Raw genomic sequence first — 71,784 nt, 5'->3', positions numbered from 1 at the left:
CAAAGCTTGTCAGCCCTGGCTTAATTCCCTAGCACTTGCATAAAGCCAGACTCAAAAAGAAGCACAAGTATATGAGTTCGTTTGCAGTAGCAGGAGACCTGACATGCCTATACACACACACGCAAATAAGTATATAAAAATTTTCAAATGATGGATGTGAGGGTGATCTGGCTGCGACATCTGTCACCCCATTGATCGCCGAGGTTGACTGGCTGATCTGGCTGGCTAGGCAGGTGTCCCCTTCCTCCCTGAGCACTCCACGTGCATCCCTCCCAAACCTGCGTGCTCGGTCGAAGAGGGTGACCTTCCCAGAATAGAAGAGGACCGGTCTTCGGTCAAGGGTACGTGAGTAGCTACGCTCCCCGGCTCCAACCTCCAAACAAGCTCTCAAGGTCCATTTGTAGGAGAACGTAGGGTAGTCAAGCTTCCAAGACTCCAGACACGTCCAAATGAGGCGCTGCATGTGGCAGTCTGCCTTCGTTTTAAAAAAAAATTTTTTCAAATGAGGAATGAATGAAGGAAAGGAAGGAGGGAAAGAAAGAAAGGAGGGAGGGAAAGGGGAAGAAAGGAAGAACTAGTGGGAGTCAAGTACATTGGGAAGTCAGAAGTACAGAAGGAGGAGTGGGGCCTGCAGCTTTAAGGAAATTTTTCTGTCCTTTTATCAAAATCAGTGATTTGAAACAAGACACGGGAGAGAGGTTCCCCCAATCTCGGGGCTCATTTCATAATATGTGGGAACTATGTTGTTCGGGTTGTCACAGCTTGAGGTGGGAGGAGGGCAGTGTCACTGCTGCAGAAGCCAGGGGTGCTACTAAGCACCCTACGATGCACAGAACAGCCACGGAGGCAGAAAATAGTTTCCAGGGTAGTGGGCACTGGTAACTGACGGAGAAGAAATTTGGATTTGGGTCTGGATAATGCTCAGTAGAAACTAAGCTCTATGAGTACAAGGACCTAGTCAACCTCATTTACCTACGTGGGTCCATGGGTCACAGAGACATTCCTTCCAGGGTTCAACTGAGGCAACATTGCATGTCAGGAACAGAAATGCCCCAGGCCAAGTTATGTCAGAATGGGAGTTTATGGGCTGAAGGAATGGCTCAGCAATTTAGGCATTTGCTGGCAAAACCTAAGAACCCAGGTTCAATTCCCCAGGACCCACATAAAGCCAAATGCACTAGATGGCACATGTGTCTGGAGTTCGTTTGCAGTGGCTGGAAACCCTGGCATGTCCATTCTCTCTCTCTCTCTCTCTCTCTCTCTCTCTCTCTCTCTCTCTCTCTCTCTCTCTTTCTCCCTCCCTCCCTCCCTCCCTCTCTCTCTCTCTCTCATACTCAAATAAATAATTTGGAGTTTCAGGCTGGAGAGATGGCTTAGTTGTTAAGCACTTGCCTCTGAAGCCTAAGGACTCCAGTTGGAGGCTTGATTCCTCAGGACCCACGTAAGCCAGATGCACAAGGTGGATCACACATCTGGAGTTCGTGTGCAGTTGCTGGAGGACCTGGCATGCCTATTCTCGCTCTCTCTCTCTCTCTTGCTCTCTCTCTCTCTCTCTCTCCCCCTCCCTCCCTTTTTCTCTCTCTGTCTGTCACTCTCAAATAAATAAATAAAAATAAACAAACAAAATTGGAGTTTGTCTAAGAATGGAAAGGTATATTAGAAACCAAACCTAGCCAGGAATTAGAGTTTAAAAGACCAGAAATCAGAGTGACCTATGGTCTCTAAACATCTCTAAATTTTCATTTTCTTTCCCAACATATGATTTTGTTAAACCATCTTGCACCTAGCCTAGTAAAACAGCCTCAGCTTTACCATAACTCTAAGTCCACACAGCCTCTGGGCTATAGGCTCATCTTAGTTAACTAGGTCACTCTCTGTCTACTTTCTTATTTTGTTTTGTTTTTTCTTTCTTTTTTCAAGGTAGGGTCTTGCTTTAGCCAAGGCTTTTGTCTACTTTCTATTGCTATAACAGAATAATCAAGACTGGAAAGCTGTCTGCAGAAAGAAGATCTATTTAGCTCACAGTCCTAGAGGCTTGAAATCCAAGGCAGGGCAGTTATATCTGGTCAGGGTCTCGTGCCTCACTGAAACTTGATGGAAGAGAGGAATAGCCAAAGGGTCTTGTGGTGTGGAAAAGTCAAAATAGCCAAGCATGGTGGTGCACGTCTTTAATCCTAGCACTCAGAAGGCAAAGGTAGAAAGATCGCTGGGAGTTTGGCCATCCTGAGACTACATAGTAAATTCCAGGTTAGCCTGGGCTAGAGTGAGACCCTACATCAAAAAACAAAACAAAACAAAAAAGTAAAATATAAGGGTAGTCTGGGTAGTCTAGCTTTATGACAATTGGCTCTCACAGTGACTAACCCAGCCCTGCAAAACTTAACCCAGCTCCATAAGAAAGGCATTAAACCTCTTACTGAGCTGAAACACCTCTGAACGATCCTATTGCCTCTCAACATCATGACACTGGGAATCAAGTTCCGACATAGTTCTCAGAGAAACAAACCATGTTCAAATCATAGCTGTCTGTCAATAAAATGTTTTTTAAACATACATCCAGGGGGCTGGAGAGATGGCTTAGCGGTTAAGCGCTTGCCTGTGAAGCCTAAGGACCCCGGTTCGAGGCTCGGTTCCCCAGGTCCCATGTTAGCCAGATGCACAAGGGGGCGCACGCGTCTGGAGTTTGTTTGCAGAGGCTGGAAGCCCTGGCGCGCCCATTCTCTCTCTCTCCCTCTATGTGTCTTTCTCTCTGTGTCTGTCGCTCTCAAATAAATAAAGAAATAAATTAAAAAATGTTTTTAAAAAAAAAAAAAAACATACATCCAGGGCTATAGACATGGCTTAGTGGTTAAGGTGCTTGCCTATGAAGCCTAAGGACCAAGGTTAGATTCCCCAGTAACCACATAAGCCAGATGCACATAGTGGCGCATGCATCTGGAGTTTGTGGTGGCTGTAGGCCCTAGAGAATGCATTCTCTCTCTCTCTCTCTCTCTCTCTCTATTTATCTATCTATCTGCCTGTCTCTCCCTCGAATAAACATTTTTAGAAAGCTTTTAAATGTGCATTCAAAGGTTGGAAATTAATAAAATTAATATAACAAATAAAAAGAAAGAAACCCTGCCTCAAGTGACAGTAAACAGGCAAGGACTCACCCAAAAGTTGGCCTCCAACCTCCACATGCATGCCATGGCACATGTGTGCCCCCACACACACACACGTGCACAAATAAATAATAAAAGAAAAGTAGTCTGTCTCCTCAGTGTTTGCCTTGTAACTGCTTGATCAATAAAGAATAGCAGAAGTGAGACTGGAAATGTAGTTCAGTTTGCAAAGAAAGCGCTTGCCTAGCATGGACAAAGACTGGGCACCGCATAAACTGGGCATGGTGGTACCTGCCTATAATCCCACCACAAGGGAGGTAGAAGGAAGAAGATCAGAAGTTCAAGGTCATCCTTGGCTACCTAGTGAATTGGGCCAGCCTGGGGTGCTCAGATATTAAGAAATTGATAGCTTTTTTTCCTCTATAGATATGCTTTTGGTGCCCAGCCTTTCTGCTATATGAAAGTTCAGGACAGGACTTAGTGGTTAAGGCACTTGCTTGTGAAATCTAAGGACCTAGGTTCAATTCCCCAGTACCCAGGTAATCAGATGCACAAGGTAGGGCATGCATTTGGAGTTCATTTTACAGTGGCTAGAGGCCCTGGCTCAACCATTCTCCCCCCCCCCCCCCCAGTCTCTCTCTCAAATAAATAAAATATTTAAAGAAAGAAAGTAAGTCCAGGACAAAGAAGAAGTCAAGTCTAGATAACCCTACAAGATGGTCCACTGGGATCCCAGCCTAGATACAGGAACTAGACATGAGAATTACAAGAGCTTTCAAGACGACCTCAGCCCCAGGCAGCATATCCAACTACAACCACAACCACATGAGAGAGAATTAGCTGAGCCCAGTGAAGCCCTAAAACCAAGAAAGAAAATTAATGAAGCCAGGTGTGGGTGTGCATACCTTAATTCTCGCACTCAGGAGGCGCGGAGTAGGAGGATCCGTGTGAGTCTGAGGCCAGCCTGAGACTACAGAGCGACTACCAGATCAGCCTGGGCTAGAGTGAGACCCTACCTCGAAAAAGCAAATAATAATAATAATAATAATAATAATAAAATAATAACAATAAAAAATGATTTCTGAGGTTGCTTGTTGCTTTGCAGTGCTGGCAACCAAAGCCTCAGCTGGGCACGGGCTAGGTAAGGGCTCTGCCATGGAGTAATGGCTGGGGTATCGCTACAAAGCTTTGTAGTGATTGACTATAACCTAATAGACAGCTAATACTCTCAGCAGTTGTTGCATGTGGTAGTTTAAATATTTTTGTTTTGATTTATTTATTTATTTATTGACAGAGAAAGAGGAACAGAGAGAGAGAGAGAGAGAGAGAATGGGCATGCCAGGGCCTCCAGCCACTTCAAATGAACTCCAGAAGTGTGTGCCCCCTTGTGCATCTGGTTAACGTGTGTCCTGGGGAATCGAACCTGGGTCCTTTGGCTTTGCAGGCAAATGCCTTAATAGCTAAGCCATCCCTCCAGCCCCAGTAGTTTAAAATATTTTATTTTTACTTATTGAGAGAGAGACAGGTAGAGAAAGAGAGAATGGACACACCAAGGCCTCCACCCATTGCAGATGAACTCCAGACACATGTGCTGCCTTATGTGACTGGCTTATATGGATCCTGGGGAATCAAACCTGGGTCCTTTGGCTTGCAGGCAAGTGCCTTTGCTGCTAAGCCATCTCTCAGCCCTGCAGGTTGGTAGTTTCAATAGTGTAAATGTATGACCACATAGACTCAGGTGTGTTATTAAGGTTAAGCTTCCTGCTGGGCGTGGTGGTGCACGCCTTTAATCCCAGCACTCAGGAGGCAGAGGTAGGAGGATCACTTTGAGTTTGAGGCCACCCTGAGACTACATAGTTAATTCCAGGTCGGCCTGGACCAGAGTGAGACCCTACCTTGAAAAACAAACAAACAAACAAACAAACAAAGGTTAAGCTTCCTGCTTAAGTCTCCAGCAGCCTGCTGCAGGGGAGAGCATGTCTTTAGGGGCAGATCTGAATTCCAGCCCAAAGGTAGAAGAGCTTGAGTTCTGGCAGTGCTTGCTGCCTTTTGGTGTCTGCTAAGGTTCTGCCCAGTTCTCGGCGCCCCCAGTGACCACCAAGGAGAACCAAACACGTGTGCAAGGGCAAGGAGCTTTATTTCAGGCTTAAGCTAGGTTTCTTGACTTCACCAATGCAGAGGATCCCTACAAGAGCCCCGAGTAGTGGGAGGGTAGGGTTTTTATAGGGATTTGAACATAGAAGGGGATGGGTACATGATTGGTTGATTTAAACAGTGTACTCTTCTGGTTGGCTTAGGATTTTGGCGGGCAAAGTTGGCGGGCTGGGGCTAGGGGAATTGAGCTTATCTATGACTACAGGAATGTATGGCCTAATCAGTTTCCGGTATGTGTTAAGCCCACCCTTACTGGAAGATAAAAACTTAGACCTTGCCGGGAAACAGAAACTTAGGCCTGCTGAGGAGTCTGAAGCCTGTCATGGCGTCCATCTGGTTCCTGTGTCCTTCACTGACCGTATGGTGGTTTCTCTCCTCTTGGATCTGTGAAAGGGAGCCGGCTTTTTCCACCTTTGATGGAACTTCTCCTGGATCTGTAAGCTTGAGATAAATCACTGTCTCCCATAAACTGTGTCTGTTTGGAAGTTCATCTCAGCAACGTGGAGCTGACTGTAACATTGCATGTGCTCTTTAATTGCTTGAATGCATGACAATGCGCATAGGTAATGTGGAGAACTATAAAGGGTAACCAAAATGGGAAATAAGTGGTGCACGCATTTAATCTCAGCACTCAGGAGGCAGAGGTAGGAGGATCACCGTGGGTTCCAGGGCACCCTGAGACTACATAGTGAATTCCAGGTCAGCCTGAGCTAGAGTGAGACCCTACCTCGGGGAAAAAAAAAAAAAAAGGAAGTAAGTTAGAATTTACTATTAAGATGCCTGGGCTAGAGCCATGGCTCAGTGAATAAAGGCACTTGCTTGCAAACCTGATGGCTTGGGTTCCATTTCCCAGTATCCACATAAAGTCAGATGTACAAAGTGACACATACATCTAGAGTTTGATTGCAATGGCAAGAAGTCCTGGTATGCCCCCCCTCTCTGCTTGCAAATAAATAAAAATATAAAGATAAAATAAAATGGCAGAGCTTTGGGACCATGAAGAACTAGGTTTGCACCCTGGACAGCATACTACTTACAAGTTACAAGATTTTAATAGGTAGTTTACTCAGCTTCTACGAGTCCCAGTTTCTTTCTCTTTTAATTATTTAAGAACATATATTGCACACAGCACATAAATAGAATCATAAAAAGTATATAGGTCTAGGGCTTAGTGGTTAAAGCATTTGCCTGCAAAGCCAAAGGACCCAGATATGATTCCCCAGTACCCATGTAAAGCCAGATGCACAAGGTGGCACATGCATCTGGAGTTGAATGCATCTGGAGTTCATTTGCAGTGGCTATCTCTCTCTCCCTCTCCCTCTCTCTCCCTCCCTCTCTCTCTCTCTCTCTCTCTCTCTCTCTCTCTCTCTCTCTCTCATAAATAAGATCTACCATGATACAGCTTGACCAGTCCTAGAAATATATCTGTAGTACTTTCTTTCCTGTTGATGTGCCCAAAGACCTGACAAGACACTGAAGGAAAGAAGGGTTTGTGTGAGGTCCCAGTGTAAGCTCATGAGGATGGGGAAGGCAGGGCAAGGCTCATGGTGGCAGGAGCATGTGCTGGAACTCCTCGCATCACGAGGGGTCAGGAAGCACAGCGCAAGGAATGCTGACCCTCAGCCCGCTTCCTCCTTTGCACTTTCTATCCAGCCCCAGGACCCCAGCCCGTGGAATGGGGTTGAGCCCACTCATAATGGGTCTGGAAGCACCTGGCAGCATGGACTCAAGAAATTGGAAGCTCCCCGGGGACCTCCTGCTGGGAGAAGGTGCAGGCCTAAGCCTGGTGCAGCCAGAAGAGGAGCTTGTCTCCTGGAATGAGACTTCACACAGTTCTGACCACTCGTCAGATCACTTCTCAGGAGAGACTGGAACCCAGACGGTGATGACGGGCAGAACCACGCCTTCACTGGGACCGTCCAGCTGTGCCGTACTGCTTGCCCTCGGTTCAAACCTAAACCCTGTGTCCAGACCATGAATGAAAATGGACTTGGGGTGGGGAGGACTCCTTGGACCTCATTGTTCCTCTTCCCATGGTGACCACATTAAATAAATCTTCTTTTGCTGCTTTTCATTATTACTTCTTTCTTTAGCTGATTGAGGACAGGTGGCCAAGTCTAGGTTTGGTCTCCTAAAGCCCAGCCTCTGAGCCTAACAACTCCAGTAAAGGGTCTTAGCTCTTTAGTTCAAACTCTCTGGAAAGGCCCACACAGACATGGCCAGAGGTGTGTCTCGTAGATGGTTACATGGTCAATCAAGTTGACAATGATTAACCTCACAATACCCAATGGAATCAAAGTCAGCATACACTCGAGATATCTGCTCACCCAGGTTTATTGCAGTACAGTTCACAATAACCCAGTTATGTAATCAGTCTGTGGGTGAACAGATAAAAAAATGTGGTATGGGCTTAGCAGGTAAGATTCCTGCCTGTGAAGCCTTAGGACCCAAGCTTGATTCCCCAGTACCCATGTAAACCAGATGCATAAAGTGGTACATGCGTCTGGAACTTGTTTACAGTGGCTAGAGGGCCTGGTGTACCCATTCTCTCTCTCAAATAAATAAAATACTTTTTAAAGCCGGGCGTGGTGGCACACGCCTTTAATCCCAGCACTCGGGAGGCAGAGGTAGGAGGATTGCCATGAGTTCGAGGTCACCCTGAGGCTACAGAGTGAATTCCAGGTTAGTCTGGGCTAGAGCAAGACCCTACCTACAAAAAAGAAAGGAAGGAAGGGAGGGAGGGAGGAAGGGAGGGAGGGAATGAGGTATATATAACCAATGGAGGGTTATTGATCTATAAAGACAGAATAAAGTGATTTGTAGGTAAATGGGTGACTGAAGATTATTATGTTAAGAGAAATGAGCTAGACTGAGAAAGACAGACGTGCACATTCTCTGATATGGGGAATATGGGGGAAGATAACTAGAGATGATTTGAGGGGCAGACTGAAGAAGAAGCAAGCCCGACCCCAGGGCCAACCAAAGCCAGGCCGCTACCACGACGCAGCCCTTCACGTCCCGGGGTGCTAACGGAGGTAGGACGCGCCCCAGAGAAGATCCTCAGGTGATCGGTTACCCCTGCTCCTCCAAACCAGGACCCCAGCGTGAAAAAGTCCTTGCAAAGAAGGGACAGGAGGCACCCAGAGAGGAAAAGGAAAGCTGGTGTGGGCAGCGATGGGAATAACCCTGCAGGACACGGCGATGCAAAGCCGGACTGGCCTCGAAGCTGGAGGTGCTCGGGAGGCCAACGGAGGCGTGCACGCTTGGTAACTGTGTACTGCCGGGACTGCGACTTTTATCAAGTTTTAGTAAAATGTGGAGTTTGTTGCACCCTTTTCACTAAGCTATGCTGTTAGTGCACAGAACATTTCATTATTTAGGAGGAGAAGATGCATGTATCTCTAGTAGAATGTCTCCAGAGCTGAATGATGTGGGTGAAAACACCTTCCCTTGCTTTTCAGGGACTTCCTGGCTCCCAGGAGAAGGGAATGATGACATTGACATGCCTAGCCACCTTGGTTGGCACAGGTGCCTTGTGGTACGGAAAATCAAATTCACTTTTTTTTTTTTCTTCCTTTCTTGTCCTCCTCCCTCTCTACCATTAGCATAGACTGAACTCCCTTAAACCAGAGACCTGATGGGACCTAATTCCTAAAACTGGTCTCCTCAGCGTGTCAGGTGATCTGGACTTTGTAATGGAATCATTAAATGGTGTTCCTCTGGCAAGTATGGTGGTACATGCCTATAATCCAGCACTTGGAAGGTGGAGGCAGGAGGATCAGAAGTTCAAGGTCAACCATCCGGTCATCCTTGGCTACAAAGGGAGTTTAAGTCCAAACTGACCTCATTAAACCCCGTCTCAAAAAACCTAGAAAGGGAGCTGCAAGGATGGCTTAGCAGTTAAGGCATTTACCTGCAAAGCCAAAGGACTCAGGTTTGATTCCCCAGGAACTCCGTAAGCCAGATGCACAAGGGGGCGCACACTTCTGGAATTTGTTTGCAGTGGCTGGAAGCCCTGGCACACCCATTCTCTCTCTCTCTCTCTCTCTCTCTGTTCCTCTTTCTCTATCAAATAAATAAATAAATAAAGTATTTCTTAAAAGCCTAGAAAGGGGCTGGAGAGATGGCTCAACAGTTAAGGCGATTGCCTGCAAAGCCTAATAACCCAGGTTCAATTCCCCAGTACTCAATTAAAGCCAGATGCACAGAGTGGTGCATCTGAAGTTCATCTGCAGTGACTAGAGGCCATGGCATGTCCATTCATTTTCCCTCTCTCTCTCTCCCTGTAAATAAATAGATTAAAATATTTAAAAAAAAAAAAAAAACTAGCTATCTCTGATCACTGGGGTACTTCCAGCTGAGGGTGAGTTTTACCCTGGGCTGACTGGGCCCAGGCCCAAGCTGAGGCCCAGCCTAGAGGAGCTTGGCCTAGGCCCTAGCCCAGGCCCAGCCGGGAGGGCCCCCTAGCCCTTACTCTGGGGATGGGTTCTTTATCCTCTCCAGCCCCCACATGACAGGAGCTCCTGGACCTTTCTTTTCTCTCTTCTCTCCACACTTTTTTCCCCAGGCTCTTCACATGGGATCGCTAGTCATGTGGGGAGCTGGAGCCTTTCCTTGGCTCTACTTCCCTCAATAAACACAATAATTCAATAATTTAAAAAAAAAAAAAAACACCCTAGAGAGGAGAGGAAGAAGGATAGAATTTTTTTAAATGTTGTTCTTCCAATGAGCAGGGCTCAGTTTTTAGATTATGAATCATCGGGTTGATAATTCTGCAATTTTAATTTCATTTCCTGAAAGTAAGTGTTGACTTGAAAAAGCAGTTAAATAGCATGGGCAATGTGAAATAGCAACCCTCACTCTAAACTCTCCCTATTCAGACCATCAAATAAAGATTGGGCTTTATGGACTGGAGAGAAGGATTAGCGGTTAAGGCGCTTGTCTACAAAGCCAAAGGACCTAGGTTCTGTTCCCCAGGACCCACATAGGCCAGATACACAAGGTAGCACATACGTCTGGAGTTCATTTACAGAGGCTGAAGGCCCTGGCGCACCCATTCTCTCCCCACCCCTTCCTCTCTCTCAAATAAATAAAATAAACTTAAAAAAAAGATTGAGCTGTATGGTGGCTTTCTCGGTTTGGTGGTACATCACAAAAGGGAGTTTGAGAGGCTGGAGAGATGGCTTAGTGGATAAAGGTACTTGATTACAAAGTTTGAAGGCCTGGGTTCAATTCCCCAGGACCCATGCAAAACCAAATGCACAAAGTAGCACATGTGTCTAGAGTTCATTTGCAGGGTCCTGGTATGGCCATACTTTCTTTCTTTCTTTCTCTCTCTCTCTCTCTCTCTCTCAAGAAGAGGGAGGGAGGGAGGAAGGAAAGAAGGAAGGAAGGAAGGAAGGGAGGAAGGAAGGAAGGAAGGGAGGGAGGGGAGTTTGGAGGTTGTCACATACTGTTAATGATTGTCTGCCCGTGCCCTGTCTAGAACACCATGATTTTGAAAGTATATTTGATAAACATAGCTATATGGGCTGGGGAAATGGCTCTTTTTCTTTCTTTCTTTCTCTCGCTCTCTGTTTTTTGTTTTGTTTTGTTTTGTGTTTTTTTGAGGTAGGGTCTCATTCTAGCCCACGCCAACCTGGCATTTACTCAACTCACCAAGTTGGTCTTACTCACCGCACCACCCCACCTGACTTCCTACCAACTTGCTTAACAGCATCAATCATAATCTTCCATTCTTCGCTTTATCTTTACGTCCCTTAGAAGCAGAAGTTCTGCCAAGGGCACCGCAATACTTAAACCCACACAACAGTGCTTGGCAGATGGTTGGTAGATACTTGAATTTTTTTTTTGTTGAACATAAGAATTTTCATTTTCCCACCATTGGAATCCAAGGCTTAGAGAGTTTAAGGGCTTGCTTTAGTAACAGCCAAGTCTTGTTTCCAAAGCCCAGAACTGCTCAGAGCAGCTTGTCAATGGACCGCTTGTTACTGGTCCAAGCCTGGGTAATGACATCCTGGGACAAAATGCAAATCCATGCAAAGACACACCAAGAAAGCCCTGCTATGAAGAAAATGTCAGCCGAAGAACCGGGTACCTAGGGGTGCAGTTGGTAGCTGTCCTTCTAGGGGCCCATAACAGTTCGGGAGTGAGCGCCCAACGAGAGTGTCGCTTTAACCCCGCCGTCGCTGCCTCACGCTTCTTAGCCGATGACTTCACGGGCAGCCCCCCGGTTCCTTTCTGGCTCCTTCTTTCCTGTCATCTATGGGCTTTCTGCACAGGAAGTAGCAGATGATTGGCGTCATAAATGAAAAGGCTATTGAAGGTTTATTTTTTTTTTTCTTTTTAAGTTTTGGAATTTTCACAAAGCTTTAAGCTCTGAGCTCCAGAAAGCTATTCTTGGTGGCTGGTTGGCTAGCTAAGCTTTTGATTTCCGAAGCTCTGATTTCCAAACTAGAACTGGGAAGTCTATTATTATGCACTCTGGCCTTCCAGCCTGAAGGATCCTGCAGTGCAGACACCTGTCTTCGTGTGCTCTCAACCTCTCTTAGGTGGATGAACACACCTACCTGCACCATTCTCCATCGCCGCTTCATGTCTGGTGTCACTAAGTAACCCCACCACATGTACATGGATGCACACATGCATTCACACACGCACGCAAGCTTGCAAGTGACCACACATAATACACCATGCTAAGATCTTTGGGTTTTGCATAGTAGGAAAGCTTCATTCATTCTTAGATCAATTCATTTTCTCATACATTCATCTTGAGCTGTCTGTGTGTTAGGAACTGTGTTTAGAATCGAAGATACGATGCTGAACAATACAAGACAGAGCCCATGCATCCAGGAGCTTTCTGAACTGAGTTAGAAAGTCAACCTAAAAATATCACAACAAATGCTATGGACAAAAGTAGCACATTTCTATGGGATCAAGCAGATCTGCTTCTGTGTGGTACAATGATCTGCCTGTGTGTGGTTGTGGGGGGGCAGAATTGATCTTTAAATGGAGATGTTACTGTCAGAATGAATGTCCCGCTTCTCTATTAATCACTGCAAAGCCATCTTTTTGTTCCCAGTGCCAGGCCAAGACTGAGCATTTACATATGAGAAGTCATTCCATCCTCACACCTGCTCAATGGTCATTTTATACTAATTATACAAATGATGAAAATAAGACATAGAAAGGCAAAATTACCACCACAGACTTGCATACTCAGTCAAGAGTTAAGGCCTCATTCTGCCTGATTATGGTGTCTAGCTCTTAAAAAAAAAAAAAAAAAAAAAAAAAAACTTTTTATTGACAGCCTCCCTATGTTTACTCGATAGACTATGATCATAATCCCCTCCTACCACTCTCTGACTTCCCCCTCCCCTGTCCCCTTTCTACTGAATTCCTCCATTTCAACTAGTCCCTCTTCTATTTTTTTTTTTAATTTTTTAATTTATTTATTTGAGAGCGACAGACACAGAGAGAAAGACAGATAGAGGGAGAGAGAGAGAATGGGCGCGCCAGGGCTTCCAGCCTCTGCAAACGAACTCGAGACGCGTGCGCCCCCTTGTGCATCTGGCTAACGTGGGACCTGGGGAACCAAGCCTTGAACCGGGGTCCTCAGGCTTCACAGGCAAGCGCTTAACCGCTAAGCCATCTCTCCAGCCCCCTCTTCTATTTTTATTCTTTCTCATCCCATTATGCAGCTCTTGTGTCGGTAACATCAGCCACTGGGAGGTTATGAACACCATGGTTACTTTGTGTCTGGAAGATAATATTGTAAATACTCCTCCCCTTCCTTGGGCTTTTACATCCTTTCTGCCATATTTTCTGCAACAGTCCATGAGCCTTGGAGGGTATGAGAGGTGCCTCACTTAGCGCTGAACAGTCCATCCACTCTCATTTCTTTTTTTATTTATTTTATTTTTTATTTTTTTTTTTAGTTTTTCGAGGTAGGGTCTCACTCTGGCCCAGGCTGACCTGGAATTAACGATGTAGTCTCAGGGTGGCCTCGAACTCACAGCGATCCTCCTACCTCTGCCTCCCAAGTGCTGGGATTAAAGGCGTGCGCCACCACGCCCGGCTCACTCTCATTTCTTCTTAACACTTTGGTCAGTTTTGAACCACCCCAGTGGTCATCGCCATCTGAAAATGAAAGTAGCATTAATAGGTGGGCATAAACATAAGTATAAACATAAACATAAGTGGGTACTTTGGTGGGTATACTGTGCCATGTAGCCAGACACCAGTAGTGGTTTGGTTCTTAACCACTGCACTCTACTTGAACTTGGTCAAAGCCCTGGCAAGTACACCATGATGATGAGGCATCTTCAAACGAGGAGGAGGATCAACTGGAAGGAGAGCTGCCTCTGATCGCACCTAACGTCAGGAGGGACAGGATGGCTCCCTGGCCACCTTCTCTTCAGTGCCACCCTCGCAAGACGCAATGATTCACTCTGACCAGAATAATTAATGTTGCCACTAATTACTATTACTAGATGCTAGACGTTTTTACAAGGATGATTTTCCAGGCTGCATCTAAGCGAGTGCTGTTTTAAGTGCTGAGACATCTTTCTAGCCCTCCGGGATGCATCTAAGAGAGTTAGGCAAAACCCATTCAACTTAATAGGAACTTCTGTTTTAGGCTGAACTCTATGAGGTCTAAGGATTTCAAGCAGAGTAAGATATAATCCCAACCTATCAAGAATTCACCTGGGCCGGGCGTGGTGGCACACGCCTTTAATCCCAGCACTCGGGAGGCAGGGGTAGGAGGATTGCCATGAGTTCAAGGCCACCCTGAGGCTACAGAGTTAATTCCAGGTCAGCCTGGACCAGAGTGAGACCCTACCTCAAAAAACAACAACAAAAAAAAAGAATTCACCTGGCCAGGTGTGGTGGTGCACGCCTTTAATCCCAGCTCTCGGGAGGTAGAGGTAGGATGATCACTGTGAGTTCAAGGCCACCCTAAGACTCCATAGTGAATTCCAGGTCAGCCTGGACTAAGTGAAACCCTACCTTGGGGAAAAAAAAAAAAAAGAATTTACCTGGTGGTGGATTGCTCTACGATTATGTAGTGAGTGAGAGAAGTAGGATCATGTACCAGGACCAAGTATAATATGGAAGAGAGGAAGGCTTGCTAGAAAGAGGGGGATTTCTAGGTTGAGTTTTTGAGTAAATGAAAACTAAAAAAGAGGGTTTGAGGAGATGGATCAGTGGTTTAAGGCACTTGCTTACAAAGCCTACTGGCCTGGGTTCAGTTCCCCTGTACACATGTAAAGCCAGATGCACAAAGTGGCACATCTAGAGTTTGTTTGCAAGAAGCCCTGACATGCCCATTTCCTCCTCTGTGGTAGTTCGAATTCATGTCCCCCAATAGATTCAGGTTTTTTTGTTTGTTTTTTGTTTGTTTGTTTGTTTGTTTGTTTGTTTGTTTGTTTGTTTTGAGGTAGGGTCTTGCTCTAGCCCAAGCTGACCTGGAATTCACTATATAGTCTCAGGGTGGCCTCGAACTCATGGCAATCCTACCTCTGTCTCCCAAATTTCAGGAATAAAGGCATGTGCTACCACACCCAGCTCAGCTCAGGAGTTTTATTAAAACTTGTAGCTTGTATTTCCAGCTGCCTGGCTGGAAGAGGAGTCCCTAGGGGCAGATCCTGGGGTCCAGCTCAAAGGTATATTTGGGGGCAGGTCTGATTTCCAGCCTAAAGGTATGCAAAGAGTTTAAGCTCTAGGCCTGGCTTCCCTGTGGTTTTGTTCTTGCTTGTGATACTGGCTGTGTGATTGGATCTGTGAAAGGAGGCTAGCTTCTGCCATCAATGGAACTTGCCTTGGATCTGTAAGCTTCAAATAAATCCCTTCCCCCATAAATTGTTGATAAATTGTTGGGGGTTCACCCCAGCAGCGTGAAGCTGACAATTGGCTTACCTATTCCCCCACACACACTTCAAATACATAAAAATGAAAGAACCCCCAAAAGAGAGCTGTTCACTGCAGAGAAGGATGAGGGCATGCACTCATTTTCCTGCAATTCTTGTCTTACTGGGTCATATAAGGAAGAGTAAATAGAAGCTCCAGCTAGCCACAGAATCCAGTCATGCGAGGGACTGGGATTTTCTGTTGAAGACAGTGTGGCAGAGAGAGACGTGGTCCTGAGCCCTGGAAATAATAGTCTAGCTCGCTTTTGAGAAAGTTTCCTTGTAGTGAGGAATGTGCATCAGCTCAGCGAGCCCAGAGTCAGGAAGGGCCTTGGAAAATGTTCATGAGAGATGTGAAGGCTAGAACCCAGGCGCAAGCACAAGACCAAGAGGCCAGGCAGAAGGAAGCGCTCTGAGGATGACAGCAAGAAGACCTGGTGCCTGGCTGGGTGTGTGCTGTGAGGCACAGGAGGAAGCTGGGATGACTCCTGGTTTTCAGTCTTGGTGGAGGGTGGTGGCCAGAACCACCAGTGAGACAGGGCTTTTAAGAAAATGAGGTGGGTGGAAGGAGAATGTGGCTAGACTTGCTGAGACGGAAGTGGCAGGAGGTTGGGATCAGCAGGCAGAGAACTCCAGAGAGAGGCTCTTCCTTGTCACATAAGGAAGTGCCCAGAAGGACTCAATCCTGAGGCTGTATCACCCAGGCTGGTGGGACTCTGAGATATTGGAACAAGTGACTTCTATGACTATACATAGATGGTATCCCCAACACATGGAAAGAAATAACCCTGGGAATCAACAGAACCAAGGGGTACCCTGGATTTCCCTCTCATCTTTTTTTTTTATTCCCTGCCCATCTAGGCCCACACTCAAACCCAAACCCCACCAGATGTGTCTAACCTACGACCTTTGGGACACATGCAGTAATGTATAAGGCACAATTATAAACTTACTTAATAGGCTGGAGAGATGGCTTAGCAGTTAAGGCACTTGCCTTCAAAGCCAAAGGACCTCCATTCAATTCCCCAGGATCCATGTAAACCAGATGCACAAGGTGGCGCATGCATCTGGTGTTTGTTTGCAGTGGCTGGAGACCATAAAAAGGCCATTCTCCCCCCACCCCCAAATAATTAAATAAAAATAAGGGCTGGAGAGATGGCTTAGCAGTTCAGGCACTTGCCTGTAAAGCCTAAGGACCCAGGCTCAATTCTCCAGGTCCCATGTAAGCCAGATGCACATTGTAGTGCATGTGTCTGGAGTTCCTTTGCAGTGGCTAGAGGCCCTGGCATGCCCATACTCACAATTTGCTTTAATAAATAAATAAAAAATAAATAAGAAAAATATAAATAAAACTATAATTTAAAAAAAAAGAAAAGCCACTTGAAAAAAATATAAACTTACTTAAAACATTATGAGGCCTGGAAATAGGACTCAATGGGTAAAGTGTTTGCTACACATTCATGAGGGCCTGAGTTCAGATCCCCATTAACCATGTAAAATGCTAGGCACTGTTGGTGTGTGGTATAATCCCAGCACTTAGGATAAAGAGACAAAAGGATTCTTGGGGCTCACTGGTCAACAGTCTAGCCAAATCAGTGAGCTCTGAATTCAATGAGACACCTTGTGTGGTGGTTTGAGTCAGGTGTCCCCCATAAACTTAGGTGTTCTGAATGCTAGGTTCCCTGCTGATAGAGATTTGGGAATTGATGCCTCCAGGAGGCAGTGTGTTTTGGGGGGGTGGGTTTATGGGTATTATAACCAGTTTCCCCTTGCCAGTGATTGGCCCACTTCCATGTTGTTATTGTCCACCTTATGTTGCCAGGGGGTGACGTCCACCCTCTGCTCATGCCATCATTTTCCCCTGCCATCGTGGAGCTTCCCCTTGAGCCCATAAGCCAAAATAAACCTCTTTTCCCACAAGCTGCTCTGAGTTTGGAGATTTCTACCAGCAATGCGAACCTGACTACAACAGTAAAGTGGTACCAAGGAGTGGTGTCATTTGCTGCTAGATACCTGTCTGTGTGGCTTTGGCCTTTTGGAGCTGATTTTCAAGAGAAATGTGGAAGGATTTGAAACCTTGGCCTAAGAGATGGCTTGTAGTGCTGTAAGTACTTGATGGACTATTGTGCTCAGAGTTGAAAGACCTGAATGTAGTGAGAACTGGGGACTGTGAGGTTTGCCTTATGAGGGTGAGAATGAGCTTTGCTTGAACTGGGCTAGCAGTTTGTGTGAGACATGCTGTTATGCCCATGTCCTGAGAAGTTGTGCAGGGTTGCTTTGCATAGAAATAAACTAGTGTGAGCAGAGGGATATGGCACAGAAAACAATGAAATCTTTGGGTAAACTGCTGCCCATTCAGCTGCAATTGAGAGATTACAACCTTTGAGATTGGGCCAGCTGACATGCATTGGGGCAACAGGAAGAATGTAGACTCTTTTGAAGGGGCCTGAGTGCTCAAGGAGTCCTGTTCTTTAAAGTCCACTTTATTTCTCCCCACCCCCTGGATTAATAGTCACCCTACCTGGTATTGTGAGGTATGAGAAATGCAGGAAAAAGAGGGTCATTGAGTTTGCAACATGGTCTTGTGTTTTGGAAATTGTCATGGAAAGTGGGAAGCAGGTTTGCTGGATACCTGAATGGAGACTCCATGGGGCCATGAGGATGAACCATAGGTTGCAGTGGAGACCCTGTGGAGATGCCGGGGCATGAGATGGCTGCCAAGGAGAGCTGCCAGCACAGATAAAGTTTTCCAGGACCATGAGTAGCCTAGCTGGAGGGGCGGAATTAGAACTCCAGAGATTTATTGCTGGTTAGAATTATTGAATTAGCAGATTTGTCACTAACTAGACTTGTTGGAGTTGAAGCCACAGAGTTTGATATTTGACCTTGTTGTTTTAAATCTTATATTGGTTGAATATTTCTTTGTTTTGCCCAATGCCATTTTTTTGCAGTGTGAATGTTTATTTTGTGCCATTATGGGGGCTTTGGGGGGATTTTTTGGTATTATGGCACAGTTAAAAGATCTTGGACTGAAAGTGTGGGGGTGGGGAGGGAGGGAATTACCATGGGATATATTTTATAATCATGGAAAATGTTAATAAAAATTTAAAAAAAAATTTTTAAAGAAAAAATAATAATAATAAATAAATAATAAAAATTTAAAAAAAGATCTTGGACTATGGGAATGTTTGAATATCATTTGGATTGGTAAAAAATGGGGACTTTTAAAGTTGGATTGAATGCATTGTATTTTACATCATGAATGGTTATCATGGCTGGCCCCCAGAGAAAGAACTCAGGAATACATAGAGGCCAGGAGCAGGTGATTTGATTCAGGTGTCCCCATAAACTTAGGTGTTCTGAATGCTAGGTTCCCAGCTGATGGAGATTTGGGAATTAATGCCTCCAGGAGGCAGTGTGTTTTTGGGGACGGGCTTATGGGTGTTATAGCCAGTTTCCCCTTGCCAGTGTTTGGCACACTCCCCTGTTGCTATTGTCCACCTTATGTTGGCCAGGGGGTGATGTCCACCCTCTGCACAAGCCATCGTTTTCTCCTGACATCATGGAGCTTCCCCTTGAGCCTGTAAGCCAAAATAAACTTCTTTTTCCCACAAGCTGTTCTTGGTTGGGTGATTTCTACCAGCAATGTGAATCTGACTGCAATGCCTTGTCTCAAAAAGTAAAAAAAATAGGGCTGGAGAGATGACTTAGTGGTTAAGCGCCTGCCTGTGAAGACAAAGGACCCCAGTTCAAGGCTTGATTCCCCAGGACCCACATTAGCCAGATGCACAAGGAGGCGCATGCATCTGGAGTTCGTTTGCAGTGGGTGGAGGCCCTGGCACACCCATTCTCTCTCTATCTGCCTCTTTCTCTCTATGCCTGTCACTCTCAAATAAATAAATAATAAAAATAAAAAATAAATGAGGAACTGGATAGATGGCTCAGAAGTTAAAGGTACTTGCTTTCAAGATCTGACAACCTGGATTCAATTCCCCCATGCCCACGTATAAAGCCAAATGCATTAAGTGGTACATGTTTCTGGAGTTTGCAATGGCAGGTGGCCCTGGTGTGCTTTGTTTCTCTCTCTTGCTTGAATAAATAAGCAAATACATTTTGAAAAATGAGACAGAGGGGTTGGAGAGATGGCTAAACAGTTAAGGCACTTGCCTGCAAAGCCTAACAACCTGGGTTTGACTTTCCAGTACCTACATAAAGCAAGATGTACAAAGGAGCACATGCATCTGGAGTTAATTTTCAGGGACCGAAGACCCTGGCATGCCCATTCTTTCTGTCTTTCTTCCCCATTCCCCCAACCCACTTGTAAAAATAAGTAAATAAGACAGAGAATCAGGCATGATGGGCACATGCTTTTCATCCCAACACTCAAGGGACTGAGTTAGGAGGATCTCCATGAGTTCAAGGCCAGCTTGGGGCTACAGGGTGAGTTCCATGTCAGCCTGGGCTAAAATGAGACCCAGCATCCCAAAAAAGAAAACTAAAAAGAAAGAAAAACAAGCGGGCATGGTGGCACACCTCTTTAATCTTAGCATATGGGAGGCGGAGATAGAAGGATGATGTGAATTTGAGGCCAGCTTGAGATTACATAGTGAATTCCAGGCTAGTCTGAGCAAGAGCAAAACTCTATCTCAAAATAAAAAAAAAATAAAAAGAAAACACCTCAAGTTAAGATGGTAGCATGGGAACCATGCCAAAATAGCCTAGGGGAGAAAAAGGAGAAAAAAAAAATAACAGCAAAATACACTCTTCTACTAAAAAAGGAAGATGTATAAGAAATTCAACCAGAGCAGAGAAGGAGGAGAGACCCAAAGCGTCTAGAGCCCACAGAAGCAGGCAGAAGCCGCTCCAGCAGCAGTGGCACCAGGTCCACACAACTGCAGCTGCCAGGCTTGGCCTGAGCCACAGGAAGAGCCTGGTGAGGAGATTTTCCACTCACACCGGCCTCTTTGCAAACTCAAGAAAAGTGGAAGGGAGGATAGCAAGGACCAGCAAAGTGGCTCATGAGGAAGAGGATCACAAGGACCACCTCCCTCCCCCTCCCTCCTCATCTCCCCTCTCGCCAGCGCAAGCGCCAAAAAGCACCAGAGACCTGGGGAGGGGAGCTCACTTACACAGCACTTGGCACAGGCAATCAGAGCAGTGACCCAGCCAACCTATCTGAGCCCACAGCAAAGAGGGACCCAAGCAGGCATGCAGCATAACTGAGACCAAAGACATATCAAAAGGTAACTGGGATTACACCAGTACCCACCAAAGAAGCCTTGAACAAAGGCTTGAATCAGCAGTGCTAGTTGCACCTCCATGACTGGGTAAATTATATGTTAAATCTAATGGATGGCTGGATTGGCCATTCTTAAATAAACTATATTTTGGGCTTGTCATTTGTTGCTTCCTGATTTATATTGCTTTTGTTTCCTCTTCTGTCATTCATTGGTGAAGGGTCTCACTCAGTCTCAATCTGACCTTGAACCCTCTATAGACCAGAAGCCTTAGCCTCCCAGTTGACAGGATTAAGGGTGTGGGGCAACACACATCCTAAGGGACTGTGACTTTCTTAGAGGATCTGTTTGTCATAATACCTACTCTCACATAAATACTCTGTGCTGGTTTTCATTGAATGTGTATATTGTTTAGTTAAATTTTAGGATTTGCCTGTATTTTGTTCCACTCAGCCTACTTGAATATAATATAAATATATTAATATAATATTAAATATATCATAGCAAGCAAACCAAACACCTAGGATCACTTTTGGGGTTACTCTGAGAGTCTTAAGAGCTGCACCTAGCACCTTAAGCTCCTACCCTGAAGATATATAACTTCAGATTGATTGACACATCTAATAATACTGTAGATAATTAGAAAATCCATGCATTAAATTAATCCAAGATGCAAAAATCTCTACATTGTAATACAAGAAACACAAAAAATCAAGATAATATAAATCCACCAAAAAGTATTAATGCATCAGAAATTACCTCCAGTGAGACTGATTTAGAGGAAATGCCTGAGAAAGATTTCAAAAGAATGATTATAAATATGCTCAAAGGAATAAAAGAAGACACAGGAAGCCAATTTAATGAAATAAGGAGGTCAATACAAGACATGAATAAGGAAATAGAAAAAATAAAGAAAACCAGTCAGAATTACTAGCAATAAAGAACATAGTCAAATTAAAAAAAAAAAAAATACTCTATAGAAAATCTCACCAGTAGACTGGATGAAGGAGAGAACAGAATATAAATAAGAAGAACAGGTAGCAGATCTAATACAGGCCAACAAAGGGAAAGACAAACTAATAGGAAGTATGAATGGGAATTTCAAGATATTCTGGGCACTATGTAAAGATCAAACATAAGAATTCAGGCCATAAAAAGGAAAAACAAATAAACAAACAAATAAAAAGAATTTAGGCTATAGTAGAAGGAGAAGAATTTCACTCCAAAGGCATCACAGATATTTTCAACAAAATCATAGGAGAAACCTTTCCCCAAATTGGGAAAGAGATGTCAATGCAGGCACAGGAAGCCTTTAGAACACCAAACACACAAAACCTGGAAAGAATCTCTCCTCGCCATATTATAATTGAACTGCCAAACATACAAACAAAAGAAAATATATTGAAAGCAGTTAGAGAGAAAAATTGAGTAACATACAAAGGCAAGCCCATCAGGATCACAGCAGATTACTCAACACAAATTTTAAAAGCCAAAAGGGTTTGGAATGATATATTCTAAGTTCTGAAAGATAACAACTGTCAACCAAGGTTACTTTATCCTGCAAAGCTATTCATTCAAAAAGATGGAGAAATAAGGACATTCCACAACAAAAGCTAGCTAAAGTAATATTTGAAGACAAAACCAGCTCTACAGAAAATACTTGAAAGGATCCTCCATGCTGAAGAGAAAGAAATGCACACATATAAGGAACCTGGAAAAAAGAAACTATACTCAAATACTAGTTAACACAAGAGAGCAAAAGTAAAACTGAAAGAACTAGAAAACAAGAAAAATGGTAAAAATAAATACACACCTTTTAATAATAACTCTTAATATCAACAGCCTCAATGCCCCAACCAAAAGACACATGTTTGCAGACTGGGTTAAAAAGCAGAATCCTTCAATTTGTTGCCTCCAAGAAACTCACCTTTCTACAAAGGATGGACACTATCTTAGGGTGAAAGGTTGAAAAATGGTGTTTCAAGCAAATGGGCCTAGAAAACAAGCAGGAGTTGTTATCCTAATATCTGACAGGGTAGACTTCAGACCAACATTAGTTAGGAAACATAAATAAGGTCACTTTATATTAATTAAGTTAACACTCCAACATGAGGACATTACAATCTGAAACATGCATGCCCCTAACATGGGAGCTCCCAATTTCATCAAACAAATGCTATTAAGACTAAGGTCACAGATAATACCAAACACAGCTGTAATGGGTGACTTCACCACCCCACTCTCATCAATTGACAGGTCATCCTGGCAAAAAATAAACAGAGATGCATCTGGATTAAATGTGGTCATAGAACCAATGAACCTAACAGATATGTACAGGACATTTCATCCAAATGCTGCAGAATACACATTCTTACACATGGAACATTCTCTAAAATAGACTGCATATTAGGACACAAATCTAACAAATACAGGAAAATTGAAATAATTCCTTGCACTCTATCTGATCACAATAGGGTCAAACTACAAATCAATAGCAAGGAAAGCTATAGAGCATACACAAAATCATGGAAACTAAACAATACACTGCTAAATGATGAATGGTTCAATGAGGAAATCAAAAAATTCATGGACTCAATTATAATGAGAATACTTCCAAACCAAAACCTTTGGGACACAATTAGGCCAGGCCTAAGAGGGAAATATATAGCTTTAAGGGCCTATATTAAGAAATTAGAAAGCCAGGCAGGGTGGTGCACACCTTTAATCCCAGCACTCTGGAGGCAGAGGTAGGAGGATTGCCATGAGTTTGAGGCCAATCTGAGACTACAGAGTGAAATTTAGGGCAGACTGGGCTAGAGTGAGACCCTACCTAGAGAAAAAGAAAGAAAGGAGGAAAGAAAGGAAGGAAGGAAGGAAGGAAGGAAGGAAGGAAGGAAGGAAGGAAGGAAAGAAAGAAAAGAAATTAGAAAGGTTGCAAGTAAATAACTTAATGCTTCACCTTAAGGCCTTGAAAAAAGAAGAACAAGGCAAACCCAAAATAGTACATGGGAAGAAATAAGATTGAGGCAGAAATTAATGAAATAGAAACCAAAAGAAAAAAAAAAATCAATGAAACAAGGAGTTGGTTCTTTGAAAGGATAAACTAGATTGATAAACCCTTAGAAAGTCTGACCAATAGAGAGAAGAGACACAAATTAATAAAATTAGAGATGAAAACGGCACCATCACAGCAGATACCAAAGAAATTCAAAAAAAATCATAGGGACATACTATAAGAAATATATTCCACTAAGACTGAAAATCTGAAAGAAATGGATGATTTCCTTGATTTATATGACCTACCAAAATTAAATCAAGACTACTTAGATCTATAACAAGTATAGAGGTCCACGCAATTATTAAAAACAAAAACAAAAACAAAAAAAAACTCCCAACTAAAAACTGTCAAGGCCCAGATGGATTCACTGGTGAATTATACCAGACCTTCATGGAAGAACTAACACAAATGCTTCTTAAACTTTTCCATAAAATAGAAAAGGAAGGAATACTACTTAACTCCTTATACAAAGCCAGCATCATCCTGATACCAAGACCAGATGAAGATAGAATAAAAAAAGAAAATTACAAAGCAATCTCCCTCATGAACATAAATGCAAAATTTCTCAACAAAATATTGGCAAACAGAAGACAAGAATATATCAGAAATGTATCTGTAGAAGGATGAAAATAGATCCTTCTCTCTCTCCATGCACAAGAATGAAGTCCAGATGGATTCAAGACCTTAACATCAGACCTGAAACTCTGAAACTGCTAGTGGAAAAAGTAGGGGAACCCTTCAACATATTGGTCTTGGCAAAGACTTTCTGAATATAACCCCAATTGCTCAGGCAACAAAACCACAGATTAACCGCTGGGACCTCATGAAATTACAAAGATTTGTATGACAAAGGACACTGTGAATAAAGCAAAGAGGCAACCTACAGAATGGGAGAAAAATCTTTGCTAGCTATACATCTGCTAGAGGATTAATATCTAGGATATGCAAGGAACTCAAAAAATTAAATAATAAGAAAAATCAAACAACCCAATTAAAAAAAATGGGCTATGGTACTAAATAGAGAGTTCTCAAAAGAAGAAATACAGCGGCATATAAACATCTAAATAAATGTTCTACATCCCTAGTCACCAGGGAAATGCAGATTAAAACTATGTTGAGATTCCATCTGTCAGATTGGCTACCATCATGAAAACAAATGACCATAAATGCTGGTGAGGATGCAGATAAAGAGGAACCCTTCTACACTGTTGGTTGAAATGCAATCTGATCCAACCATTGTGGAAATCAGTGTGGAGGTTCCTGAGATGGCTAAAAATTGATCTACCATATGACCCAGCTATAACATCCTAGGCATATATCCTAAGGACTCATCTCATTACCTTAGAGATACTTGCTCAACCATGTTTATTGCTGCTCTATTCACAATAGCTAGGAAATGGAACCAGCCTAGATGGCCCTCAACTGATTAGTGGATAATGAAGATGTGGCACATTTACACAATGGAGTTCTACTCAGAGGTAAGGAAAAATGAAATTATTGTCTAGTAAGCACTTCTCTTAATATTTATACCCTTATATTAATGCTACTCTCACTTTGGGTAGAGAATCTTCTCTTTTAAGATGGCAGTGACTTTGGGATGACTCAGAAGGTATCATAGTGCTGGAAAGAAATGACTGGAGTACTGAGTAACATCTCAATCACACCTTCCAAGGCTCAGGGTCTAATGCGGAAGAAGTGGCAGAAAGAATGTAAGATCCAAGGGAAGGGTAGGACTCCTTACAACGTGTTCCCTCCTGACATAAAATGGCCTGCATATCCATGACCTCATAGTGCCTGACACTACCTACACAAGACCATCATAAGAGAAGGAAAAGATCATGACATCAAAAAAGAGACTGATTGAGATGGGGAGGGGAAATGATGGAGAATGGAATTTCAAAGGGGAAAATGGGGGGGAGGGAGGGTATAACCATGGGATACGGTTTATAATCATGGAAAATGTTAATAAAAATTGAGAAAAAAAAAGAAAACTGAAGTTATGAAATTTTTAGGAAAATGGATTGGTCTGGAAAAGATTATATTCAGTGAGGTAACCCAGGCTCAGAAAGCTAAATGTCACATGTTCTCTCTCATATGTGGATCCTAACTACAAATGATTGGATTTCTATGAGTGTAGGAATAAAACTCAGTAGCAGAGGCCAGTAAGCTAGAAAGTGGATATAAAGGGAATAGAAAAGGAGGGAGGGGGGACTTAATAGGATGGTATCATATATAGTAAGATTAATGGGGTGAAAAGGCCTAAAGGAAAGGTGGAGGAAAGGCTAATCAAAATCTAAGAGGATATAAATGAATCATATGGAAACCTACTTTTTTGGACAATGTAACACTTAGGAGCCATAGATTGTTACTAGAAAATTTTCAGTGCCAGGGATGGAATACCTTTCAGTGAGTTGTTGGCCAGGGAGGTCCCTAATGACCCCAAAACATCATAGGCCATTGCCAAGACCCTTAGTTTCCCACCAGGAATAGACGGTATTGCTGAAGACTCCACATACTTGGGCTGCAATGTCACTGAGAAATCCTGCTAGAGCTGAGCTGACAGAAAGCTGAAAAAAGCTATGCTGCATGCAGTTCAATGGGAGAGAGAGAAATCGCCAGTAAAGATACCCAACAGTGGACACTGCAAGCCTTATATTTGGCCAGTCAGGCCAAATGAGCCAATGGGTGCAATAGTGGCAAGTCTGTTATGGGGAAACAAACCGCCCTCTAATTTGACTAGAGGCCTGCTCCATGGGAGGGAATACATCCCTGATTCTGAAAACCTACAACAGGGGTGGTCATGAGTCCTAGGGGTGTAATGTCTGCTACTGTCTGGCTAAATGTATATACTATGCTCACCAAACTGCCCAGTAAGCACTTCTCTTAATGTTCATAGCCATATATTAATGCTACTCTCACTTTTGGTTAGAGAACCTTCTCTTTTCAGATGGCAGTGACCTTGGGATGACTCAGAAGACACCATGGTGCTGAGAAGAAATGACAGAGGAGTGCTCAGCACTGAAATATCTCTATCCTACCTTCCATGGCTCAGGATCCATTGTGGAAGAGGTGGCAGAAAGAATGTAAGAGCCAAAGGAAGGGTAGGACTCCTTACAATGTGCTCCTCCAGACACAAAATGGCCTGGATATCCATGACCTCACAGTGCCTGACACTACCTACACAAGACCCTCATAATAGGAGGAAAAGATGATGACATCAAAATAAAAGAGAGACTGATTGAGAGGAGGAAGGAGTATGATGGAGAGTAGAGTTTCAAAGCAGAAAGTAGGGGGAGAAAGGGAATTCTTATGGGATATTGTCTACAATTATGGAGGTTATTAATAAAATATAATAAAATGTGTTTTTTTTTAAAGAGGGGCTGGAGAGATGCTTTAATGGTTAAGGTGCTTACCTGCAAGGCCAAAGAACCCAGGTTCATTTCCCCAGTACCCATGTAAGCCAGATGCACAAGGTGGTACATGCGTCTGGAATTTGCCATAGCTAGAGGCCTTGGAAAGTCCATATCTTTCTATCTCTCTCTCTCTCTCATAAATATATTTTTTGAAAGACCAAAAAAAAAAAAAAAAAGACGGAGACGGAGAGCAATTGAGCGAGATATCTGGTGTTAACTTCTGGCTTCTATAGACAAATACACATGCACCCACATACATAAGAACATGCTTATGTTTTTTGCATGTAAAAAAAAAACATTATAAGGGTTTTTTTTTTTTTTTTTTTTTTGTACTGGTTTTGGTTCTTGAGCATGTGTTTTGTAGATGGCAATGTCATGTTGTATTGTAAAATGTTGGACATGCCTGCCTGAAACCTACCCTTTGTGCCTCCCTTCCCTGGCCCATCCACTTTATCCCATTCACCTGCACCAACCACTCTTTCTTAGCAAAGTCCCGGTCACTCCCCAGCCCATGCTGCTTTCTTGTTTTCCTAGCACTTACATAATCTGAAACAGCATTACATTATGTAACTGTCCACTTGTTTTCGGTGCGTGTCTTCTCTGGAATACAACCTTTCACCAACTTCCCCTGACGTGTGACTTCTTCCAGTGCTCGAAGCAAACCTGTCTCCAGTACCAGGCACACCCCTGCAAGGCACACACTTCCCTGGCAATATTCATGGGTCCTGGTTGAAAACCTCCCTCAGATGAGGCTTCCTTGTCCTTCCAACCTGCCTTCTTCCTTTAAGCTTTCTGCATTGTTTTGCACATCTAATTAATTTCCTTTACATCATTTATCTCAGCCCATTCTTATTTATTCTTTTACAAAAAAAATATTTAATTAATTTATGTATTTGAGAGAGAGAGAGAAGCCCATAGAGAGATAATAGGCACACCAGGGCCTCTAGCCACTGCAAATGAGCTCCAAATGCATGTGCCACCTTGTGCATCTGGCTTACATGGGAACTGTAGAATCGAACCTTGGTCCTTGAGCTTTGCCAGCAAGCACCTTAACCACAAAGCCATCTCTAACCTTTGTTTATTAATTCTTAAACTTGATTATTGTTTCTTTTTCACTTCTCTCTCTGCCCTAGTACATAACCCAGAGACTGGAACATAAGTAAAGCTCAACCATGTTTATTGCTGCTCTATTCACAATAGCTAGGAAATGGAACTAGCCTAGATGACCCTCAACTGATTAGTGGATAATGAAGATGTGGCACATTTCATTTGTTAAATGAAAATTTTGTTGTTGTTTTGAGGTAGGGTCTCACTCTAGCCCATGTTGACCTGGAACTCACTCTATAGCTCCAGGCTAGCCTCAAACTCACAGAGCTCTTCCTACCTCTGTGTGCAACCATGTCTGGCTTAAATGAAAAAAAAAAAAAATTTTTTTTTTTTTGAGGTAGGGTTTCACCCAGCCCAAAGGTTGAACTTTTTAATTTTAATTTTATTTTTTGGTTTTTTGAGGTAGGGTCTCACAAAAAAAAAAAAACTTTCAACTACCCCTGGTGTGGTGGTCACTGAGAGTTTAAGGCCAGCCTGGGACTATAGAGTTCCAGGTCAGCCTGGGCTAGAGTGAAACCATACCTCAAAAACAACAACAAAAGGGCCAGAGGGATGGCTTAGAAATTAAAGTGCTTGCCTGAAAAGCCAAAGGATCAAGGTTTGATTCCCCAGGACCCACATAAACCAGATGCACAAGGTGGCACATGTGCCTGGAATTTGTCTGCAGTGGCTGAATACCCTGGCATGCCCATTCTCTTTCTCTCAAATAACTAAAATAAAAATAATTTTTAAAAAAAATCTCAATCATCTCATCTTACATATAGATAATTTTAAGCCCAGGGATGAGGGAAATTCTCAGGATTTGTAGCATTTCATGACTGATCTAAAACTAGAATTTTTTTTTTGCTTGGGGGGGTTGGGTTTCACTCTATCCCAGGCTGACCTGGAATTCACTATGTAGTCTCAGGGTGGCCTTGAACTCAAGGCAATCCTCCTACTTCTGCCTCCCAAGTGCTGAGATTAAAGGCATGTGCCACATTGCCCGGCCAGATATGTTTTTTTCTAAGCTTTTTAGGTATGTGAACTGGAAACTCAGACCCCTGAATGGTGGGATTTCTCTTTTATGTTCTCATTTTTGTAAGGTTTGGGAGTGACCAAGACCACACAAACCACTCTAAGACAAGATGAAATTTTTTATTCAGGAAAGGCAGGAGCTGCCTCACTAGAGGAGCACAGCCAACCTGAGTCTTCAGGTACTGGGCTTTATAGGGCTTTTTCAGTTGGGGGAAGGTGAGGAAAGAAAAATAATTTGTTTGTTAAACTGAATAGAAAAGTTCCTTGAGGGGAGATCATGACATTAATCATTTAAAATAGCTAGGGTGTGACACCAGAACGGAAGGGGTCAGGAAACCATGGCCTGTGGCATTGTTAGGCAAGGAGGGGATAATCACTGGGTGGTTTCTAGATAATCTACTTTGCTATGCCTCTGTCGCCATTCTGCTGACCTTGGTGACTCCATCTTGGGAGCCTGTCCCAATCTAACAGTCTTACCTCATGCCCCAGAAAGCACCAGATTTTCTAGGATACCTCTAGTTTTATTTATTTATTTTTATTGAGTGACTCATGTTTTCAAAATATTTATTTATTTATTTATTTGCAAAGATAGAGGGAAAGAGAATGGGAGAAGAAATGGAAGCACCAGGGGTCTTCTGCCACTGCAAACAAACTTCAGATGAATGTGCCACTTTGTACATCTGGCTTTACATGGATACGGGGATTCAAACCCAGGCTGCCAAGTTTTGCAAGCAAGTGGGTTTAACGCTAAGCCATCTCTCCAGCCCAAGAATCATGGTTTTGAATCTGAAAAGTCTTCAAAGAGTACTCATACTCTGATATAATTGGTTGGTTCTCCACCAACATGTATCTTTTGGCTGTATCAAAATAATAAAAGGTATCTGGTTTCTCCCAAATAAATACCTTGAGCAAACAGACTATTTAACCTTTCTTCCTTATTACAACAACAACAACAATAATAATAATAATAAAAGGGAACCAGGTACAGTGGTGCATGCCTTTAATTCCAGCACTTGGGAGGCAGATGTAGGAGGATCACTGTGAGTTCGAGATCCCTTGAGATCCCTGAGAGGTCAGCCTGGGCTAGAGTGAGACCCTACCTTAAAAAAACAAAATAATAATAATAATAATTGTAATAATAATAATAGAAAGGGCTGGAGAGATGGCCCAGCTATTAAGGCATTTGCCTGCAAAGCCTAAGGACCCAGGTTTGGTTTCCCAGGACCCAGATGCATAATAGTCAGATGCATATGGTACTGCATGCATCTGGAGTTCATTTGCAGTGGCTGGAGGCCCTGACGCACCCAGTCTTTCTCTCTCAAGTAAATAAATATTTTTTTAAAACGTTGAAGAGACGGGGCATGGTGGTGCACATCTTTAATCTCCGCACTTGGAAGGCAGAGGTAGGTGTTTAGCGTGAGTTCACGGTCACCCTGAGAGTACAATGAATTCCAGGTCAGCCTGGGGCTAGAGTGAGACCCTACCTCAAGAAACCAAAATAAAAAAGGGGAGAGGGAGACATTACCATGGGATATTGTTTACAATCATGGAAGTTGTTAATAAAAAAATTATTAAAAAAAAATTTTTTTAAAGTTGAAGAGGTTCTAGAAGATTCTCAATGCTATCTCTTGTGGGAGATCTCAGACTCTAGTATATTAAGATGGGTGTCCTGGCTTTGTTGTGGAAACTGGCCTATGTACTTTTCTTTCCTAGAAGTCAATTTTCCCCTTATTAGTTGAGGCCCCAGGGCCTCAGATGGGGGAAACAAGGAACGATGGCAAAACGCATGTGATCAGAAGGGCTTAACTTCCCATCTTCAAAATGATTATAAAGCCGGTCATGTGACTCGTGCCAAGGGTGTAGGAATACAATAAATAATTTACAAATAGTGCTGAGCCCAAGATGCGATACATTATCACTCAACGTTGTTCATAAAGGGATTCCTTGGTGAATTGACTTCAACCTTGAGTCGCTTCAACCTTGAATTTTGCGCTTCCCACGGCACAATGACCAGCTTTTCTGCCTCCAGGGGGTAGCTTACGACTGCAGGACGGCCATGACAGACCCCAGCAGAGCTGCCAGCCCCTCACCTCTCGCCGTAACAGCAGGGACAGGCCCGAACCCGGGAATTGCCCGGGCCGCCCACGTCTGCCACCATTGGCGGCCTCCTCACTGGCGTGACTAAGGCCCCGCCCCCTTCTCGCTGGGCCCACTCTGAGGCGATCTCCGGAAGCGGAGGGGGCTTGGGCGAAGGGGGCCGCGATGCATCCTGGGCTTCGTAGTCCGTCTGCGCATCTGCAGCCAGAGAGCAGGCCCACTCGGCGCGGAGGACTACAATTCCCAGCAGCCCCGCAGAGAGCTAGGCGCGGCTTGGGTCACGTGGGTGCTCCGCCTGGGCGGGTTATTTCTCATTGCGGTGGCGGCGGTGGCGGTGGCGGCAACGGCGGCTCGGGAGGGGGGAACCGGGCCCTATTGTTTGGAGCGGCTGCAGGGGGGGCGGCCCGGAGCGGTGAGACCGGAGGCCTTTCCCCCAGCTCGCTTAGTCCCGGCCGCCCCTTCGCAGGAGTGGGGGTGGGGCCGCCCCGCCCTGGGCCCGCCCCACCCGGCCTGCGGAGGGGGAGGAACCGGCCGGGCCTCGCCGAGCTGCCTCTGCCTCCTCCGGAGTCGTCGTCGAGTCTTCCCCGGAGCTGTGCACGCGAGGCCGCCCTGCGCTCCTTAGGCCGGCGCCATGAAGATCAAGGATGCCAAGAAACCCTGTAAGATGGGGCACCGCTGGGTCCGCTGCCCGTGGGTGGGTGCGCGGGCGGGCGGGCGCGAGCCTGGGAGGAGGACCGGGAACCCTTGGAACCCCAGCCCCGAGCGTGCCGGTCGAGCGCCCTCCCGCTTCCTCCTCGGCGTGGAGGAGCTGATGGAGAGAATTTGGACCCGGGCTTTGCCCGACGAGAGTGTGTCCGCATCGGTCCTTTCTCGCCGACATGGTCATGGCTGTCAGCTATCTTCACGGATTTCCCGGCTCCCTGCTTGTGTCCTTGAAATCCTGGTGGGTTCGTGGGACTTGTCAGGCGTTCTTGTTGCAGCTGGAGCTTATGAACGCAAGTGCATGTAACCTGCCAGTGGGCCATTTGCTTTGGCTTTTTGCGGGGCGGGGGTTAGAACATCAACTCGTTCCTGCTTGTTTTAGACGCCGGCAAGCAAAACAGAATATTAAAACAAAAACCCATTTTCCCGCCACCCAGAACCAACCACATTAGTATAGTCGTGAATAGAGATTCTCCTATACCTGTATGTGCATATGCTTAAAAATTTCTCCCCATGCTGTAAGAAAGCACATCAACTTTCATGTGCTATCTTTTAAAAACCTTTTATTTCTTCAGTTGGCTTATTTATTCCAGCAGCCTTTTGTGATTGTTAGGCTTGTAGTCTTCCAGAACAACCAGGAATGTGCAGGTTTATGCTTATCTCTTAAAAATCATGATGCTTTACAGGTTCTACAGCGTGTCATGCTGTCTTTATAACTGCTGAAAGAAATCTTTGACTATATGAAGGGGCATGTGTGAACACTTAACTTCCCCTGCCTGCTCCCATTAAGGGCTCCATAAACCTCATAGGAGAAGCAACATCTCAGAGCCCTTTGAAAGTTCACTTATTAAAGTCATACGAGTATTTTGGTCTTTACCGTTGAGGAATTTGAACTCGCTGAGTGACCTCGCTCACTTAGAGCCCTCAGTGCACTAGCTCAAAGTACAGGGCTGATTCTTTTCTACCAACGGGGCATAGTCTAAATACTTGAGAAACAAACGTTTCTTACTTGGTGGTTTTAGTTTATCTGCTAGTGACATTTATGATAGCTAAATCTTGGTCTGTATAAAGCAGTGGTGCGTGAAAGCTTCAGTGACAATGGTCAGGGCGCTTAGGACTCACAGTGCCGGGCTACATTAAAGTGCATGCTCTATGAATGTAATGCATCCTTGCACATCATCCCAGCACTCAGGGGACTGAGGCAGCAGGATTGCTGTGAGTTTGAGGCCAGCTTAGGTATAAGGTGAGACCCTGTCTGCTTCCTCTGACCCCCACCCCTCCCCCCAGAAGAGAAAATGCTCTATCTTGAACTAATGCATCTTCCTTGGGCATCCTCCTTTCATGCAAACATTTTCTCTGCTTGTCTTAGAATTTCCATCTGGTGAAAAAACTTTATGACAAATTCACATTCTGATGCAGTGGTGGGTTTCTTTTTATTGTGATTTGAACACTTAAAATTGGGTAAACAGGTCAGGCGTGGTGTGGCACGCCTTTAATCCCAGCACTCTGGAGGCAGAGGTAGAGGATCACCCTGAGTTCAAGGCCACCCTGAGCTAGATTGAGACCCTATCTCATAAAAACAAAACAAAGAATTATCACTTCTCCCTAGAAGACAGTAAAATATTATTGGAGGTAATAGTTTCTAATGTAATTGCTCTCAGAAACTAATTCACTAAAAAAAAAGGCCCAAGCCATTTCCAGGTATCTTAATGCCAAAGGTATGAAGACATACCTTATGTTTTGGAAATTTTTTTCTTCCAAGGTAGGGTTTCACTCTAGCTCAGGCTGACCTGAATTTACTGTGTAATCTCAGGGTAGCCTTGAACTCAGTGATCCTCCTACCTCTGCCTCCCAAGTGCTGGGATTAAAGGCAGGTCGCCACCACGCCCCGCTTGTTTTGGATTTTTGTGGTAGGGTTTTGCTCTCCACCAGGCTGACCTGGAATTCACTGTGTAGTTTTGGACTGCCGTTGAACTCACAGTGATCTTCCTGCCTTAGCCTTCTGAGTCCTGGGATTAAAAGGCATGCACCACCATGCCTGGCCACCTCAATTTTTACTTGTTATGATTGATGTGAAATGGCTTTTATTCAAGAACTCAAAATAGCCAGGCATGGTGGAGGCAGAGGTAGGAGGATTGCCATGAGATCGAGGCCACCCTGAGACTCCATAGTGAATGCCAGGTCAGCCTGGGCTAAAGTGAGACCCTACCTCGAAAAACCAAAAAAAAAAAAAAAAAAAACTCAAAATATACCTGGAATATACCAGTGCAGCATAAGTTAACCCATGTGAGCATGTTCCTTAAAATACCATTTAACATTTTGAGCAGTTTCAGCATTTGGTCTATGTCTAAAAAACATCTAAATCCTATTTTAGTATAAGGTCCCTTTGAACTAAATCTTTGTGGGGCCAACAGTATTTAAATAAGACTTTGGTGCTTTCTTGTCTGGCTCTTTACAGTAAGATCAAACTTAACTCATCTTGTTAGAAGTTAATCGTCCTCCCCGTGGGCATGCAGGCTTCACCATTTCCACACAGGTTCTCCCTGATAAAGGAAGATGATGTTTCTTCCTTGGGATAGAGGACCTAGTGGCAACTCTCACTAGACTACTTGAGTGAGACACAGAATAAGAGCTGTCACTTTTAAATTTTGATTTCTGATAATTTCATGCATGTGTATTTTGTGTTTTGATTCACACGCCTCACCTTTATACCTTATTTGCATGTTTGTTTTTCTTTTTTTTTTCAAGTTAGGGTCTCACTGTAGCGCAGGGTCAGGGTGGCCCTGAACTCACGGTAATCCTCCTACTTCTGCCTCCAGTGCTGGGATTAAAGGCGTGCACTGCCACGCCCAGCTTTGTTTTTTCAAGGTCTCACTCTAGCCCTGTCTTACCTACCTGAACTCAGGGCAGTGCTCCTACCTCAGCTTCCTGAGTGCTGGGATTATAGGCTTTATCTACCCTGCCAAAATAAGTTTGTTTTTTTTTTTTCATAAAAATAGCATGCCTGAAGCCGGGCGTAGTGGTGTACACCTTTAATCCCAGCACTTGGGAGGCAGAGGTAGGAGGATCGCCATGAGTTCAAGGACACCCTGAGACTACATGGTGAATTCCAGGTCAGCCTGGGCCAGAGTGGGTCCCCTACCTTGGGGAAAAAAAATAGCATGCCTGAGAAGCCTTTTTTATTTTCATTTTTTTAATAAAAATTTTTAATATGTTTTATTTGAGAAAGGGGGAGAGACAGAATGGGCGTGCCAGGGCCTCCAGTCACTGCAAAGGATCTCCAGATGCATGCTCCCCTTGTGCATCTTGCTCACATAGGTCCTGGAGAATTGAACTGGGAGCCTTTTTTAAAAGCTGTAAAAGATATTTTTAAAGATTGTTTTTATTGTTTCAATGATAATTATACCTAGACAGTCATTTTCTTTCTCTGAAAAAATGGGTAGACATTAGCACCTTCATGTACTTCAGGTTTTGTACAGACAATTCACAAACCAGCGTTTCTGCTGGCTGCTATCATCAGATGCTGTTTGCCTTTAGTTCAAGTGAGGGGCCCTGTCTCAGTAAAATCAGGTGGAGAAGCAATCAAGGAAAGACCCATTATCAACCTCTGGCCTCCATGTGCACCTGCACCTGCATACATGTGCACACCACACAGATGCAAAAGTGGGGGGACTAGAAAGGTGGCTCAGTGGTTAAGCCACTTGTTTGTAAAGCCTACTGGCTGCTTTCAGTTCCCACACCACCTGTACAAACTGTACCCAAAAAGTGGCTCATGTGTCTTGTGTTCATGTGCAGCAGTGAGGCCTTGCACGCCTGCACATACATGTGCACACACATGACATGCAAATAAATTCACAAATTGTTTTGTTTTGGTTTGTTTTTTTTTCAAGGTAGAGTCTCAATCTAACCCAGGCTGACCTGGAACTCTAGTCCCAGACTGGTCTTAAACTCATGGCCATCTTCCTGCCTTAGCCTCCCCAAGTGCTGGGATTAAAGACATATGGCACTATACTTAGGCATAATTTTTTTTCATTCCCTCATTTACTTGGAAGGAGAACAATTCAGGAGTGCCACTACAATCAGAATTCATCTGCATGTACCAGTTTATGCATCTGGCTACATGGGAACTAGGAAATCAAACCCAGGCCATCAGGCTTTGCAAGCAACTGCCTTTAACTATGGAGTCACCTCATCCTCATAATTTTTTGTTAAAAAAGGAATAGTGTTAGTTGGAGGTGTTGCTTTCAAGAATGGCCATATTCAAGCCAGGCATGGTGGCATGCTCCTTTATCCCAGCAGAGTCAGACATAGGAGGATAGCTGTGGTTCAAGGCCACCCTGAGACTACATAGTGAATTCCAGGTCACATTGGGGTATAGTGATATCTTACCTTGAAAAAGAAAAAAAAAAAAAGCCATATTCAGATATTTGTAAATCTGTGAATAGGATTCTGGCTGAAAATAAAGATACATGAACCTGATTGCAGTTTATACCACCATTTACTCCCTCCCCCCCCCCCCCCCCCCCCCCGCCCCCAGGTAGGGTCTCAATTTGGCCCTGGCTGACCTGGAATTGGCTATGTATTCTCAGGGTTGCCTCGAACTCACAGCGATCCTCCTACCTGTGCTTCCTGAGTGCTGGGACCAAAGGCATGTGCCACCACACCTGGCTCCCTTTGACATTTTTATATTCGTATATTCTGATGCCTATGAAGAGCTGCAAAGGGCTGGGGGTGATGTGACTCAGGTAGAGTAATTGCCTGATACGCACAAGGCCCTGGGTTTGATCCCTCTACAGTGGCAAAGGTGACGGGAGGAGGGCCTGCAAATAAATTTTGGAAAATCCTGATTTTCTACTTTCTCTGAAATCAAAATCAAATGGGAAAATTTAATTTTGTTTAAGTGATGTCAAATCTAATGCTGATTTTAAAGCATGTAGATAGGGCTGGAGAGAGAGCTTGGCAGTTAAGGTGCTTGCCTGCAGAGGCCAAAAGAACCCAGGTTCGATTTCCCAGGACCCACATGAGCCAGATGGTACATGGGTCTGGAGTTCGTTAGCAGTGGGTAGAGGTCCTGGTGCACCCATTCTCTCTGCTGTCTCTCTCTCACACATGTGCACATGTGCGCCTCAGATAAATAATAGCAATAAATCTTACAGAAAGTAATTGTGTAGGGTTTTTTTTTTTTCTCCTCCAAAGAGATTTAGAGTAATCCTAAAGGAAATACAAATTCACTGGATTGGCATATCTGTTCCTGTTGTTTTAAGAGTATTATAGCCACCTGGATTTTTTTAAAGGTTTTTAAATTTCATTTGTTTCGTGTGGGTGCGCCTGCTGTGCATGCTTGCAGAGGTTAGAGGACAATCTTCAGGTGTCTGTGCCCCATCTGAATCAAGGGCTGAGACTACTGCAACTGTAAGTTTCAGGTTGCATCTGGCTTCATGTGGATGCTAGGGATTGAAGCTGGGCCAAAAGGCACCTTTAACCACTGAGACTGATGTCTCCTAGCCCAGACTGACCTTGAACTTTGATCCTTCTGCTTCTCAAACTCCCAACTGCTATAATTAGAGACATGGTGGGCTTGCGCCCATTTTACACATGCTAGGAATCAAACACAGGACTTTGTGTGTGCTAGACAAACACTAACAGCTGAGCTCAGTCCACACCCTTCACATGCTATTTTTAACAGATATATAAATTCTAAAATACAGAAATATAGAATCCTTTTTTGTTGAATTGTGTTTGTAGCTATTTAAGAGAGAGAGCGTGCACACAGTTCATCTGGTTTATGTGTGGGTACTTAAGAAAACCTGAGTCCTTAGGCTTCACCAGCAAGCACCTAAACTGCTAAGCTATCTATCCAGCCCATGTTTGTAGTTTTTTAATGGAACACATATAAAGTAAGCAAGATATGGATTTTTTAAGAAAAAATTGGGAATTATAATTTTGCTAACTTAAGTAAAAATTGTTAAATTTGCTGGGCATGGTGGATGCCTTTAATCCCAGCACTTGGGAGGGAGAGGTAGGGAGGATCACCATGAGTTGGAGGCCTCTCTGAGATTACATGGTGAATTCCAGATCAGCCTGGGTTAGAGTGTGACCTTACCTCAAAACAAAACAAAAAATTGTTACATTTATTTGTGTATCTTAGTTTTGCCTTAAGGGACTTAATTATTTTTGTCTTGTCCCTGTTTGTGAAGTAGAGCACACAATAGAGTAACTTTATAGCAGTGGTATTGAGGATTAAATGAGGTATTGCATGTAATTAGCATATTTATGGAAGATGTAACTCAGTAAATGTCAGCTGTAGCTTTGTGGGAACCAAATCAGTTTTCTTTAGACATAATCTAAGAATCTGAATTTTTATATTTCATAACATTGCAATACTGTTTGCTTGCTGGCACCCCAGCCTGCCTTGTATCTGTGTAAAGATTATTACCAGTAAATAGAAATCACAATATAGACTGACTGTAAATCTGGCTATAATAGAACACACACACACACAAAGAATAAAGTCCAAAATAATACCCTTAATATTTGCCTCATACCTGTGGAGTCCATGCCCAGAAATCTTTATGTTTAACAAAATAGCTTGATGGTTTTGGTCTTCAAGTAGATGTGGGGTACCTCAGCCTTGCTTTTCAAGTGTATCTGAAACTGCTTTTGTCTTCCCTGTACACTACCACTTAAGTAAGCTCTTTCTAGTTTGCAGCTAAACGGTACCATTTTCTTACTGGGAATAGTAACAGTACCTATAATTGTCTACAGATTCAAAGTGAAGTTCTTTGACTTGCATGCAGGACCCTTTGTGTTGACCCTGTGTATTTCCTTAGCTGTAGTCTTTTTCCTAGTTCATTAACCATGTTGACTTAATCCTTTTTGCCTTTGAGTTTGGCTAGTTTTTATTTTCAGCATTCCCCTCATTCAGAGGCCTCAAATTAGCATTTCTTCTGTTGGCCTGTATATGAATATAAATTTTATGTTGTCTTTCTCATTTATGGGTATTATGCTCTGTGATTTCCTTGGGGCATTCACAGAAGGGAATTGAGGAAAGTATTGTTGAGGAGAGTTGATGGCTTTTCCAGAGTCATATAGCTCAGTTAGACAGTCCAAATCCTAACCTTGACTGATTCTCCCAGCCTGAAGTGCCTGTCCCTGTGTAAACAATTCAACATGAGTACCCATATGTACTAAAACTTAACACATTTCATGAGCAGAGAAAGATGGCATTTTAAGGTGGTACTTTTCCCATGAATGTAATTAGAAGCCAATTTTATTAAAGTTTTTATAGAAACAAGGATACTCAAGCTCTACATAAAGACCTTTTTTTGGTTCAATTTTTTTCCTATCACCTGGGTTACATGATAAGTATTATATTTAATCAGGACTGAGGAGATGGCTGTATGATTAAAGGCATTTGCTTGCAAAAAGTCTGCTAACCCAGGTTCAGTTCTCCAGGACCCATGTGAAGGCAGATGCACAAGTGGCACATGGCTCTGGAGTTCACTTGGCAGGTACAGGAGACCTGATGCACCCATGTTCGTTCTGTCTCAAATAAATCAGTATTAAAATTAAATACTTAACCAGACAAAGGATTAAAAGTCCCTGGACCATCTGTTCTGTTTTTCAGGAAACCACAAATGAGACTAAAGGAAAAGAGGTACACACTAAAGATGAGTCTTAGCTGAAAAGTACAATTCACTGAATCGCAATCCTGGTGAATGGGGTTTGACAAACTTGTCTTAATTTGTTTTTCCACAATCAATACATTTTTTTTCATTCACAGCTTTCCCATGGTTCGGCATGGACATTGGGGGAACTCTAGTAAAGCTGTCATATTTTGAACCTATTGATATCACAGCAGAGGAGGAACAAGAAGAAGTTGAGAGCTTAAAAAGTATTCGGAAATACTTGACTTCTAACGTGGCATATGGCTCCACTGGCATTCGGGATGTACACCTTGAACTGAAGGATTTGACACTCTTTGGTCGAAGAGGGAATTTGCACTTTATCAGGTTTCCAACCCAGGACCTGCCTACCTTTATCCAAATGGGAAGAGATAAAAACTTCTCCACATTACAGACGGTGCTGTGTGCTACAGGAGGTGGTGCTTACAAGTTTGAAAAAGATTTTCGCACAGTATGTATTACCTGGAAACCAAAAAACGGTACCCTCTGAGTTTTCAAGTGTGAGGCTAGGTTTCCATCTGGCATGTTGTTTCCTGGGTTCATTCTCCCTGAGGAAGCCCGTGTTCCTGTCTAGATTTTGATGTGGGGCACTTAAGGTACCTTTGTGGGGTGGCTAAATGCCAGATTGGGTATGGTGTATGTAGTATTTGGTATATTTTGTAAACTACCCAACCTTGGGACTGCGCTACAATTCAAGGGGGATTTCAATGAAGTTGATAGTGTATAAAATCAGATTTAGCTGGGTGTGGTGGTACATACCTTTGATCCCAGAGAGGCAAGAAGTAGGAAGAACCAGCTTAGGACTACAGAGTGAGTTCCGGGGCAGTCTGCCAGAGTGAGACTGCCTTGGTGAAAAAAAAAATCAGGGGGCTGGAGAGTTGGTTTTAGCTGTTAAGGTGTTTGCTTGAAAAGCCAAAGGATCCTGGTTAAGCAATCCAGGACCCACATAAGCCAGATGCACAAGGGATACATGCACCAGGAGTTTGTTTGCAGTGGCTGGAGACCCTGGTGTGCCCGTTGTCTCTCAAATAAATAAATATGTTTAAAAAATTTTTTAATCAGATTTAAATGAGTCTTGAATACTTTTCATTACTTTCTTACATTTATAGGGTTTGTTAATGTCTTTCCCATAGCCATCTTCTGTATATACCAATTTAGTTAGTAGGCACGTTCCTATCTTGGGTTGATTTGGATTGTCAAGACAGCTATTGAATACTAGAAGACACTCCTAAAAGAATAATACTCTAGACAATACAAATAAGTACATACTGAATCAAAGTACTTCATAAACTATTCCTAACCTGAAGTGAATTTAGTAATTTCAAACAGGTCCCCAACTATCATACAAAGGCAGGGAGTCAAGGTACTTATATGTCAGTATATAGTTTAGCTTGTATGCTTATACCAGAGGACATGGTAAATTAGTTTAACCCCTGTACCTACATATAGGTTATCATTAATGCAAAACATAATGTCACATTGATCAGTATGTTTTATAGGAGAGTCAAATGCTATAAGTAGCATTGCTAGTAGTGACACATTATCCCCATGTTTATGGTGAATTCCTAGCAAATTCAGTATACATGTCAAAACTTCATGGAGACTACTTTCTACACATGAGAAGGTAGGTAAAATAATTTCCTAATACCACTGCAAAGCATATAGCAGAAAGCCAAAGACAATGCAGAAGTGGGATTTTCTTTTTGTTTTGTGTCACTGGTGTGCCCATTGCAGATGTCTGTCATGCTGAGGCCTTGTCCACTAAACCTGACTTTTCACCTTTTTTTTTGAGGTAGGGTTTCACATTAGTCCAGGCTGACCTGGAATTTAGACTGGCCTCAAACTCAGGTTTGCACCACCAAAACCTGGCTGTCACCATTCTTTAAAACCTAAAATATATCCTCCCTCTCAGATGATAGGTATTGTTCTTACTGAGAGCCAGTGGACTACATAAAATTCTTGAGAAATTTTGACACTAAAATAAAAACAAGGCCTGGGGAGATGGCTCAGTTGTTAAAGGTGCTTGCTTACAAAGTTTGTGACCTAGGTTCAATTCCTCAGTGTCCACATAAAGCCAGAGACACAAAGTGGCACGTGTACTCGAGTTTGTTTAAAGTAACAAGAGGCCCTGGTACACTCATTATATTCTCTCTCCCTTCTTCCCCTCTTGCAAATCAATACTTAATAAAAATAAATAAATAAAAGCAAGTGAAAATGTGAGAGCCTTAATACTGAAGTTTTGTAAAATATTTGAAAATTACATGATATGCTATTTATTTTGAGTGCTCTCTTTTTTTAACTCGAATCTTTTTTGTAGATTGGAAACCTCCACCTGCACAAACTGGATGAACTTGACTGCCTTGTAAAGGGCTTGCTGTATATAGATTCTGTCAGTTTCAATGGACAAGCAGAATGCTATTATTTTGCTAATGCCTCAGAACCTGAGCAATGCCAAAAGATGCCTTTCAACCTGGATGATCCCTACCCGCTCTTGGTGGTGAATATCGGCTCAGGAGTCAGTATTTTAGCAGTCCATTCCAAAGACAACTATAAGAGAGTGACTGGAACAAGGTAGTAACCTTTTGGTCTCATTTCTGTGTTCACAGTGTTTTACACAGAAGTTATAATTGGTGTTGGGGGTTCTCAGTCTTCATGTGTACCAAGCAAGTGTGGAACTACTGAACTGCATCCCTAGCCATAGCTGTGTATTACTGGTTTCCTCATTTTACCAGAAAAAATAAAATACATATTTGTGCTACAGCAAAAAAATACAGATGTGGAAGTTAATTGTTACAGATAGACGCGTATATAAAGACTCAGAACTAAAGTCCCTATGTGTCGTGTTGGTCGGCATTAGTTATTAAAATTTACATAATGGTGGAGCTGGAGAGATGGCTCAGCAGTTAAGATGCTTGCCTGCAAAGCCTAACAACCAGGTTCGAGTCCCAGTACCCATGTAAAGCCAGATGCACAAAGTGGCGTATGCATCTAGAGTTCGTTTTCAGTGGCTAGAGGCCCTGGCATACCCATTCTCTGTGTCTCTTCCCTCTCTTATCTCTCTCTGCTTGCCCTAAAATGAATTTTAAAAAGTATTTAATTTACATAAGAGCCAGGCGTGGTGGTGCACCCCTTTAATCCCAGCACTCAAGGAGGCAGAGGTAGGAGGATCGCCATGAGTTCAAGGCTGCCCTGAGACAACATAGTGAATTCCACGTCAACCTGAGGTAGAGTGAGACCCTACCTCGAAAAAAACCAAAAAAATTAAAAGTTTACTTATGGTAAGTTTTGTACTGAAGCATTCCAGTCAGGGTCTTTTCAGAATTTCCTCAGAAATGTTGCTAGAGGTGAGAGTGACACAGAGAGAAAGAGGCAAAGAAAGAGAGAGAATGGACGCACCAGGGCTTCCAACCACTGCAAACAAACTCCAGACACATGCGTCCCCTTGTGCATCTGGGTAACATGGGTCCTGGGGAATTGAGCCTCTAACAGAGGTCCATAAGCTTCACAGGCAAGCGCTTAATTGCTAAGCCATCTCTCCACCCCAGTACTGTAATTTTTATATAATAGATAGCTTCTCTTTTTAAAAAATATTTTTATTTATTTGCAAGCAGAGAGAGAGAATGGGTACACTGTGGTCTTTAGCCACTGATGCATGTATCACTTCGTGCATCCAGCTTTACATGGGTACTGAGGACTCCAGCCCAGGTTGCTAAACTTTGCAGGCATCTGATTGCTGAACCATCTCTCCAGCCTTATGTTTTTGTCTTTATTTCCACTCTTAGAGAAATGTAAACCTAAAACTTACCGGTACTGCAAATATTTGCATTTAAACTACAGTATTGGCTATCATTGTAGTTAATTGTTTAGTTTGTTTTTGTTTTTTCAAGGTAGGGTATCACTGTACTCTGTAGTCCCAGGATGACCTCAAAGTCACAGTGTTCCTCCTACCTCTGCCTCACAAGTGCTAAAGTTAAAAGCAGGCACCTCCATGCCTGGCTTGTAATTTTTCTTAATTTATTTATTTATATGTTTATTCACAAGCAGAGAAAGAGAAGAGAGTCAGAGAGAACGAGAGCTCCAGGGTCTCCAGCCACTGAAAACAAACTCCAGGTGCATGTGCCTCTTTGTGCATCTGGCTTTATGTGGGTACAGAGGAATCAAAGTCAAGTTAAATGTTAACAAAACTGAATTGATTAGCAGAATTGATGCAGAAGCTTTTCACAAAACCCATTCTGTGAAACTTTAAAAGTTCAGGTTTCTTTCTTGTTCTTTTGTTTTTTTAAAACAAACACACACTATTTTTGAGAGGGTCTTTCTGTGTACCTGACCTGTGATCATGACCCATGATCCTTTTGTCTCAGCCTCCCAAGTGGGACTGTAGGGATGAACCACCTCACCAGCCAGTTAGCATTTCTGTTTATTGAATACATAGAAATATATTCTCCCCGCCCCACCAAAAGATTTAGGTTCGGGTTTTATTAAGCAGTTTTCCTTGCCTTTTGTCGTCATGTTCGTAACTTACTGATTGTGTGTGCACGTGTGTTTTCAGTAAATGAATGTGTACCCTTTTACTTTGGGAATGATTGTCACATGTAAATGTAACTTAGCTGTCATGTTTGTTTTATTTCAGCCTTGGAGGTGGTACCTTTCTTGGTTTATGCAGTTTATTGACTGGCTGTGAAAGTTTTGAAGAGGCTCTTGAAATGGCATCCAAAGGTGACAGCACTCAAGCTGACAAGCTGGTCCGCGATATTTATGGAGGAGATTATGAAAGATTTGGTCTACCAGGCTGGGCTGTAGCATCTAGGTAAATTTAACATTAGTATAAGTTGCTTGTTTGTTTTGTAGAATACGGCTGAAATGTAAGAGTGATTTCTCTTTTTGGGTCCAAATTTTGAAAATAGAAGTAATTTTAAAGTACAAAAATGTTAAGTTTACCCCTATCTGCACTGTGTAACAGACTACTTGTACTGGAGATAGAGCTCAGAGGTAGTGTGCTTGTCTAGCTTGTCTAAGGCTCTGCACTGAGGGCTCGTGAGAAACTATATTAAGCATGCCTTTTCAGGGTCTGGCTCAGCAATTAAAGGCACTTGCTTGCAAAGCCTGTCAGGCTAGATTCAGTTCCTCAGTGTCCACATGAAGCCAGAAGTGTCACAGCATCTGGCATTTGTTTGTAATGGCAGAAGCCCCTGGGGTGCCCATGTACACATGCATATAAATAATTACTTTATTAAAAAGCATACACAAGCCATGCGTGGTGGCACGTGCCTTTAATCCCAGCACTGGGGAGACAGAGGTAGGAGGATCACTGAGAGTTCAAGGCCAGCCTGAGACTACTGAGTGAATTCCAGGTGAACCTGATCTAGAGTGAGACCCTACCTCGAAAAATCAAAACAGCATACCCTCCAAAGGAATGGTACTGTTTCCCACCCTGTCTGGCCAGCAGTAGACGAAAGAGCATATATCTCTGCAGTTTCACCATTGTACTGCAAGACTTGAATTTTTGCTAACCTGAAGTGACATCTTAGTATAATTTTAATTTGCCTTAAAAAAAAAAAAAAACTGGCAATGAGGTTTTACCTTCTGTGTGCTTTTTGTGAGTTATTGTTCATGCTGTTTTCTCTTGGCTTGTTACAACACAGTTATATTTATCAGTCTTTTCTTTCATGGCTTCTGGATATTGATTCATAGTAAGTAAGTCTTTCGCATTCCAAATATATAAAGGAGTTAACACTTCTTTGGATATTTTAATATTTCTGCCTTTCATTGAATATGAGTCTGTTTTATAATTTGTCTTCATGTTTTACATGAAGTATAGATCCAGTTTTAGTTTTTCAGTTTTTATTTTCCATAAGGCTCTAATACCTTCTTGCTTGCTATCTAATTGAGATGACTTCATTATGCACTCGATTTTTTTTTATGTACCAACTTTATATTTTTAAGGTTTCCAAAGCATAAAAATAGGCTTTATCCCTTTCTATTTTTAAGTTTCATGAATCTTATGTGTTAACCTAGGGAAAACGACATCTTTATGATTGTCATCTCTTGCTGTTATTAAGCTTAGCCTATTTGTTTAAGGTTACTTGTGTGCCTTTCTGGTATTTTGAGTCTTTTATTTATCTTTTTTTTTTTTTTAATCGAGGTAGGTAGGGTCTCTCTCCAGCCCCAGCTAACCTGGAATTCACTATGTAGTCTTAGGCTGGCCTCAAACTCAGAGCCATCCTTCTACCTCTACCTGCCTTACAAGTGCTAGGATTAAAAGTTTGTGCCATTCACACCTGACTTACTTGTCTTTTGTACATTGCTTTTAATTCCTAAATAATGTTTTTGTGTATATTCTATTTTGTATCATTCTCATATCCCATTACTATGTAACAGGTTCCTCCCCTCCCCCAAAGTAGGGTCTCACTCTAGCCCAGGCTGACGTGGAATTCACTAGTCTCAAGGTGGCCTTGAGCTCACTGCTATCTTCAGGCTCCTGAGTGCAGGGATTAAAGGTGTAAGCCACCAGACCCAGCTTTTGTAACTGGATTTTTGCTTATACACTCCACAAGTTCCTTGTCAAGTCATCTGGTGCTAAGTCTACTTTAGTAGTGGTGGACTTGCCCTATCTTGAGTTGTCATCTCTGACCCCTCTCACATGGCCTTTACTCTGCTGACTTTTGATGTCACTTGCAGTTTTGTAAAGATAATTCTCATTTCTGTATATCATTAACTTTGCCAGGAACTTTCCTTTTCTTTTTTCTAGTTAACTTTTTCTGTTCCTTTTACTTAGAAAACCTTCCTTCATTCCTTCAACTGTTTCTTGCCTCAGAAATAGAATCTTTTTCCCTTTGTGTCCCCAGGGCAGCCTGTGGTTTGGTTTTGTACATATGTTTTCCTAGTTCTGGTTAGTGCTTCTATGCTCCTTCTCTTTGTAGGCCTATGTATGCATTTTGAATGTGAATAGTGTGTGCACATAGAGGTAGTAGCTTAAATAAAATAAACAAATTAATTTCTCCTGTTTGTTTTTATCCTTTCAATGTGGCTAGTAGAAAATAAGGAATTACATGTGGCTCACTGTTTGTATTCGACAGTGTGATACTACACTCACACTGCTTAAGGGACTTCTGGTACATCCTTAATGTGATTGAATGACAAGGAATTTGATATTAACGCTGACAAAATGTTTAAAAATATTTTGACTTTTTTAAAAAGTAAGTCAAAACGTACTTTTCCTATTTTTTCTTCTTGGCTCCCTAAAGTAAAATAATAGCCTTTTTTGTTTCCTTGTTTTATATTAGATTTAAATGTAGATATTTTAGTAACCTTTGCTTCCTTCTAATAACTGCTTTCTTTGAAACATAATTTTAGCTGTAATGCTTTAAAAGGTGCTGCCTATTTCTTGTGTAGATACCTATTTTGACCTAACCCTTATGTGTTCTTGCTCTTTTGGTCCTAACATTACAAAACTATCTAGATTATAGATATCTAAGCTAGTATATGAAGTTCTGTTTATTACCAGTGGAGTTGACTTTTGTTTTTCCTTTCTCTGCAGTTTTGGGAATATGATTTATAAGGAGAAGCGAGAAAGTGTTAGTAAAGAAGACCTGGCAAGAGCTACCTTAGTTACAATCACCAACAATATTGGGTCTGTGGCACGCATGTGTGCTGTGAATGAGGTAAGAATCTCAACAGCTTTATTTTATGAAAAATAAAATATAAGCTATGGGCTGAAGTGATGGTTTACTAGTTTAGGTGCTTGCCTACAAGGCCAAAGAATCCAGCTTAAATTTCCCAGGACACATGTAAGCCAGGTACACAAGATGGCGCATGTATCTGGACTTCGTTTGCTATGGCTACAGGCCCTGATGCACCTGTCTATTTATCTACCTCTTTCTCTATCAAATAAGTAAATAAAAATAAAATATAAAAAAATTAGGTCAGGTGCGGTGGTGCACACTTTTAGTACCAGCACTTGGGAGGCAGAAGTAGGAGGATTGCCATGAGTTTGAAGACAGCTGGATTCCAGGTCAGTCTAGGCTAGAGCAAGACCCTACCTCGGGGCGGGGGGGGGGGGGGATTAAAAGCCAAACAACTTGAATTTTGTAAAATAGTTAAATTATACTGCTCATCTGACATGACTTTTTTTGCCTTATAGAGACTTCTAGGAATGAGATCTATTTTATTACATCCTCAAATAATTATATATGCTATGGGGCCAGCTATGACATTTTTAAATGTTTATCACACATACAATGTATTTTGATTCTGTTAACCTTTCATTGCCTTCTCTTGTCCCCCTGTGCTGCCCTGTGAATTTAGTTAGATTTTAGTTAGAATTGCTTACACGAGGGCTGGAGAGGTGACTTAGCGTTTAAGACACTTGCCTGCAAAGCCAAAGGACCCAGGTTCAGTTCCCCAGTACTCACGCAAGCCACCAGGTGGCACATGATCTGGAGTTTGTTTGCAGTGGTAGAAGCCCTGTACACCTATTCTCTCCTGTGTTTGCCTCTTTCTCCCTCTCAAAGTAGTAACTCAAGTTTAAATACAGCAAATGGTATAAAGCTCTGGGTTCACTTTTCAGCACTGCAAAACAAAAAGAAGTCAACTTTGTCTTAGAAATGGGGCACATTTTATATTTATCCAGAATAGGAGCTTAAGACTCCTTAGAGAGGGATCTTCCTAAATATAAGACATTTTGAGTTAACTAATTTTTGAAAGCATTATGAGTTGGCTTTGGTTTGCTTGCAAAGTTCAGTTAGTGAGACACTTGGAAGTTTTCTTACTGCCCTCGGCTTCTTTACAGTGCTGCCTTGTTGCATATGGATCAAGCAGCATTGTACAGGGCTATGAAGGCATTGAGACTTGATCTTCACATGCTGTTGGATGATGTATGCTGCTTGCTTGCTTTAAGAAAGCATGTGCAAGCATCGCCTGCTAGATTGACCACAGAGTTGAGATACTTTATACAAAAGATGAAATTTAATGGGAGGGAAAACCATTTTCATGGACTTTTGCTCATCAAATGTGTTAGGAGCTTTACTGCTTGAAGGAGCCACTGTTTGTTCATTCACTCGTTTATTTATCAAGGAAATGTGTAGAGTACCATCTTCTGGGCATTGTTTAGGCAAAAGTTCCTGACTTTGTAGTTTATATTGTTAATCTATTAAGTAAATTGTCTAATATGCCTTAGTAAATACTGTTTTTAAAAAGAAAGTCAAACCAGATAAAGAAAAATTGTTCTAGGTCAGCCTGAGCTAGAGTGAGACCCTACCTCAAACCTTAATCCCTTCCCCTCCCCCTCCAAAAAAAGAAAAAGAAAATTAGGAATAGAGCAGAGAATGGCCAGAAACAAATTACAAATAATTGAGCAGGTAAAGGAAGCCTTATTTTTAGCCAGGTGTGGTGGCACATGCCTTTAATCTCAGCACTTGGGAGTTTGAGGTCACCCTGAGACTACATAGTGAAAACCAGGTCAGCCTGGCCAGGGGGAAGACCCTACTTTGGGAAGGAAAAAAAAGGCCTTATTAAAATTGTCACTCTTGAGCCAAGGGTGGTGGCGCACACCTTTAATCCCAGCACATGGGAGGCAGAGGTGGTTGGATCACCATGAGTTTGAGGCCACCCTGAGACTACATTTTAGAAATACTTCACTTTGGGGGCTGAGAATCGGAGACCTTGCTTCTTAGCCTTATAGATAAGACTTTCACTGGCCAGTTAGCAGGAATAAAGGCCATAGTTTGCAGTTTTCAAACTGATATGTAAAGATTCATACTCAAAATCAGTGTGTTATAAAAGTAGGAATATGTTTTCTGAACAATTAAATACCAGTTTGTTCACCTAAGATTTCTTGAGAAAGCAAATTAGTAAATATGAAATCTCAACAAAAAGATGACTTGATGGGTCAGTCTGGGGCCAAGAATGGGATAATGCCAGTGATCAATCACTCATTTGTGTAGAGACCAGGTTGCATGCCGTAGTTGAATGTAATAGGCTATATTTAGAACAGTTTCAGATTTGCAGCAAAACCAAAGTACGGAGTCCATACATAATGCCTCCTTACACACCCACATACAGTCTACCCAACTGAACATCCTCCACTATCTGGTTTGTTTTTGTTCTTCTCGATTGTTTCCAGTGCCAAGACCCAGCCCCATTGAACATTTGGTATATTTAATTATAGTGCAGGAACCTGCATTGAAAGAAACATCTGTAGTAAAGCCTCATCCATGGCTTACATCAGAGCTCTCTCTTGGTTGTTATGTTGTGCATGAGTCTTGATAAACTTATAATGACATCTTTTTATTTGTAAGTAATCAGAATTATAGGAGTCTAGTATCAAACTAGACAGTAGTACTAGACACTAATGAAAGTTGATTGACATCCTTAGAGATTTCATGAAATCTTTGTGCTATAAAATCTACTCTAAATCTCCTAACTGTTTTTTTTTTTCTTTTAGAAAATAAATAGAGTTGTCTTTGTTGGGAACTTTTTACGTGTCAATACTCTCTCAATGAAACTTCTGGCATATGCACTGGATTATTGGTCAAAGGGTCAGTTAAAAGCATTGTTTCTAGAACATGAGGTATGACCAAAAATGTTTATTATTATTAACATAATATTTTAGGTTCAGATTTTCTATATTGCTTATAGTATTTATAATTGTAAAACTACAAAACATTTTTCTAATGTTTCATGTATGATATATAATGTATTTTAATCATATCCACATAACCTATTACTTTGTTTTTTGGTTTTTCAAGGTAGAGTCTCCTGTTACTCTCTTATGCCCCTTTTATGCTTCCTGGATTAGTCCCCCCTCCTGTTTTGAATTTGTTTTGTTAGGCACTAAGTTTAATTACCTGTATGAATGGAGAATTATTTACTGGGTAACTTAACCAGGTTTTTTGTGACAGGATCTCACTATTCACGGGGTGTCCTTGAACTTGTGGTCCTCCTTCCTCATGTGTGTGCAGCAGATTCTTAAATAAAATGCTGATTGCTTCAGTTTCTGCTGTGGGAAGAGAGTCACCTGGAGGGTATCGCAGTGGGATTAGACTGCTCTTTTGGCACAGCTAGTAATGTGAGGTCTCTTGAGTTTCTCAGATAAGCTAGGACATCTGTAGGTAGACTTAGTGGATATTTTCTGTTATTGTTTTTGTGTCTCCCAGTACAAATGATAAGATGTGAACAATTACAAAATCACATAATTTTAGCTGTGAAAATTTTCTCTAATCCTATACCTTACCTACACTCCAGAAGTAACTACTGTTAGCTCCTGAAATCTGTTTTTCCTACCTGAGTTTCATGGTATATAACTCTTCTTTTGTTTTGTATTTTTGAGGTAGGGTCTCACTTTAGCTCAGGCTGACCTGGAATTCACTATGTAGTCTCAGGGTGTCCTTGAACTCAGAGTGATCCTCGTACCTCTGCCTCCCAAGTACCTTTCTCTGTCGCTCTCAATAAATAACAATAAACAAAAAAGATTTTTAGCTGGGTGTGGTGGCGCACGCCTTTAATCCCAGCACTCGGGAGGCAGAGGTAGGAGGATCGCCATGAGTTCAAGGCCACCCTGAGACTAGTGAATTCCAGGTCAGCTTGGACCAGAGTGAGACCCTACCTTGAAAACCACAAAAAAAAAAAAAAGATTTTTAAAAAGTGACCACAGATAGATAAGGTATCCAAAGTAAGCTACAATAACCTTTTTATTTATTTATTTATTTATTTATTTGGTTTTTCAAGGTAGGGTCTCACTCTAGCTGAGGTTGACCAGGAATTCACTATGTAGTCTCAGGGTGGCCTCGAACTCTCTGCAGTCCTGCTACCTCTGCTGGGATTAAAGGTGTGCACCACCCCACCTGGCCTATGGTACATATCTGTAATCCCAGGACCCGGGTACAGATGTAGGAGCATCACCACAGGTTCAAGGCCAGTTGCAGGCTGGCCAGAGCTACATTACAAAGACTTTGTTTCACAAAAAAAAAAAAAAAAAAAGCCCACCCAAAAAGACTTTTGTTTTCCTATTTATTATATTCTTTTGAATTCTAGTCTGACAGTCCGTATTAAACTGACTCTTTGTAATGTAGCCAAATATTATGGATTATTACAGGCTTCTGTAAATCATTGTCATAGCTCTCACCATAATCATAAGGTTTTTTTGAGGCAAGCCAAGCAGGTGGCTTTTTTGTTTGTTTGTTTGTTTGTTTTGTTTTGTTTACTGAGAGAATTGGCACACCAGGGCCTCTAGCCACTGCAACCGAACTCTAGGTGTGTGCACCCCTTGTGCGCATGTGTGACCTGTGTGCTTGCATCACTTTGTGCATCTGGCTTACAGTGGAACCTAGAGAGGCAAATATGTGTCCTTATGCTTCACAGACAAGCTATGCCATCTCTCCAGCCCCAGAATTTTTTTTTTTCCACTTCCACATAGCTTCCACTGAGGGTATTGGAGCCTCAAGAAGCTGGCTTGTTTATTAGATAAATTGCTAAACTTAAAGCTTTAAAAATGTTGAGTCTGGCATGGTGGTGCATGCCTTTAATCCCAGCACTTGGGAGACAGAGGTAAGAGGATTGCTGTGAGTTCAAGGCAACCTGAGACTACATAGTGCATTCCAGGTCAGCCTGGGCTAGAGTGAGACACTGCCTTGAAAAACAAACAAAAAAAAAAAAAAAAGGTTTTTTGCAGTGGGCTGGGTAAATAGCCTAGTTGGTAGAGTGCCTAGCATTTACAAAGTCATGGGTTTGATCCACTGTTCCTCATAAAACAGTGTGATCCCATTACTGGGTGGATGAGGTCGTCCTCGTCTGCATAAGTATCCAAGATCAGCTTAGGATATATAAGAGCCTTTTATAAAATTTTTTTTATTTTTTTATTTGAGAGTGACAGAGAAAGATGCAGAGAGAGAGAATGAGTGCACCAGGGCCCCCAGCCACTGCACAGGAACTCCAGATGCAAGCACCCTCTTGTGCATCTGGCTAACAGGGGTCCTGGGGAATCGTGCCTCGAACTGAGGTCCTTAGGCTTCACAGGCAAGCACTTAACTGCTTAGCCATTTCTTCAGCCCAAGACCCTTCTTTAATTTTTTTTCTACAGTCCTAGCAATATGGAACTTAAAGAATTTCCAAATAAATATTGAACAACCTTTATTCTAAAAAAATTTAATTGGAGGTATAATAACAGATTTTGGAGTCATCTAATTAAGTCCTTGGGATATGGTTAAAGTGAATGGTAATGTAAGTTACTAATGCATATATAATATATACATAATGTTACTAATGACTGGTTAACATGCCACTTTGAAAGCTATAGTGCACTAACAATTTAAAAATCATGCAGGGATATTTTGGAGCTGTTGGTGCACTTCTTGGACTGCCAAATTTCAGCTGAAACATCAGAAATCTCTGTTGATATGTAATCCAAGAGACACTGAAACTGAAACCAGAGACATTACCACTGAATTCATTGTCACCGGGAACCAAAGGATAAAGAGTAACACTATTCTTGTTGACTTGAAATGTCACAATGGTATGCTCATGAGTGTTGCCATATTAACAGAGAGCACTCTGCAATGTGAAATATTTCTTATTGAGATCCTTTCCCTTGTGTATATAGTGAATATTCAATCTTTAAATGCAATACAGCCTTTCATTACTGAGCTTCCTCTCAAAAAGATTCTGTTTTATGTAGCTAACATTGTAGTACCATATGCTCAGATGCAAATCTTAAGGTCTCAGAAAAGTTTTGCTTATGAAAATCATTGATTCTGGATACTTGCTATGTGTCTGTTTTGTATGTGTTTGGTCACTAGTGAGCAGAAAGTAACATGCCCTGAATCACAATTTGTTGTAATGGCAATCAAAGATGATTATTTAATGCAATTTTTAGAGGCAATGTTAGATGTTAATTAATCATGATAGTTTTTGTAACATTCTCCTTAAAAAAGCATATGTATGTGACTTTTTTCTCAAGTGCCATATGATGTAATTGAAATACTTAGGTTAAACAGCCTTAATTTCAAAATGATCTTGGAAAATTAACATATTTAACATAACATTTTCTCTATTTTATTACATAATCATCATATATGTTAAAATGTTTACTACTTTAAAATTGGAGGTATGATTGCATGCTTTGGAGTCTTACCTAAGTCATTGGGGTATGGTTAGAGTGAATGGATAGATCTGTATTCTTTATCTTATATATCTCAAACCCAAACATGATACACGTATTAGATCTGAACCGTGAAAGCTAACAACAGGCTCACGTTTATTCTAGGGATGTTTTTAAAACTTAGGGCATGTTAGGCAGTGTTGCAGAATTACAAAAAGGTCAGTGTTTTATACATCCTGGTAATAAAAAGCATTATGGTTCCAGAATTTTTAATTCCTTTTGCCTTGGAATTCATTCTGTTTTGAATTCATTTTGTTGTTGTTGTTGTTGTTAAATTTTTTCCCTTAGGTTTTTACATTGGTAGCAACACTTGGGATGTCCTGTAGTTCTATAAACTTGAGTGTGTGAGGGCAATTCACTTCTATAAATTACCAATATTTCTGGATGTACCTTGAAGAAGTTATTAATCGTTTACATTTCAAAAGAAGTATTTCTCTGGGCTCTGAGAACGGTATTGCTCAGTTGAGTTGTTCCAGTAGACTGTAAAGAGATTCTTGACAAAGACATTTCTCTGTGGAGTTTTTAAGTTTTGTGTGCAAATGTTTAAAATTAAGGATTACCTGAAGGTATGAAAATATAAATAATGTCTGAGTATTTTTGAAGAGAAGCATGCAAAGATGTTTCCTAGTGGCTGGGGAGCTGGTGCAGTGGTAATAGTTAAAGGTTCTTGCATGTGAAACTTACTGGCATGGTTTCAACTCCTTAACACCCACATGCATGCCATATTGTGCACCCCCCATACATGCAAAATGTCCAAATACAACTTTTTTTGTTTCTGGTTTTTTTTTTTTTTTTCCCAGGCTGACCTAGAATTCTCTATGTAGTCTCAGGGTGGCCTCGAACTCACGGTGATCCTCCTACCTCTGCCTCCCAAGTGCTGGGATTAAAGGTGTGCGCCACCATGCCCAGCCAAGCACAACATTTTAAAAAATGTTCCTAATTCAGACAACTTGGAATTCAGACCACTTGGTAGGCATTTTAAAAACTTATAGTGATGTCACTGATGTTTCCATTACATTGTTTGGCATTTGAGGCTGAAATGTAATTGGTTTGTCTTTGTTTCTGACTCGGGTATTTGTACAGATAAGAAAGAGTTGGGCTGCTTCAGTGGGTGCGGTGCTTGCCACTCAAGTATGAGAACCTAAATGTGGATCTGCAGCAGCTATATATAAACTTCTGGGCACAGCGTATGTGCCTGTAAGTCGCAGCACTGAAGAGGCAGAGAGGGAACCCTGGGGCTCAATGGCTAACTACTCCAGCCTAATCAGCAAGGTGTAGGTCCAGTGAAAGGCCCTATCTCAAAGAGTAAGACGGAGAGCAACCGAGGAAGACCCTTAATGTTACCTCTTGCCTCTAGGAACAAACACGTGTGCGTGCATACACATAGGTTACTGAATGATAGAAACTACAAGTTTCATACCTGTGGAAATTCCATACATTAGCATTAGTCTTTTGAATAGTTCCAGTTGTTACATTGGTTAGTATAGAACTGTGACTCATCACTTGAAACAGAAGTTGCCTACTAAAATACATATAAAGTGGTCGGCCATCTCATTACTCTTGTTCTTACCTGTTTTCATATGTAATGTAGGATTTCTGGATTAGTAAGACAGAATTGTTGTAACATTTGCCAAATCCCAATTTTCTTATTTTGACCTTGTGAAATTTTCTATAAGCATGCTGTCTGTGTGGTCTTGAACAGTGCTGTTTAATAGAAAAAAATGAAAACTATGCATAATTTTATATTTTCTAGAAAACAGTTCAAAAAATAATAGGTGGAAATAATTTTAGTTACTTTATTTACCCAACATAGGTAATGTGTAATTTCAGCACTGATCAGTTAAAAAATACTGGGGAGATGTATTTTACTTTTTAAATTTTTTTGTTCTTCAATCTTTGCAGATAATATATACTTGACAGTTAGAGCACATCTCAGAGGACCAATTGACTGCATGTGAACAGTGGCCACTGTATTAGACAGTACTTTTCTGGAAGTAGTGCTTAATAGAGAATGTTACATATCCATGAAAACTTTCTGAATATGGACTTTTAATAGAAACAGAGGGAAAAAATGAGAACCTAATCTCTTAAATAAGGATATCACTTATTTGGCCTGGTTTATTTTGTAGAGATATTTCTGATCATTCCAAGATTACCTTGTCACCTCTTGTATATATATATGCTGTCTCCCATGACTCATAAAATTGCCTGCGTGGGACACAACTTTTGGTTCTCAGTAATGTATTTCCTTTAGTAAAACTGATTCCAGGGATTTAATTTCTAAAATTCTCAGCTGTGTGCAGTCAGTTTAAAGGATTGCAAAGAAACATTTTAAAATTTGTTAATGACTTACACACATAGAATGTTTATAAAAATTCTGGAAACTTTGAAATGCTAAAGAACACTGGCAGTTAAGTTTTGTTCTGATAAAAAAAAAATGCCAAATCCAAAACTCACCACCACCACTCAAAATGCTGCTTTCTAGCTGGAGACTTTTTTAGAAGTTATGGCTTTCGATTCTGACCCTAGACTTCCCCAGTTAAGTAGCCTTATTGTGTAAGGTAATGTGGCTTTCTTTTCTTCCCCACTCCGGATGGGAAAGTAGGTTGACTCCTAATGGGTAAAGTCAGTGCCATTGCCAGTAATACACATGATAGTGGAAAGCCCTCAAGAGATTCCAATTATTTGCGAATTTCGAATGCTTCCAAAACTGGAATTCATCTTGCCTGTGAATGCCATGGTTGCTGTGTTTGAGGACCTCGGTTCTTGGAAAACTCCTGCCACTTCAGGGCTGCGTTCTTGGGTGGAAAGCTTACAACCACTCCTCTTGTTATAACAAGATGTTTTTTTCATATTTTCTTTATTTATTCCTTTCTCCTTCTGTTGAGCACTTTATCCTTTTTAGTGGATTGCATTTGATATGTAATTCAGAAATTCTCCTAAGCTGTGGACAAATATAATGAAAAAGTGTATGTTATTTTGCATTTGTTTGTGTTGTGTGCAACAAAATATACATATGTTCTTTGCAATACTTTAATCTTATTTTTAAGTTGTTGCTATCAAATGGCAGCAGTGTCCTTTCCCCTAATAAGTGCCCATTGGGTTGAGTGTGCTTAGAGTCAGCTGGCTTTGTTTCTGTCATCAAATAGTCTGGGTATATCACTGCCTGTTGTCATTATGTAATTGTCTTATATTTTCTACTGTTTTCTAAGATCAGTCAAGTCCCCCCAAAATGAATACTTTTTGAAGTATTTTAACATTCCCAGTTAAAAAAATGGAGAATCAGCTGGGCATAGGACACGCCTTTAATCCCAGCAATCAGGAGGCAGAGGTAGAGGATTGCCATGAGTTCAAGGCCAACCTGAGACCACATAGTGAATTTCAGGTCAGCCTGGGCTAAAGTGAGACCCTACCTCAAAACAACAGCCCTAAAAAAGCAACTGCAAGCTCCATTACTTCTCAGTAAGACAGGAACACAGGGCTGCACCATTGTCCATAGCTCTGCCCAGTGATGTAAGGACCTCCTCAGGGGCTGGAGCCCGGTGCTGTGGTTACTAGAGTTTGTATATGAAACATCCTTCTGATGGTTTGAATTGGATGTCCCCCGTAAACTTGAGTGTTTTTGAATGCTTGATCTTCAGCTGATTTCAATTTGGGAGGTGAAAAAATGATTTCACGAAAAGTTTACTTAATGCAGTCTCTATTGGTTACACTGCAGATGTGGAGTTGGAATTGGTTTTGTTTTAGAAATAATACTGGTCAGTGCTCTACATTCTTCAAATATTATCTTTATTTGTAAACTAGGAGAATTGGATTGTTACAGTGGGAAATGACTCAGTTACTATCAGGATCCTGAGACAGTTGCTTACTATGTGGCAGTATTTGTGATGACTAAAACAGTATTTTGAGTTGAGTTCTAGAGTTAATTTTTAGTGCTTCTATAATTTTGTAATTACTCTTATTTGTTGAATGTTAAATGGGTACTAGATTTTGGACTCAGAAAATCAGTAGAATGCTATTGCTTATTTTCTCAGCTACTGTCTACAGTAGCCAAGTAGAAAACATTATGAATGAAGGGTAAAATGTGTATTTTAAAGTGTGTATGCATTAATCTATAAAGGTATCTGGAATTTTTTGCTGTTGGCTTCATAATTATGTCGGTATTACAACTTTTTCATTGTATGAGATGAAAATATCCTAAAGTCAGATGTTGGAGTATTAGATACTTTAAAGGCTTTTTAGTGGCCTTTTTGTGATCATTGTGAGTGGGAACAGGTGTGGGTGCACATGAGCCCTTTGTGGAATTAAATTGCTTTTGTCCATCCTTCACAGCAGGATTTCTGGAACAAAGGCTCAGTTACCTACAAGTAACCTGAGTCCTTTGTACTCAGATAGGTTGGAGATCTAAACTACTTTGTCCTTATCAGGTGTCTTTAAACTTTACTGTTTAAAACAAATATAAACTGATACTGGAATTTATGGTGCAACAGTTAGTTTTCAGTGTGCTTGGGGAATATTAACTAAAAAAAATTAGAAATCACAGTTCAGTTTGTTTTGTTGCCAGAGTGTTTTTCAGGTTTAGTATCTTTGCTGCAACTGCCACTAATTTTACTCTTTAAAAACTGGTGAATGTATTTTTCATGAGCACATGGAAGATTTTTTTTTATAAATATGCAACTAATTCAAGCCTAGAATGTTATGCACTATTTCCAGACACCTTTCAAACATTGTAGTGCATTAATTTTTGGTAGCTTTCAAAGCATTTTCATTTGTATGTAATTTGTATAGCGAACGCAAGTCGTATAAAAGAAGATTTTAGTTTTGCTTCACCTGCTTGAGTTTAATGTAGATGTATACAAGCTCGGCTTCATCAGTTGTTTAAGACAGTACTAAGCCATCTGGAAATTGTTTTTGTTTTTGTTTTTTTTCTGAATGCCCCCTTTAAGTTTACGTTGAGAAAGAAAAGATAATTTTATTATGTCTTAACATCAACGCCCTAGTCTCCTTATCCCAAAATCCCAAATAGCAATGGCACTAGGAGGTGAAGTTAAGATGGTTTTGTTGTTTTTACATGTTGTGTACGTTTAAACCGAGTGAAACACGATCTTAGCAGATGGTAACTGGCATTTGCCTCCATTCTGCCCAGCTACTGGTCAGATCATACCTGATGTTTTGATGTCCCAGTGAGGGATCTTGTGAGGGTTTGGGTGTGTGTTATGCATACTCGCCACTTCAGTGTATGCTGCCTTATTCGGTCTGTTGCATTACTCCTGTCCAGGTCCAAGCTTTGTCATGTCTGAGCTCTGCTACATTGAATCTGTGATGTAAAAATGTATGATGTGCTATAAATTTTATGCATAATAAACTAAGTTATGGCCTATTATAACCTGTAAAACATTTCTTGTAAATGACCTAATTTATTTTTCCATTTATGTACAGTTTCTTATATAAATTTTCCGGGTATTTGTTGTGGCCTCTTCTGTACACATTCCCATGTGCTTTTCCTTAGTGCTTATCTGCATGAAAGAAACGTGGGTTCTCTTGTTTGTATCCATCTTCAGAATCCCTGCCTTCACTGTAGTTTATAACTTTTTCTAATTTTAATAATCTGAATCAATGTTAGAATCATGCCTTTTATATCCTACTTTCCAAATAAATTCTCTTGTTTTACTACATGTTTCTCCTCGTTATTTCTTTTATCTTACAGTGTTGTACCATTACATTTCCACCCAAGTAAATAAAAGATTGTGGTTCTTACTGAAATTAACTAGTAGACTGTAAACTCCATGAGAGCAAGGGCTTTGTAAAGATTTGTTCACCTCTGTTATTTCCAAACAAAATGGGGGAAATATTCAATAAATGATGTGTCTAATGAATTGATTATAAAAGTTAGTTTGCCTAAAATAGAAGCAGTCATAGTCTCCCAACATCACACCTTATAAGGCTTACAAAAATGAAAAAGTTTGGGCTGGAGAGATGGCTTAGTGGTTAAGGTGCTTGCTTGCAAAGCCAAAGAACCTCGGTTCAATTCCCCAGGACCCACATAAGCCAGGTGCACAAGGTGTTGCATGCATCTGGAGTTCATTTGCAGGCTGGAGGCCCTGATGTGCCCATTCTTTTCTTTTCCTCTCCTCTCGAGATAAATAAATAAAAATAAACATATTTTGGGCTGGAGAGATGGCTTAGCGGTTAAGCGCTTGGCTGTGAAGCCTAAGGACCCTGGTTCGAGGCTCAATTCCCCAGGACCCACGTTAGCCAGATGCACAAGGGGGCACATGTGTCTGTAGTTCGTTTGCAGTGGCTGGAGGCCCTGGCGTGTCCATTCACACACACTCTCTCTCTCTTTCTCTCTGCCTCTTTCTCTGTCTGTCACTTTCAAATAAATAAATAAACAGAAAAAAATTAAAAAAAAACATTTTTAAACAATGAAAAAATTTGTTTCCATTATTCCACACCAGGGCTGTTCTTACAGTCTTAGTCTTAGGAGATACCAGGACCTATGGTTATCTCACATTCATTTCCTCTGAACCAAATCTTGGCTGGTTTTTCATAGTCAATGCCTGTTAAATCTGGAATGAAGAGAAAGTTTGATTTTTTTTAATTTATTTTATTTATTTATTTATTTATTTGGTTTTTCAAGGTAGGGTCTCTAGCCCAGGCTGACCTGGAATTCACTATGGAGTCTCAGGGTGGCCTCGAACTCATGGCCATCCTCCTACCTCTGCCTCCCGAGTGCTGGGATTAAAGGCGTGCACCACCACCCCCGGCTTTTTACGTTTAATTTTTTTTAATTTTTTATTTATTTATTTGAGAGCGACAGACACAGAGAGAGAAGGACAGATAGAGGGAGAGAGAGAATGGGCGTGCCAGGGCTTCCAGCCTCTGCAAATGAACTCCAGATGCGTGTGCCCCCTTGTGCATCTGGCTAACGTGGGACCTGGGGAACCGAGCCTCAAACCGGGGTCCTTAGGCTTCACAGGCAAGAGCTTAACTGCTAAGCCATCTCTCCAGCCCTAATTTTTTTTTTTAATGTGTGGGATTGTGTTGGAAATTGGCCTATTCTACTTTCAAATTAGTCATCACCTTTATGTTAGGATCCCTAGCAGCCATAGAGAATGGTGGGTGACATACTTGTTTTCATAGCACTAAGGAGATTGAGACTATCTTGAAAAAAACTGGAAGAATGAGGAAGATGCCCAACATTCCCAGCATCAACCTCTGGCCTACATATACATGCAGTACAAGCCTTTAATGCCAGCACTCGGGGATCACCGTGAGTTCAAAGCCAGCCTGAGACTCCAAAGTGAATTCCAGGTCAACCTGGGCTAGAGCAAGACAGTACCTCCACTCCCCCGCCCCCAAAAACAGTTAAATTTGTTTCAAGATGGCCCCAGTGTCTTAAATAAAAAAAGGAGGGGGAATCCAGGCATGGTGGCACATGCCTTTAATCCCAGCACTTGAGAGGCAGACGTAGGAGGATGGCCATGAGTTTGAGGCCACTTTAAGACAACATAGTGAATTCCAGGTCAGCTTGAGCTAGAGTGAGACCCTGCCTTGGAAAACAAAAAGGAGGGGGGGATTGCTTAGCAATTAAGGCGTTTGCCTGCAAAGCCAACATATCCTGGTTCTATTACCCAGGACCCACTTAAGCCAGATGTACAACGGGCACATGTCTGGAGTTCATTTGCAGTGGCTGGAGGCCCTGGCACACCCATTCTCTATGTGCCTCTTCCTCTCTCAAATATTTTCAAAAACATTTAAAAGCTGGGCATGGTGGCACACGCCTTTAATCCCAGCCCTTGGGAGGCAGAGGTAGGATCGCCATGAGTTTGAGGCCATCCAGAGAGTATACATAGTGAATCCCAGGTCAGCCTGAGCTAGAGTGAAACCTTACCTCGAAAAACAAAAATAATAATAAAAATAGAACCAGGGCTGGAGAGATGGCTTAGCAGTTAAGCGCTTGCCTGTGAAGCCTAAGGACCCCGGTTCGAGGCTCGGTTCCCCAGGTCCCACGTTAGCCAAATGCACAAGGGGGTGCACGTGTCTGGAGTTTGTTTGCAGAGGCTGGAAGCCCTGGCGTGCCTTCTCTCTCCCTCTATCTGTCTTTCTCTGTGTCTGTCGCTCTCAAATAAAATAAAATAAAAAAAAATAAAACCTATCCCAGGGCTGGATAGATGGCTCAGCTGGTAAGGCACTTGCTTACAAAGCCTAAGCACCTAATTTAATTCTCCAGTATCCATATAAATCCAGATGTGCAAGACGGTGAAGAAAAAATAAAAACGTTTTTACATTCAAGCCAGGCTTGGTGTTACACGTCTTTAATCCCAGCACTTGGAAGGCAGAGATAGGAGAATTGCCGTTAAGTTTTATTCAGGTTTGTTTTGTTTTTGTTTTTTGAGGTAGAGTCTCATTCTAGCTCAGGCTGACCTGGAATTCACTATGTAGTCTCAGGGTGGCCTCGAACTCATGGTGGGATTAAAGGCGTGCGCCACCACGCCCGGCTTGTTCAGGTTTTGTGTAGGTCATGAATGCCCGAGGGCACTTTGTGTCTGGAAGATGACACTGCTAGCTGTACTCCCTTGGGCTTTGGCTTTTACCTTATCTCTGCTACCTCTTCTGCAGTGTTCCCTGAGCCTTTGGGAACATGGTAGAGGTGTCTCATTTAGTGCTGGTCACTCCAGTGGTCACCACCATTTGCAAAGAGGTTTCTCTAGCCAGAAATGAGAGTACCATTAACATATGCACATAAACGTAAGTATTTAGAAAGGCAGTTTGGTGGACACATACCTATTTAGCCAGACAACAGTATTAGTTTTCCTTTTAGGGTTTATGCCTTTCCCAACCATAGGCTTTTGATTAGGTTTTCAGCAGCAGGCAAGAATTCCCTTCTGTGACCTCAAATCTAATCATAGACTAGCAGTTGGTCCTCCCCATAACAGACATGCCACCATTTGGCCTGGCTGGCCAGCGGTAAAGCTTGCAGGGTCCACTACTAGTTAACACCATTGATAACTTTTCTCCCCCAGGCTGCGCAGCTCTTTCCAGTGTCCTGACAGCTCGTCAACAGGAAGGAGTCTTCCAGCTCAGCTCCAGCTTGATTGCTCAGAGTCCTGCTGTGCAAACATGGAGTCTTAAGCAATTGTTCTGGTGGGCAACCAAGAACCTTGACAATAACCTGTAATGTTTTGGAGGCATCAGCTGTTGCAGTCAGGTTCCCAGAGCAGCTTGTGGGGAAAAAAAAAAAAAAGGTTTATTTTGCCTTACAGGTTCAAAGGGGAAGTTCCACGATGGCAGGGGGAAACGATGACATGAGCAGAGGGTGGACATCACCTGCTGGTCAACATAAGGTAGACCATAGCAACAGGAGAGTGTGCCAAACAATGGCAAGGAGAAACTGGCTATAAACCCACCCCCAACAATACACTCACTCCAGGAGGTGTTAATTTCCTAATCTCCATCAACTGGGAACCTAGCATACCTAACTTTATGGGGAACACCTGAATCAAACCACCACAAAGGGCCTCCTTGGCCAACACTTGCTGGAAGTATCTCACCCTGGCACTGAAATTTTTCTAATCTATGGCTTCTAGGCACCCCCCCCCCCTTTTTTTTTAACCATAGTGAATTCCAGGTCAGCCTGGGCTAGAGTGAGACCCTACCTTGCAAAAACAAAAAATAATAACAATAAATAAAACAATCACAGGTTTTCTTCTTTGGCCTGATTTCTTCATCTCATGAATCTCTTTGGCAAGAGGTATGTTGATGGGCGAAGCATTTGACCTCCCTGATGGCTTCTGCCAACTCCCTTTGCTGTGTGGTCTGCCTAGCTTGGTCTTGAGAGAGAGAGAGGATGGGTGTGGGTGTGTAAAGACCAGAAGCTTGTACCACTTTCTGCATCTGGCTTTACATGGGTGGCTTGAGACTTGAACCTTGGGCCAACAGGCTTTGCAAGTCTTGAACCACTGACCCTTCTTCCCAGCTCCTGCCTTCCTTGCTTTCTTTTTTTTTTTTTTGTAATTTTTTTTTAAATTTATTTATTTGAGAGTGACAGACACAGAGAGAAAGATAAATAGAGATAGAGGAAGAGAGAGAATGGGCGCGCCAGGGCTTCCAGCCACTGCAAACGAACTCCAGATGCGTGTGCCCCCTTGTGCATCTGGCTAACGTGGGACCTGGGGAACCAAGCCTCGAACCGGGGTCCTTAGGCTTCACAGGCAAGCGCTTAACCGCTAAGCCATCTCTCCAGCCCCTTCCTTGCTTTCTGAGCATCAACCGCCAGCCTCCTGCCTGCTGCAGAGGTGAATGCAGCTGGCACTTGCTGGTGTCTGAATTGGGCTCGACAGTGGCCCTGTATAGATCTGCTGACTCCATAGAAGAGAAGCATCAGGCTTCCAGCTTGGACCAGGCCTGTCAGAAACTATGCTAAGTTCCCTCCCACTCTGAGTTGTTGCTTCTTGGCTACCTTATTACCATCCGTTGACAGTAAGAAGGGTGGACCCAGCACTCAGGAGGCAGAGGTAGTAGGATTGCTGTGAGTTCAAGGCCACCCTGAGAATACAGAGTGAATTCCAGGTCAGCCTGGGCTAGAGTGAGACCCTATCTCCAAAAACCAAACCCTCCCCCCCCCCAAAAAAAAAAGAAGAAGGGAGGGAAAAGGCATAGCTTGAAGAACATTCCTGGCTCTACCATGGTAGTGGCTTGAATCAGGTGTCCGCCATAAACTCATGTTCTTTGAAATGGTTGGTTCCCAGTTGATGGCAGTTTGGGAGGTGGCGCCTTGCTGGAGGAGTTGTGTTGTTGGGGGTGGGATTAGGAATCTTATACAACTAGAGTCTCACTCTCCTGCTGCCATTGTCCACCTGATGTGGACAAGAGGTAATGTCCAGCCTCTGCTATACCATCTTTGCCCTGCCATCATGGAGCTTCCCCTCGAGACTAAGCTAAAATAAAACCTTTCCTTCTATCAGCTTTTTTTTTGGGGGGGGGCGGGTTTCAAGGTAGGGTCTCACTGTAGCCCAGGCTGACCTGGAATTCACTATGGAGTCTCAGGCTGGCCTTGTACTCACATCAGTCCTTCTATTTCTGCCTCCCAAGAACTGGAATTAAAGGTGTGCCACCATGCCCGGCGATTCTGTTGATTTTGAATAAGGGTCTTACTCTCACCCAGGCTAACCAGGAACTCACTCTGTAGGCCAGGCTGGCTTTGAACTCATAGTGATCCTCTTACCTCAGAGTGAGTTCCAGGTCAGCCTCAGCTAGAGTGAGACCCTACCACAAACAAACAAAAATACTGAGCATCACTGGTTCTGCCAAGTGGAGTACGATGACAGTTGCCTAGGTAACGCTGTGTGGACTTGTAAAGCACTTCTTCAGACTCTTCACTTGGGCCTGCAGATGTCTGATGGGAACCAGAACCAGACAAGAAGGGCTGGCACTTCTATCTGCGTGTTGTGTCTGTCCCCTTTGCGGCCTTAACCATTGAGTCACATTCTGCTCAACTCTGCAAGTGGTGGACATGTTTATCACTGGGAAATGTTTCATCCAGAACTCTAACATAGAGTTGACTGAGCCTAAAATTCTCTTCTTTTTCTCCTTTAAGGGTAGACATCCACAGCCACCCAGATTGTCGGGCACTGCCAGACACGGCTAAGGACCCCCAGGTTACAGGAGGCACTGCCTCTCCAAGCCCTGGCACTCCTGAACGTAGGCTTTGCCCATAGCCCTGTGACCTATGGCCAGTTGCCTAGGAAACTCCTTATCAGCCAGCAGCCTTCACACAGCCCATCCCCCGCGACCCTCTTCCCACCTGACCCGCCCTACCTGCTGCAAGGAAAGTCCCTAGGCATCGGCTAGCAACCTTTGAACCCACCAACCCCCCTAGGGCCCTCTTCTGGCTCTCAACTGCTTATAAACCCATTTCCCTATTGAATAAACTGAGCTGTTCACTGAGACTGCCTCCCGCTCAAGACCTTGCTGTCCATGGTTGCCTGGGTGCCTTTGGGGAACTGCAGCCCTGAGGATCCAGGGACCCACAGCAGACCAGCAACACCAGACCATGGAAGGAACAAATAGAGGTGGCATTCAGGGTGGGTCCTGGAGCATCTCTGGTCACTCCCAGGAAAGACATGAATATTCCTCCCTTTATCAGCCCATTTCTCTCCCTTGTTTGCTATTCTGGGTCTGTAATTTCTTGACTTGCTGGAGGGGAGAAACTGCTCCATGAGCAAAATGTCCTCTTTCCCATCTTTTAACCATCAAACAAAGCTGTTCTTTATGGCCAATACTCATCCTTGGATAGTGGTTATTCTACGAAATGAGCTTCCAGACTTGGGTCTGGTGACATGTGACTTTGTCACCTAAACCTGCATACACAATCAACCCAGAAATCCAATGTAACACCCTCTGGGCAGCCACGCTAAGGGTCACTGGGCAGGTCTGGTTCTGAGGAGGGCTGGTGCCCAGCACCCCTCTTATCTCTAGGATTCCTCAGATGCACTGCCTGCTGGAACTGTGGCCTCCTCTCTTTGGCCCTCGCCCTCCCCAAACAGATTCCATTTTCTCGGCTGCATTCCTGTATGTCTCAGTACTGACCATGCCATTCCACTCACCACAGTGCATCTGAAACCCAGTGGAATTACATTTCCTTTTCCGAGTCTATCTATGCTGCCCAGGCTGTCCTTGAACTACTCACTGTACAGTGATGCTCTTGCCTCAGTGAGGAAAGAACTACAGAACACATCACCATATCCAGTGGTTCTTGTGACGGTGGGGAGAGGATGGTTTCAAAGCAGGAGCTCGCTCTAGCCCAGGCTGAACTGGAACTCACTCTGTAGCCCCAGGCTGACTTCAAAGTCCCATCAATCCTATTTCAGCCTCCAGAGTGCTGGAACTAAAGGCCTGGCTTCAGAGAGATTGTGTTTAGGCCACTGTTTTTTGTTTGCTTGTTTTTTGTTTTTTTGGGTTTTTTTTGAGGTAGGGTCTCGCTCTAGCCCAGGTTGACCCGGAATTCACTATGTAGTCTCAGGGTGGCCTCAAACTCACTGCAATCTTCCTGCCTATATCTCCCAAGTGCTGGGATTAAAGGTGTGGGCCACCTTGTCTGGCTAGGTCACTCTTTGATGAGCCCCACCAAGCAGATTCAGATACAGCCTGTAGATCATATATCTTGGGGATGGAGGGAACCCACTACAAGGAAAGAGGTTGATTTCCCTTGCTGTATGTCCTATCTTGGGGAAACACACACCCCATGGAGTAGAACCAAGAACTCTATTCAGCCTGTATCCCTCCCTGGGGTCAGGCTTAATCATGTGACATGGCAAATATGAACAGACAGGATTTCTTCCTTCCTTCCTACCTTGTAAACATTTAAAAAACACTTTTGTTTTTATTTATTTATTTGAGAGAGAAAAAGAAAGAGGTAGAAAGAGAGACTGGGCATCCCAGGCCTCCAGTCAGTGTAAACTAACTACAGATGCATGGACCACCTTGTGCATCTAGCTTACATAGGTCCTAGGGAATCGAACCTGGGTCCTTTAGCTCTGCAGGCTAGTGTCTTAACTGCTAAGCCATCTCTCCAGCCCTCTTTTCCTTTTTCTTTTTCTTTTCCTTTTTCTTTTTTTTTTTTTTTGTTTTGAGGCAGGGCCTCTACCTTGCAGTCCTGCCAGTCTAGGCTGGGCTTACTCTGGCTTTGACTCCAGGAACAAGCCTAGTTCGGTCTCATTCATCAGTGCTGCAGTGAAAGGCCTGTCTCTCTACCCCTGGCTTTGCAGACAATGTTTGCATCGTCAACCCACAGTCTCTTGGCCCTGCTTCTGCAGTTAGGGGAAGCATGTGTAAAAAACTGGTCTTTGGGGAGTCAAGGATTGGGGTGGTTGGGATAAGCATAGCTACCGTGTAGTGTAGTTACTTCAGGGACCCTATGTCCAGGTATGTAAATTAGGACCACCAAAACTGGGAAAGTGATTTTATTTATTATAGCCACAAAACATAACAGGGTCTCACGATGTACTTGAATCCTTTATCTCATTTAACAGTAAAACAACACATCACAACAGACACAAAGACACAAGGCAATCTTGCTGGGGCGGCAAGCGGTGGCTGCTGCCACTGGCTGTGTTGGGAAGGGGCGCTACTTGTTGCTCTCAGGGAGGGGGCGCTGCTTGCTGCCGTTGGGGAGGGGGCGCTACTTGTTGATGTTGGAAAGGGAGCGCTGCTGGGTGCTGCTGGGGAGGGGGCGCTACTTGCTGCTGTTGGGGAGGGGGCGCTGCTTGCTGCTGTTGGGAAGGGGGCGCTGCTTGCTGCTGTTGCGGAGGGGGCGCTACTGGCTGCTGTTGGGAAGGGGGCGCTGCTTGCTGCTGTTGGGGAGGGGGCGCTGCTTGCTGCTCTTGCGAAGGGGGCGCTACTGGCTGCTGTTGGGGAGGGGCGTTACTTGTTGCTGTTGGGAAGGGGGCGCTGCTTGCTGCTGTTGGGGAGGAGGCTTGCTTGCTGCTGTTGGGGAGGGGGCGCTGCTTGCTGCTGTTGGGGAGGAGGCTTGCTTGCTGCTGTTGGGGAGGGGGCGCTGCTTGCTGCTGTTGGGGAGGAGGCTTGCTTGCTGCTGTTGGGGAGGGGCGCTGCTTGCTGCTGTTGGGGAGGAGGCTACTTGTTGCTCTTGGGAAGGGGGCGCTACTTGTTGCTCTTGGGAAGGGGGCACTGCTTGCTGCTGTTGGGAAGGGGCGCTGCTTGCTTCTCTTGGGGAGGGAGCACTACTGGCTGCTCTTGGGAAGGGGCGCTGCTTGCTTCTCTTGGGGAGGGGGCGCTACTGGTTGCTCTTGGGAAGGGGCCATTACTTGCTGCTCTTGGGAAGGGGACGGTAGACTCCAACGACCACCGCGTGGTCCCTCTCATAGGGCTCCAGGGTGAGCTGCTCCTGGGGCTTCAAGTTCTCCTGCTGCAACTTCCTCACCTCGGAAGCAAACACCGCCTCGGCCGAGGCGGTGGAGTCGATGCAGTTGGCCTTGATGGAGATGAGAAAGTGGCCCCCGTTGCGCAGGAAGGTGTGGGCGTTCAGAGCCACGATGCGGGACTGGTCGGGCTGGGCCACGTCGGCGAAGATCACGTCCACCATGCCGATGAGCATGCGGTACTTGAGCGGGTGCCGAGCGTCTTCCAGGACCGGGATGATGTTGGTTCTCTTCTTGGCCACGTTGACCAGATCGCGGCCAGCGCGGTGGGAGAACTCCACGGCGTAGACCAGGCCGTCGGGGCCGATGATGTCGGAGACGTGGGAGACCGTGGTCCCCGAGGCTGCGCCCAGGTACAGCACCTTGGACTTGGGCTTGATGTGGATCTGGTCCACCCCGCCCAGGATGGCAGCGGCCAGCTTGGAGCGGAACGGGTTCCACGTGCGGTACTCGTTCTTCACGCCGTTCTCGGTGATCGTGACGCGCCGCTCGCCGTACACCGACAGCCCCGGGACCATGTTCAGCGTCACCAGGGCATCCTCGGCGCCGCGGTAGATGAACACGCCCTCGTGCCGGTGCGGCTCCACCGACACGCTGATGCCCTTCCGGCGCCGGTTCTTGTTCTTACCCTGGCCGCCGCCCCGCCGGGATCCTCCGCCTCCGCGGTCCCTGTTGTCCCGGCCGTCGCCGCCACCGCCACCGCCGCCGCGCCCCCGGCCCCGGCCGCCGCCACCGCCGCCTCCGTAGCTGCGGTTGCGCGACCCGAAGCCACCCTTGGACCCCGATCCCGAGTCGCCGCCGCCTTTCCCGCCACCGCCTCGGCCCCAGCCCCAGCCGCCGCGGCCGCCACCTCCACCCCCGCGCTTCATGGTGCGCCCCGGGAGTGGATGCGAAGGGGGCGGTTGCTAGAGTCTACCCGGGATGCTGGGATACAGGCTGCTGGAACTGTTGCCAGGGGCTCCCGGAGTCTGGGGTGGTTGTCAGGAGTTAAGGGGATGCTGGAGCGGTTGCCAGGGCGGGCTCCCGGAGGCTGGGACAGATGTCTGGAGTTAAGGGGTTGCTGGGGGCGGTTGTCAAGAGTTACCGGTTGTCTGGGACGGTTGTCAGGGGTCGCCAGTAGATCAGAGAGGATGCTGTCAGGGGTCGCCGAGGAATCCAGGTGTCTGTGCTGGCGGGGAAGAAGTGGGTGGCCGCGGTAGCCTGCGTGGCGAGCGGCGGCTGGGACGGAGTGGGCGGCAGTCCGGACCAGCTGGACTGCAGTCCCCGGAGCCGCCCTTCGACGCAGTGACTGGCGTGATTACATCACGCTCGTTTTTATCGACCCTGCAAGCCCCCGGAAGCCCCCCTTCTCCACCTGCTCACTTGAAACCCTCGCCTTCTCCCTGCCCGCGTCTTCTGCATTCTCTGCGACTCCTTCCCTCCCTGGCTCTTGAGTCCCTGGTGTCTCTGGCAGGAGAAGAGGAGCGAGAATTCGCTCAGCGCTCATGGCATTTCCTTGCCACCTGTCTGAGGGCTTTGAACTGGGGCAAGTCTGTTGAACTACCCGAATCTCGCCATGCTGTCTGTAAAACAGGATCCACCTCAGAGATTTCTTCTGTAGCTGCCCATCTGCAGTTCAGCCTGACACATTCTAAATGCCCTGTAGGCAATTAGCTCCTTCATTCAAAAGTTTGTGTTTATTTTTGGGTACTCTTTTACAGAGTTACTGTTTGCACGCAATATAATGCACTGGCTTTTGCTTTCTTTCCAACAAATTCATTGTTCTTAGAGCCTCTGCCATCTGAGAGTGGCATACAAACTGGTAAGATATTTTGAGGAGACAACATGTAAACAGCCTATATTTTATTCTAGTTATTCCCTCCTTGAAACAGTTATCCTAAACAGACGATTCCTGCAGGAGGTGATAGTAGCCAGAGCCACGGAGTGCAGGTGCTTGCGCACGGCGGCCATGCTCGTTGCCATGGAAGTTGTGGAGGAAGGGACAAAGAGTGGATTAACCTCAAAATAATTGGAAGGTTGGATGTGAGAACTCAGAGAAAATTTTCTGACTATTGTCAACTATTGCTGCTGTAGCTCTGAGACTCTCGCCCAGAGCCTTTGCACACTAAGCAAGCTCATCCTTACTGGACTACATCCCAAATCTGAGAAAAAATTAGACCCAGGGGTTGTCAGAGCGTCATAACCTCCTCACTGGGTCACAGCCCTCAGACTTCTAGAAGCTCATGGTCTCTGATGAGCATCCCTCTAGTCCCTCAACTGTGTTAAATCCCATAACCTATGCTTGGGACTATTGATCAGCAAGAAAATATTGTTGTTTTTTTCAGTGTGAATGGCACACACAGGTGGAGGACCTAAATCCTATAATGTGTATTTCATGAGCCAAGGTGTTTGTCCTTGAAGTTTTGTCTTCAAAATCCCACACTTTCACTGTGCAAATCTTGGGGCTGTGGGGGACATTGGGCAGCACCAAGGACAGAAACAAAAGTGCTGTTGCGCTGGCTTCAGCGTTCCTAGTCAGCACTGGGGACAGCGACAACACGAGATGCCCCTTTGACTACTGGTGACTGTTTGGGGGCCTACCCAAAAGCCAGACTGGGGTGTAGGTGGTGTAACTGGTCAACCTCCGTGGAACTAAGTGCCAGACACACAAAGTGGCGCATGCATCTGCAGTCGGTTTGCAGTCGCAAGAGGTCCTGGTGTGCCCAACTTCCCCCTCCCCATTACCTTCTATTATCCTCTCCTACTTTTCCTGAACCCTTTTTCCCAACTAGCCCCCCCTGCTACTTTCATGTCTTTTTCTGTGACTCGCTGAGTTTAATTAGAGTTGCTTGCGGGAGCATGGGTAGGGTTTTTACGGAAGCATGTGCAGCTTATCACTGAAGAAAATGATTTCCTCTCTCCTGAAAAGAGCCGACTGGCAATAGCAGTCAGAGAGAGATGAAGCCTTATGACACCCCATTGTGAAACTTTGGGGGCCCCAATCTTGTGCAGGTAACCACAGCTGGACAAAACATTTGCAACAGCAAGAAGCTCAGCATGCACATTCTCTCCCCCTCCCTCCGAATAAATAAGGGCTGGCATGATGGCTTAGCAGTTAAGGTGCTTACCTATGAAGCCGAAGGACCCAGCTTCCATTCCTCAGGATCCCCATAAGCCAGATGTGCAAGGTGGCACATGCGTCTGGAGTTTGTTTGCAGTGGCTGGAGGCCCTGGTGTA

At 43.4% G+C, this 71,784-nt stretch overlaps 2 protein-coding genes across 2 annotated transcripts; one reads left to right on the top strand and one right to left on the bottom strand.

Moving 5' to 3' along the window:
* The first annotated feature begins 31,592 nt into the window (after positions 1 to 31,592).
* Pank3 (pantothenate kinase 3) lies at positions 31,593 to 53,837 on the top strand. Its single transcript, XM_004661034.2, has 7 exons — positions 31,593 to 31,748; positions 39,575 to 39,927; positions 41,794 to 42,047; positions 44,107 to 44,283; positions 47,014 to 47,137; positions 49,918 to 50,043; positions 52,795 to 53,837. Exons 1-7 carry the CDS (start codon positions 31,721 to 31,723, stop codon positions 52,843 to 52,845), a joined length of 1,113 nt encoding a protein of 370 aa, XP_004661091.2. The 5' UTR covers positions 31,593 to 31,720; the 3' UTR covers positions 52,846 to 53,837.
* Positions 53,838 to 67,579: 13,742 nt separating this feature from the next.
* On the bottom strand, positions 67,580 to 69,874 carry Fbll1 (fibrillarin like 1). Its single transcript, XM_045152990.1, has one exon. The coding sequence runs from the start codon at positions 69,434 to 69,436 to the stop codon at positions 68,450 to 68,452; it is 987 nt and encodes a 328-aa protein (XP_045008925.1). The 5' UTR covers positions 69,437 to 69,874; the 3' UTR covers positions 67,580 to 68,449.
* Between the last annotated feature and the right edge of the window lie 1,910 nt (positions 69,875 to 71,784).

This window comes from Jaculus jaculus, chromosome 6 (assembly GCF_020740685.1).
Source record: "Jaculus jaculus isolate mJacJac1 chromosome 6, mJacJac1.mat.Y.cur, whole genome shotgun sequence".
Lineage (NCBI taxonomy): Eukaryota > Metazoa > Chordata > Mammalia > Rodentia > Dipodidae > Jaculus > Jaculus jaculus.
The sequence above is the reverse complement of the archived record's forward strand: the minus strand, read 5'-3'. Positions and strand labels throughout refer to the sequence as shown.

Coding starts and splice junctions, on each gene's coding strand:
- Pank3 (XM_004661034.2), top strand. CDS start 31,721: ATGAAGATCAAGGATGCCAAGAAACCCT. Junction 39,928..41,793: donor TTGAAAAAGATTTTCGCACA/GTATGTATTACC, acceptor TCTTTTTTGTAG/ATTGGAAACCTCCACCTGCA. Junction 50,044..52,794: donor CATTGTTTCTAGAACATGAG/GTATGACCAAAA, acceptor AAAATCATGCAG/GGATATTTTGGAGCTGTTGG.
- Fbll1 (XM_045152990.1), bottom strand. CDS start 69,436: ATGAAGCGCGGGGGTGGAGGTGGCGGCCGCGGCGGCTGGGGCTGGGGC.